The 72089-nt window shown below is 39.7% G+C and overlaps 1 protein-coding gene across 1 annotated transcript; it reads right to left on the bottom strand.

Moving 5' to 3' along the window:
* Positions 1–19901: 19901 nt before the first annotated feature.
* Positions 19902–50612, bottom strand: LOC309857456 (lipase member K-like; the record flags this gene model as incomplete). The annotated part of the gene is given in 10 exon segments (XM_082750155.1): positions 19902–20137; positions 29123–29194; positions 31456–31527; positions 33350–33496; positions 38727–38764; positions 38767–38862; positions 40024–40115; positions 41358–41556; positions 48055–48169; positions 50508–50612. Coding segments are annotated over 10 exon segments (1172 nt in total), but the record flags the coding sequence as incomplete, so codon positions are not given.
* Between the last annotated feature and the right edge of the window lie 21477 nt (positions 50613–72089).

The raw sequence follows: 72089 nt of genomic DNA, 5'->3' as shown, positions 1-72089 counted from the left end.
CAGAATCCTTCTCATCCCTCATGCCCCCTGCCTGGCTCAGCATCAAAGTGAGCCTTACTTCTCCATTCCCAGTGCCTTGTTGTCACCTTACACCGATTAGAAACTTACATGGCCACTCACTCCCTCATAAAATGGTCTTTCCATAAGACCATTCTAGAAGCTGAAGTCCATCTGAGGCTAGCATGCTGAGTCCAGGGCCAAAGCAGGACTGGGCTCTGGGGGAGGTTAGGTTGGGTGCGAACTCCTTGAAGAGGGAGGACAGGGCAGCCTCCCTTGGGATATGGAAAGATCTTCAGGAAAAGAGCCAGAGAGCTGACTCTAGGCGAGAGTGTGGGAGAACAGAGTGTGGGAGAACAGAGGTGTCCCACAAATTGTTTTAATGTGCTGCAGGACTCTTAGGCATATTCCCATTCAGCCCACAGTTTTGTTAATAAGGCGCCGAGCTGAGCCTTATACACACAATCCATGGAAAGACCTCGAATCCTGGTCTGCAGTCCCCCAGGCCAGTCTAGTATCACCTAAGGACCCCGTCTACTCCCCAAGAGGAAGAAAAGTCAGTGTCTACCAGCATGCAAGGGGAGCCTCCATGACGGGGATGATGGCACAGGGTTCCTTAGAAAGCAGACTGCCCCTGGGGTGTTTTTGCTCATTTTTTGATGAGTTAAAATTGGGAAACTTGGAACTGGTGCCTCCCACTTCCACCTAGACAAAAATGATTTTTACACGTGGGTGAAGGAGAGACGAATTCCCATCTAGTTTACTTTCTGTGACTCTATTGAGGGGGAAGTTAAGCAGGTAAACTCGACATATTTTTATAAGTCTGTTTTAAGAAAGTCAAAAGATTAATGTGATTTATTCAAGAGTATTTATTTGTTTTTCCTCCTATAATTAGTCTGCACTGGCATAGACTTATTTTCCTTCACATGGGAAAGGCACAATCCTAAACAAGGGGAGGAAATCCTCCCATTCGATTTTGTCATCCGCTTCCCTTCTCACATGTCTTTTCTCTTTTCCTGAGAAAGTCACCTGGTTGACTTGTAGCACTTCGTACCTCCCGGCACAGAAGCAAAAGTCACAATGTGTGTCAATCACACAATAGGACTGAAACACCTGTTTACAAAATTAAAGCAGAGTTTTATTTACTAACCTGTGCATTTTATTAGGCGTCATTTTCTTCTCTTGATGTTTCACACACAAGCCCTGCAGGGTTCTCTTTCTGGCAATATGGCAACCTAATTACCCAAATCTTCCCTTCTTGCTGAAAATAATTAAAAAGGTTGAAAATCAAAGGCTTCTTTAAAGCGCTGATGAGCTGGCAATAAATCAAGGCATACACAAAGCAGAATCCAAGGGAACATGGCAACAGAGGGAAATAACAGAGTCGGCTCCCCGCCTGGGGAATTTGTCAACTTCAATGACACTGAGCTCTGGTGCTCACAGCTTCATGGAGCCTAGGAGATGGAGATGCAGCACAGGACAGCCAAAGTGGCACATCCCAGAAGACCCTCTTCCCCCAAAACTGGGAGGCCTGAAAATCACACCTTCAGCGTCAGCTTGATCTGAAAATAGACCCAAGTTTCCCCTAACCACTGCACAGCACTAGGAGGAAAATCACCCAGCTCCTTGGGCTCCAGCAGAAGGGAAACCCCGCCCATGGGAAGTCGCGGCCACAGGCTAGACCTTATACACATTTACAGCACAGACTCACACTTCCTGTGTAAAATAACAACAGTCAGGGCACGTGGGTGGCTCAGTTGGTTTGGCCTCTGCCTTCAGCTAGGGTCATGATCTCGGGGTCTTGGGATTGAGCCCAGTATCAAGCTTTCTGCTCAGCACGGACCCTGCTTCCCCCACCCCCCCTCTCTGCCTGCCTCTCTGCCTACTTGTGATCTCTGTCTGTCAAATAAATGAATAAAATTTTAAAACAACAACAACACTAAAGAGGAAATGTACCTCGAAGGGACAATGCACTAATGGTCTCCCAGGGCATCTGGCAAAATAACCTCGACTTTTCTACAGAGAGTTCTGCTTTAATTCCAGGAGAATCAGGAATTCTTTCTCTCTCTCTCTCTCTCTTTTAATTTAAATTTTAGGTAGTTAACATACAGTGCAATATTTGTTTCTGGAGCAAAATTCAGTGATTCATCATTTACATAAAACACCCAGGGCTCATCCCAGTGAGTGCCTTCCTTGGGGCGCCTGGGTGGCTCAGTTGGTTAAGGGACTGCCTTCGGCTCAGGTCATGATCCTAGGGTACTTGGATCAAGCCCCGCACTGGGCTCCCTGCTCAGTGGGGGGGCTTGCTTCTCCTCTCTCTCTGCTGCTCCCACTGCTAGTGCTCTCCTGCTTCTGTCAAATAAATAAATAAAATCTTAAAAAAAAATGAGTGGCCTCTTTAATGCGCATCACCCACCTAGCCCATCCCCCATCCACCTCCCTCCAACAACGCTCGGTTTGTTCCTATCATTAAGAGTCTTATAGCTCGTGTACCTCTCCTCTTTTTCTTTTTCCCCTTCCCATAGGTACATCTCTTTTCTTTCTTAAAATCCACATATAAGTGAATCATATGGCATTTGTCTTTCTCTGACTTATTTCACTCAGCATAATACTCTCTTGCTCTTGTTGTTGCAAGTGTCAAGATTTCATTCTTTTTGATGGCTAAGTAATAGTCCTTTTTAGGTAAACACCACAGCTTCTTTATCCATTCATCATTCAATGGACATTTGGGCTCTCTCCATAGTTTAGCTCTTGTTGATAATACAACTATAAGCATTGGGGGGGTGTCCCTTCAAATATGTATTTTTCTATCCTTTGGGTAAATATGTAGTAGTGCAATGGCTGAGTTGTAGGGTAATTCTACTGTTAACATGTTGAGGAACCTCCATATTGTTTTCCAGAGTTTCTGCACCAGTTTGCATTCCCACCAACAATGCAAGAGGCTTCCCCTTTCACCACAACCTTGCCAACACCTATTGTTTCTTGTGTTGTTGATTTTAGCCATCCTGACAGGCTTCAGATAGTATCTCATTGTGGTCTTGATTCACATTTCCCTGAGGATGACTGATGTTGAGCTTCTTTTCAGGTGTCTGTTAGGCATCTCGATGTCTCTTTTTGGAAGAGTATCTATTCATGTCTTTTGCCCATTTCTTAACTGGGTTATTTGGTTTTTGGGTGTTGAATTTGATAAGTTCTTTGTAGATTTGGGGTACTAACCCTTTATCAGCAAATCTGTTGTTTGCAAATATCTTCTCCAATTCTATAGGCTGCTGTTGATTGTTTTCTTTGCTATGCAGGAGATTTTTTATCTTGGTGAAATCCCAGTGATTCATTGTTGTTTTTGTTTCCCTTGTCTGTGGTGACCTGTCCAGTAAGAAGTTTCTATGGCCGAGGTCAAAGAGGGTTCTGCCTGTGTTCTCTAGGATTTTGATGATTTCCTGTCTCACATTAAGGTTTTAAATCCATTTTGAATTTATTTTTATACAAGGTATAAGAAAGTGGTTCAGTTTCATTCTTCTGCATGTTGCTGTCCAGTTTTCCCAATGGTGTTGGGACTTTCTTTCTTCCATTGGATATTCTTTCCTGCTTTGTTGAAGATCAGTTAACTGTACAGTTGTAGGTCCATTTTTTGGATTCTCTATTCTGTTCCATTGATCTATGTGTCTGTTTTTGTGCCAGTACTATAGTGTCTTTTTTTCCTTTAAGATTTATTTCTTTATTGAGGGGGAGGGGGAGAGGGAGTGAGAGAGTCCAAGCAGACATCTCATTGAGTGGGTAGCCTGTTGTGGGGCTCTAACCCAAGACCCTGAGATCATGACCTGAGCCAAAGTCAAGAGTCAGATGCTAAACCGACTGAGCCACCCAGGCACCCCAGTACCATACTGCCATGATGATTACAGCCTTGCAATATAGTTTGAAATCCAAAATTGTGGTGCCTCCAATTAATTTTGTTTTTCTTTTTCAGAATTTCTTTGGATATTCAGGGTCTTTTGTGGTTCCATACAAATTTTAGGATTATTTATTCTAACTGTGAAAAAATGCTGGTGGTATTAAAATGAGTTAATAAACATATAGATTGATTTGGGTAGTGTAAACACTTTAACAATGTTTGTTCTTCCAATCTGAAGTATAGAATGCTTGCCATTTCTTTGTGTTCTCTTCAATTTCTTTCATAAGTGTTTTATAGTTTTCAGAGTATAGATCTTTTACCTCTTTAGATTTATTATTAAGTATCCTATTGTTTTTGGTGTAATTGTAAATGGGATCCATTCCTTGATTTATTTTTCTGCTACTTTGTTGTTGGTATATAGAAATGTAACAGACTTCTGCGCATTGATTTTATACCCTGCAAATTTGCTGAATTCATGTATGAGTCCTAGTAACTTTTTGGTGGAGCCTTTCAGATTTCCTACATAGAGTACCAAGTCATTTGCAAATTGTAACTTTAACTCTTCTTTGCCAACTTAGATCCCTTTTATTTCTTTTTGTTTATTTCTTTTTATGGCTGAGGCTAAGACTTCCAGGAATATGTTAAATAGGAATGGTGCAAGTGGACATCCTTATCTTGTTCTTGATTGTAGAGGAGAGGCTCTCAGTTTTACCTCGTTGAAAAATGATATTAGTTGTGAGTGTTTCATATATGGCCCTCATGATATTGAGTTATGTTCCATCTATCCTTATTCTGGTGAGCATTTTTGTCAAGAAAAGATGCTGTATTTTGTCAGATTTTTTTCTGTATCTATTTACAGGATCTTATCCTTTCTTTTATTAATATGATGTACCACTTTGATTGATTTGTGAATAGTGAACCACCCCTGAAACCCAGGAATAAATCCCTCTTGATCATGGTGAATAGTTCTTTTAATGTACTGTTGAATTTTATTTGTTATTATCTTGTTGAGAATTTTCTTTTACATCCATGTTCAACAGGGATATTAGCCTGTAATTCTCCTTTTTAGTGGGGTCTTCATCTGGTTTGGGAATCAAGGTAATGCTGGTTTCATAGAATAAATTTGGAAGATTTCCTTCCATTTCTATTTTTTGGAACAGTGTGAGAAGAATATATATTAACTCTTCTTTAAATGTCTGATAGAATTTTCCCGGGAAGCCATCTGGCCCAGGACTTTTTGTTTGCTAGGATATTTTTAATTTCTGATTCAATTTCATTGCTGCTTATGGATGTGTTCAAATTTTCTTTTTCTTCCTATTTCAGTTTTGATAGTTTATAAATTTCTAGAAATTTGTCCATTTTTTCCAGGTTGCCGAGTTTGTTGGCATGTAATTTTTCATAGTATTCTCTGAAAATTGTATTTATGTGGTATTGGTTGTGATCTCTCCTCTATCATTAGTGATTTTATATATTTGGGTCCTTTCTCTTTTCTTTTTGATGAATGGGCCTAGGGATTTATCAATTTTATTAATTCTTTTAAAGAACCAGCTCTTAATTTTGATAATCCATTCTACTGGTTTTCTTTTTGTTTGTTTCTACATAATTTATTTCTGCTCTAACTTTTATTATTTCCCTTCTTCTGTTGGCTTTATGCTCTATTGCTCTTCCTTTTTTTAGCTCCTTCAGGTATAAGGTCAGGTTGTGTATTTGAGACTTTTCTTGCTTCTTGAGGTAGGCCTATACTGCAATGTACTTAGGACTGCCTTTACTGCATCCCAAAGGTTTTGGGCTGCTGTGCTTTTTCATTTTCTTCCATGTATTTTTAAAATTCTTCTTTAAATTCCTGGTTAACCCATTCATTCTTTAATAGGATGTTCTTTAACCTGTATGTATTTGACAAACTATAAGAGACTCTTAATCTCAGGAAATGAACTGAGGGTTGCTGGAGGAGCGGGGAGGGACAGGGTGGCTGGGTGATGGACATTGGGGAAGGTATGTGCTCTGGTGAGTTCTGTGAATTATTTAAGACTGATGATTCACAGACCTGCACCCTGAAACAAATAATACATTATATGTTAATTTTAAAATGCCTATGTATTTGAGGTCTTTCCAAATTTTTTCTTGTGGTTGACTTCATCTTTTTGTACTTGTTGAGGGCTGATTTGTGATCTATTCTGGAGAATGTCCCATGTGCACTCAAGAAGAATGTGTATTCTGCTGCTTTAGAATGAATTGTTCTGAATTTTTATATTTGATATAAAATATCATCTGGTCCAGTGTCATTCAAAGCCATTGCTTCCTTGATTTTCTGCTCAGATGACTGTCCATTTCTGTAAGTAGCATGTTAAAGTCCCCTACTATTATTGTATTAGTATCAATCAGTATCTGTATATTTGTTATTAACTGATTTATATTTCTGGGTGCTCCCAAGTTGGGGGCATAAGTATTTACAATTGTTAGATCTTCTTTTTTTTTCTTTTATTTTTTTAAATATTTGATTTCTTTACTTGAGAGAGAGAGAGCAAGCATGAGCAAGGGAAGGGTGTAGGGAGGGGCAGAGGGAGGAACAGAGGGAGAGGAATAAGCTGCACTGAACAGGGAGCCCAATGTAGGGCTCAGTTCCAGGGTGCTGGGATCATGACCCGAGCCAAAGGCAGGCACTTAACTGCCTGAGCTACCCAGTCACCCCCAATTGTGAACTCTTCTTGATGGATAGACCACTTAATTATGGTGCAGTGCCCTTCCTCATCTCTTGTTACAGTCTTTGGTTTAAAATCTAATTTGCTGATATAAGTATGGCCACTCTAGCTTTCTTTTGATATGCATTAACACAATAGATGGTTCTGCATCCCCTCACTTTCAATCTGTAGGTGTCTTTAGGTATAAAAGGAGTCCATTGTAGGCAGCATATGGATGGCTCTTGTTTTTTTTAATCCATTCGGATACCCTATGTCTTTTGATCAGAGCATTTAGTCCATTTACATTCAGATTGATTATTGAAAGATATGAATTTAATACTGTTGTGTTACCTGCAGAGGTGGTGTTTCTGGTGATGTTCTCTGTTCCTGTTCCTTTCCAGTCTTTGTTGGCTTCTGGTCCTTTTTTTTTTTTTTTTTTCACTCAAAGAGTTCCCCTTTATATTTCTTACAGGGTTGATTTGGTGGTCATGAACTCCTTTTGTTTGTCTTAGTCTGGGAAACTCTTTCTGAATGACAACCTTGCTGGATTAAACTATTATGGGCAGCAGATTTTTCCTATTCAGCACATTGAATATTTCCTGCCATCCTTTCTGGCTTGCCAGGTCTCTGTGGACAGGACCTGTTGTGAACCTGATCTGTTTCCCTTGTAGGTTAAGGACTTTTTTCCCTTGCTGCTTTCAGGTTTCTTTTCTTGTCCATGTATTTTGTGAATTTGACTCTGATATGTCTTGGCAATGGCCAGCTTTTTTGTTGAATTTAGTGAGAGGAGTTTGATGTCTGTATACTTCCCCAGATTAGGGAAGTTTTCAGCTATAATGTCTTCAAATAAATCTCCTGCCCCTTTATTTGTCTCTTCATCTGATAGAACTCATATGATACAAATGTTATTATGTTTTACTAAGTTGCTGAGTTCTCTAAATCTACCTTCATGGTCCATTATCTTTCTTTCCCTCTCCTTTTCAGTTTCATTATTTCATAATGATAAAATTATGAAATAATTTTATATCACCAATTGCTCCTCTGCTTCATCCATTCTCATTGTTACAGCATCCATTTGAGTTTGTACTTAGGTATAGCATTCTTAACTTGGCCTGACTAGATTTTATTTCTTTTATCTCTGTAGTAGATAGTCTATGTTGCCTATGCTTTTTCTAAGGCCAACTGGTATCCTCATAACTGTTTTAAATTCTAGTTCAGACATTTTACTTATGTATGTATTGATTAAATCCCTGGTTGTGATTCTATTTCATGTTCTTTCTTTTGGAGTGAATTCCTCCACCTCATCGTTTTGTCTAGAAAAGAAGAGAGAGAGAAAAAAGAACAACAAAAACAAACAAACAAAAAACAAAGAAATAGAAAAAAATAAGAAAAATGAAAACACAAAATAAGACACCCCCCCCCCCCCCAATCCAGCTCAAGGCTGCCTGAGTAGCTCATTGGTTAAGCATCTGTCTTTGACTCAGGTCACTATCCTGGGGTCCTGAATCAAGCCCAGAGTAGCTTCCTGCTCAGCAGGGAGTCTGCTTGTTTCTCTCCCTCAGTCCCCTCCCTCCCATACTCTCTCTCTCTCAAATAAATAATAAATTATTTTATAAATGCCAACTAGATCCAGGAGTGTTTTGGTCTGCTTGTTAAAAAAAAACCTGGGTCCCAAAATAAAATAAAATTAGAAAAAAATAATATATATATATATGTGAAGAGTATATATATAAATTTTTAAAATTGCAAAGGAAATGGAAAATATAAGAAAATAAATGAAAAAAAAAATAAAAGAAATAAAGAATAAAAGTGAAAAGGAAGCCCCATCTTATTTCCCCTAGATCTGAAGCTCTGCAGCCCTCTATGATCAGTAAAGGGTGTGAGTGAGTCCTTTGCGCTGATGTTCTAGAGGAGGGGCCTGCCCTGCTAACTCTCAGGCCACAGTGTTTTAGTGGAAACGTGAGGCCAGTGTGCAGAGGGCTGGGCTAGGTGTATGTGCATCCACTAGGTGGCGCTGTTTTGAGCCCTGAAGGCTGTTCCGGCTGATGCATTGGACAAATATGGCTGCACCCTGTTCTACCCCTGAGCTGAAAGTTTGCACCCCTTACTCTTCAGTGAGCCCTCCTGGAAAAGCAATCACCCTATTTGTTTCCCTGGTTTCCGTCTGAACCTGCATCCATCCTGCCCATGTCTGAGCCTTCTTATCTAAAGGTGCAGGGCAGAGTTTCAAAACTCCAAATTTCAGGAACACCCACAGTGCTGTTCCTGCAAGGGAGGGGCGCACCACGCTTTGGGACCCGTCCCAGAAAAGCACTGCCACGTCCAAATGGCAGTTCACAGTTGATAGCCGAAAGCCGGCACCAAGACCCGCTGCTCTCTGCTGGCTTCCCAGCTCCTAGGCCTGGGAATAGCGTAGCACTGGGAAGTACCCATCATTCTTCTGTGACCCGGGGGTGTTGGACCATCCTGTCACTCCTGGGATTCCAGCCCCTCTTCCTCACTGGAGCGCCTTTAATCCAGCCACAACCCCCACAATAGCGAACTTAAAAGTTCAGATTGCGTGCTCTGCCTCTAACACTCTGTGATTGTCCCTATAAGCGGGTTCTCTCCCCCACGGCTGCATCCACAGCTGTGTCTTCCACGGGTGGACTTCCGCACCTCTTATCTTCCAAAAGATGGCTGCGTTTCCACTTGTGGACTTGCAGCTTCTGTTCTCTGGGACCTCCAGCTGACTTCTTGGGGGTTCCAAACAATTTGATAACCAGCTAGTTGTGTTCTGGGGACAAAACAAGTTCAGGTCCTCCTACTGCTCTGCCATTGTAACTCCTCTCTCCAGAATTAGGAATCCTTAGTCCTCGAAGAACTTTCTCAAATACATATCTGCGGAAAACAAGCAGCTCACAGAAAAATATCATAAATATTTAAGGAAAAAGGGCAGCCTGAGTGAGAGCCACTGTGAACAACAATCGAGATAGACTTGCAAAGAGCTCAGATACTGGAATTATCAGACACAGAATTTTAAAAAACTGTGTTTTCTGTTAAAAAAGAAACAGACTTCAATGGCTGAAGAGATTTAAAAAAGAATGAAGTAGAATGTCTAGAAAGAAATGTAGCAAGTGAAATAAATACCTGAATGGACGAGTTTAACACATTCAACATGACTGAAGAGAGAACTGGATCCTAAGACAAAATACAGATCTTAAGAACTTACTAAACATCCCATAGAAAGAGGAAAAGATGGGGCATTTGAAATCGAGAACTATAAAGTGAGAAAGTCTAACATGAGTATAACAAGATGTTCAGAAGGAAAGAAAAAAGACGAGATGAGGCAGAGATAATATTTAATGATGTAATGGCTACAATTTTTCAAAAACTTTCAAAAGACACAAATCCACATACAAAGGTCCAACAAATAGCTCACATAATGGAACTGCAGAAAAACTGACAGGAGATCTTAAAAGGATAAGCTACCTTCAAATGTGCAACTGTTAGCTCAATCAATCTCAACAGCAACTGTAGAAATCAGACAAAAACAGAATATTTTCAGTGTGCTGGGAGAAAAGAACTGTGCACACACACCGACACACACCTCTAGCTAAAGCATATTTTAAAGGGTTAGGGTTAGGGTTATATAAAGCTATTTTTAGGCTAATAAATCTCAGCCTGCCACCAGCAAACATCAAGGGGTTTCTTTCTTCCTTCCTTTCTTTCTTTAAAGATTTATTTATTTATTTGAGAGAGAGAAAGAGAGCTTGTGCATTGGGGTGGGTAGAGGGAGAGAGAGAGAGAGAATTTTGAGCAGAATCTTGAGCTCCGTACTGAGGGTGGAGTCTGACATGGAACTCGATCCCACCACCCTGAGGTCGTGACTTGAGCCCAAATCAAGAGTCGGACACTTAACCAACTGAGCCACCAGGTGCCTCAGACATAGGAGAGTTTAAGGAAATTTTCAAGGATATTCATTAAGTAGAAGGAAGGTAATACTAGATGCAAGGAATAAAAAGCAAAGAAAGTGATAATTATATGGGAAAATGTACTTTTAAATGGCTGTATGAAACATTAACAGTAATGTTTTATAGGTCTAAATATGACATATAATTAAAATACATAAAAACATCATAAAATTCAGTTAGTGACAAGTGGAGTTTAATTATTCTTAAATCCTTGAAATAATTGGAAGGATATAAAAATATTTATGAACTCTAGGCTTTGATAAATTAAATAAGCATTAAAACAACAAAAGATAAAAAGAATGTGTTACTTCTATAGTCAAAGGAAAACTTAGAAGAAAAAAATTATTTAAAAACCAAGTTAGGGGCATCTGGCTGGCTCAGTCAGGGGCAGGTGACTCTTGATCTTGGGGTTGTGAGTTTGAGCCCCATGTTGGATGTAGAGATCACTTAAAAACAAAATCTTTAAAAAGTTAGTCCAAAAGAAAGAAAGGGAGACAGAAAAGACATAGAAAAGAGTGAGACTAGGTGGGGGAAAGTATGGAATAATACAGTGGCTGTGAGTACAATGACAGAAGTCCAAATATATAAGTAATTACAATAAATTAAAAGGCAAAGATCAGGTGCCTAAGTGGCTCCATTGGTTAAGCATCTGACTCTTGATTTTGCTCAGGTCATGATCTTGGGGTCCTGGAATCCAGCCCCATGTTGGCCTCCATGCTCCGAGGGGAGTCTGCTTCAGATTCTCTCCCCCTCTCCCACTGCCCCTACCCCCACTCACACGAGCTCACACTGTCTCTTTCTCTTAATTAAGTAAACAAATCTTTTTTAAAAAAAGGACAAAGATCATCAGATGGAAGTTAAAAATAATTTAATTACATGGTTGTTAGGGTGGAGATTCTTGATGCTTTGAGTCTAAGATATAAATATAACCACAAAGAGCCAGGGCAATGATGTGGCTTATGTGGCTGACTCTTGATTTCAGCTCAGGTCACGATCTCAGGGTCGTGCGATTGAGCCGTGTGTGCAACTCTGCACCCTGCTTAGGGCTCCACACCTCACGTGGGCTCCATGCTCAGCAGAGTCTGCTTGGGATTCTCTCTTACCCTCTCCCACTGCCCTCTCCCCCACCAACGCTCAGACATGGGCTCAAAATAAATAAATAAATAAACAAATAAGTAAATAAATAAATTTCTTTTTAAAAAAAGAAGTATAAAGTGTTGGTAACAGCCAAGGCACTCTTTGAAAGGGGGAAGGACCTTATCATAAGGCTCTCCTACTTAGGACAGCATGGCACTGGTTCAGGCATAGAGGTGTAGATAAGCCATTGGAATGTGACAGAAACGCACACGTAGATGTACTACATAGGCAGTGCTACTGACATGTTAGGTCACTGGGGACAGAACTGGTGTTTCAAAACAGAGCATGAGAAAAATTGGTTATCTGTAGGGAAAAAAGACCAAACTCACACCAAAAACCACCCCATTATGCCAAGATGATTCAAGTACTAACTGTGAAAGGCAAAATCTAGGAAATGTTTCAGAAACAATATAGAAAAATATCCTTATGACTTGAGGAAAGACAAGAGTTTATTAAAGGGAAAGCAGAAAACACAACTTAAAGATTAACAAATTCAACAACAATTTTAAAATTAAAATTTTTCAAATCAAAGACTCAGAATAAAATGACAGACAACCTTGAAGAACATATCTGCTACACATGTAGTCAACAAATGGTTAGTGTATGGAAAAGATATGCATATATATTATTGACCATTTTTTTAAAGATTTTATTTATTTACTTGACAGCCAGAGATCACAGTAGGCAGAGAGATAGGCAGAGAGAGAGAGAGAGGGAAGCAGACTCCCTGCTGAGCAGAGAGCCCAATGCGGGGCTCAATCCCAGGGCCCTGGGATCATGACCTGAGCCAAAGGTAGAGGCTTTAATACACTGAGCCACCAGGTGCCCCGCGACCATTTTTATATCTTTTGGAAAATGTCTATTCAAGGCCTTTGCCCATTTTGCAATTGGGTTGTTTGTATTACTGTTCTTACTGAGCTGAATGTGTACCTTATATATGCTGAATATTAATCCCTTATCAGACATAAGACTTGCAAATATTTGACAGATTTCTTTTTTACAAGAGACAAACCCCCAAATGCTTTGAAATGTAATCCTATTCAACTAAATTTCTTCACTAGTTTCTGATTTTATTATTAATTAAATCCTTGAGAGTAATTAAGGAGTTGGTATATTAAAAAACATGATGGGGGGCACCCGACTGGCTCAGTCAGGAAAGCCTATGACTCTTGATCTCTGGGCCACGAGTTTGAGTCCCACATTGGGTGTAGAGATGACGTAAATAAATAAATAAGCTTTAAAAAATTGTTAGGATTTTAAAAATAAATTTAAAAATAAAAATAAAAACACATGTGATATAAACATATAAAACATATTTATTTTAATAGCTCTTGTATCATTATCTGCCTAAAGGCTGGTTAATCAGATCAAGAGTGATTTAAACTGAAGGAGTAAGAGAGGAGAAACACTGACGTGGATAGAATTATTATGGAAAACAGCAGTTATGGCAAGGAAATGAGTATCTGGTTATTCCCACGAGAAAACAGTAAAGGAAGGACCTAAAGGTAAGACTTATGACCTCAGATACTTAATACATAGAAAATGCAGAGTAAATAAAGTGGATTGAGTTATAACACGGAGTGGTAAATCAGACTATCAGAGATTTGGAAGATACCGTTCAAAATGGAACCCAGGAATGTGGGAGCTTGTTCTGGGCAGAAGCAGTTGAACAGCAACGTGGATTTCTGTGTCTAGAAATCCAGATCCAGAAGTAGGATCTTGGTGGAGCACAGGGGTAAATTGGAGAAAAGAAATCACAAAAAAAGAAAAAGGTGGCGTGTTCTATGGACATCTGATAAGGGAGAAGAAACAGGTAATAAAGTTCTAAAGTAAACATGCTACAGTCAAGGATCCCTTAGCAGAATCTTCAAGATCCGCAAAGGTCTGAAAGGCTCATTTGGTAGCAAAACTTGATCTGACATGAAGCATTTATACTTTTTTGTGGGTGGCAATGCTCATGTTAGTCACTTCGAGTTAAACAAAATACACACACATCAGAGAAGAAATTAGGAAATGGAAATAAGAGAAGAAAATGAAAATTATCCAGTTATAAAAATTATCAGTGTTTTGGTGTGTCTCCTGGCACACTTTTGGTTTTCTGCCTACCTACTTACTCCATATCTACCTACTTACTTGCTTACCATTGGTGATCTTTAACATCTAACATGTAAATCTAGCTATAGAAATATAGCTCTTTTAACAAAGGCTATATTATTCTATATAATTCTTTCTTTCCATTAAGTAGTAGATCACAAACAACATTCTGTAGAATTAACTATATGCTTTCCATCATCTCAAAGTGGCTACACTGGCAGGAACGTATCTTCTTTATTAATTAATCACAACTTAATGACATTTAATTTGTTCAGACTTTTATTTTTTAAAAGATTTTATTTATTTATTTGACAGAGAGAGAGATCACAAGTAGGCAGAAAGGCAGGCCAAGGAGGTGGGAGAAGCAGGCTCTCTGCAGGGAGCCTGATGTGGGGCTCGATCCCAGGATCCTGAGCTCATGACCTGAGCCAAAGGCAGAGGCTTTAACCCACTGAGCCACCCAGGTGCCCCTGTTGAGACATTTCACTATCAAAAGCAATCCTGTGATTGACACGCTAATAACTAAATCTTTGCAAATGATTGAAATGATTTCCTTACTGTAAACTTCCAAATGTGAGATGATGAGTCAAGAGATATTTTGATAAGTATTTGTTAAGTTTGGCAAATAACTCTTTAAAAAATTTATATCAGCATATAATCATCCCACTGAGATGTTGGTATACTAAGCATTTTAATATGTTGGTGACAGACCAACATATTAAAAACGCTCATTTTCCAACAATCTCTCAACACTGAGTAACAGAGTTCAATATCTTGGCCAATTTTTAGGTGGAAATGGTGTTTACTTTTTAAAATTGTAATATCTTTGATTACTGGTTGTGATGGCTAATTTTATATGTCAACGTGACCTACCAGAGACTGCAGAGATTAAACAGTATTCCTGGGTGTGTCCTTGGGCGGTATTTCTGGATATTTCTGGTAACATTGGAACAGGTGGATTCCGTAAAACAGTTTGCCCTCCCCAATGTGCGTGGGCATCATTCAGTCCATTGAAATCTTGAACAGAACAAAAGGTGGAGGAGGGAAGAATTCACCCTTTTTTTCCTGCCTCACTGCTTGAGCTGGGACATCTCAAGCTCTTTCTCCAGCTCCTGGCTTGGGACTTACACCAATATCTCTGCTGGTCCTCAGGCCTTTGGACTCAGACTAAATTATGCCACCAGCTTTCTGGGGTCTCCAGCTTGCGGATGGCAGATGGTGGGACTATTTAACCTCTCATGGATACACACACACACACACACACACACACACCCCACACATTCATATACATAAATATCGATTCTGTCACTCTGGAGAGCCTTAAGAACATTTTTCCAGTTGTATTTTTTTTATTAAAACTTTTGTTGTTGTTGTGGCAAAACACGCATAAAGAAATGTGTGCAAACCCGAAGTACAGCTCGGCGAATTATCACAAAGCCAACACATGGTATAGCCAGAACAGAGGTCAAGAAATAGAATCCCCAGCACCCCAAACATTGCTTTTCTGGGCACTGCCCTTTACCCTTCTCCCCAGAGGAGAGGGTACAATTTCTGGATTATCTAACTATTGCCACAAAAATGCCCATAACAAACCATCCCAGAATTCAATGGCACTTTAAGACAGAAATCGCTATTGCCATGGAAGTTTGACTTCAATAATTTTATCTGGATTCATTTACATGTCTGTGGATCAGCTGATCAAGATTGGGCTTAGCTGGGCCATTGTCCTGACATCTAACAGTCAGGTTTTACTTTTTTTTTTTAGTACTTTACATAGATAGACTCTTACAATAGGTATTCTTTTATGTCTAGCAGATTAATTCAATATTATTTTTTGAAGTTTGGCAGCATGTCTCTTAACAGCTTATAAGAGCTGATAGTTAAATTTTTAGGAATTTTGGAAACCAGGTGTCAAACATAACATAAAAGGTACATGATAAAAAATCATAATTAAACTAATTACATTAAAAACAAAGGTAATAAATACTCAAAGCTCATTGCTTCCTAATTATTCAACTACCTTTTTTTTAAATCTATGCTCATGAGGCTATGTAAATTAGTTATAACTGCTCAGAATAAACATTATTGAAAGGAGCGGTGTTGTGTATTTCATTCAAATCTTGAGTTCAATACTGTCACATTGGTAGCTTAAAATTGGCCACAGTGGGAGTATTTACCTCATGGAAATTAGCAAATAATGTAAATTAGGGCTTTATTTTATTGTTCTGTTGATCATCTAGACCCAAGAAAGTGATGGAGAAAATGTTCATTAAGAGGACCAATTAACCTTAAAATATGTTGTGTCTGCAGCCTAAATTACATTGTGAGAAACACACAAAAAACCAAGAACTATTCTTTCAGTATTCAAAACTATTATCTAATTCAGTATAGAGGTTCCTCCTTCACTGGCAAGTATGGGAAGGCTCGACATAAATCTTTAGTTTCTTTGGTCTTATTTCTCAACATAAGTGAAACGATCGAGTAACAAGCATGTCAGGGCTACATTGTTGGTTTGTTGACCGTACCCACAGGCTGCCTACAGATACAGGAGTTCAGCAAAAATCAACAAAATCGACAGAGAATCGATTGGCAATATGGAATTTCCACTAAGGAGTATTGCAGATTTTATTACTTGTAGATTGTGTCCTATCCAACCTTTATAATACTGAAATTTATAATAAGTATATGTATAGATATATAGAGAGATTTTACACATTTGCCAGCATCCCTCTGGTCACTTACATCACATATTGTTGTGTATAGTAGTAGCTCATTTATTATGGTATTCTGCTGAATGATTATACCACTGTTTATTTATCCACTCTACTGTTCACTGATGTTTGGATGATTTCCAATTTCAGCTATTTATTTTTCTTTCTTCTTTCTTTAAATTTAAATATTAATGAGCAATATAGAGTACATCATCAGTTTCAGATGTAGTGTTCAATAATTTATCAGTTGCATTTAACACTCAGGGCTCATCACATCACATGCCCTCCTTAATGCCCATCACCCATTTACCCCCATCCCTCCACCTCCCTCCCCTTCAGCAACCCTCAGTCTGTTTCCTGTAGCTAAGAGTCCCTCATGGATTTTCTCCTGCTCTGATGACCTCCCACTCAGTTTTCCCTCCCTTCCCCCGTGACCCTCTGTGCTGTTTCTTACAATCCACATATGAGTGAAACCATATCATTATTTTTCTCTGCCTTATTTCACTCAGCATAATGCTCTCTAGTTCTATCCTTGTCAGTGTAAATGGTAATTATTCATCCTTTCTGATGGCTGAGTAATATTTTGTGTATATATACGTATACATACATACACATACATATATATGTATATATGTAATATTGATGTAATATATAACATTATATGTAATATGTAATATTCCCATATATCTATATATCTGTATCTATCTATCTATCTATCTATCTATACATATCACATTTTCCTTATCCATTCACCTGCAGCAATGCCCACAATAGCCAAAGTATGGAAAGAGCTGAGATTTCCGGCTTTAGATTGACCAAGTAATGCTCTTGAAACATTCTTGTGAATGTATTTTGGTACACATATGTACTCATTTCTTTAGCTGTTGTATTAGTTGTGAATGGCTTATATAAGAAACTACCTCAAATTTAGTGCCTTAAAACAATATTAAGTTTATAATGTTACAGTTCTGGAGATCAGAAGCCCCAAATGGGTCTCCTTGGGTTAAAATCAAGGTTTTGGCTGAAATGCATTGCTTCTTGAGAGCCCAGGGAAAGGTCTGTCAGCCTTTTGTTGCTTCTAGAGACCACCCACAGTCCTTGACCTGCCGTCCTTTCCAGCCCTCACTCGTTACTCAGATGCCAGCTTCTATTGTCACACCTTTTCTCCGGAATCTGACCCCATGCTTCCCCCTACATGAGGACACATGTGTTAGATTGAACCCACCTCAGTAATGCAGGATGAGCCCCAACACCCATCTCATGATCTTCAATTTAAATATACTTGCAAAGTCCTTCTTGCCAAGTAAGGTAACCTAAACCCAGGTACAAGTGATTGGGATGCACACGTCTTTTAGAGTGCTATTATTTTTATTTAAGATTTTATTTATTTATTTGTTTAAGACAGAGAATGAGAAAGAGAGCACGAGAGGGGAAAGGTCAGAGGGAGAAGCAGACTCTCACTGAGCAGGGAGCCCATTGCTGGACTCAATTCTGGGACTCCAGGATCATGACCTGAGCTGAAGGCAGTCACTTAACCAACTAAGCCACCCAGGTGCCCCTGGGGGTGCCATTATTGTGCTTGACACAGGCACACTCTAAAGATGGAATCGCTACACCATAACCATGCATATATAGTCAGCTTTAGAAAATATTACCACATAGTTTCCCCGAGTTGTCCCAATTTCCCCTCTGGAACACTATCTGAATATTTCAGTCACTCCCCATTTTTGCTGAATAGGGTCAGTCCTCTTTCTTTGGATCATTTCAGTGGATTAGTATTAGAATCTCACTTTAATTTTAACTTATATTTTCCCGATGACTGAAGCAGATTTTCATTGGCTTATCCTATGAAATACCTTCTTCTGTAAAGTGCTTGGTTGAATCTGCCCTCTGTTCATTTTTATATTGGGTTATTCGGTCTTTTTTCTTTCTTTTTTGTCGTCATCTCAAAACTTTTTATATAAAAATATAACTACTTTAATTAATCCTCTTTTTTCCTTATGAATTATTTTAACTCATGTATAATCAACATATGGTGTTATATTAGGTTTACGTGTACAATGCAGTGGTTCAACACTTGGACACGTCACCCAGGGCTCATCACACTATGTGTGCTCTTACTTCCCTTGCCCTATTTGACCCCCCACCTTTTCTTTTAGATGTATCAGAATTTTTTAAAAAAATATGTATTCTGGAATCAAAACTTTTATCATTATGATTATTACAAATATTTTCTCCCACTCCATGTCTTTCATTTTCAATTCCTTTTATCATGTTATTTGAGGAACAGAAGTTCCCATTTTAATGTGGTATACTTTATCAATCTTTTGTGCCATGGATAATGTTTTATGGGTTCTGTTTAAGAAATTGTGTTGCCTACTTTGCCTACTCAGTGTCTTGAAGTTGTTCCCCTACATTATCTTCTAGAAGCCTTATTGTTTTACTTGTCACATTTATTGTTTTAAAGATATTTATTTACTTGTTTATTTATTTATTTAAGAGAGAAATCACCAGTAGGGGGAAGGTCAGAGGGAGAGGGAGAAGCAGACTCCTCACTCAGCAGGGAGCCCAACATGGGGCTGGTAAGAAATTAACCACAAGGGGTGCCTGGGTGGCTCAGTGGGCTAAGCCTCTGCCTTCAGCTCAGGTCATGATTCCAGGGTCATGGGACTGAGTCCCACATTGGGCTCTCTGCTTAGCAGTGAGCCTGCCTCCCCCCCTCTCTCTGCCTGCCTCTCTGCCTACTTGTGATCTCTGTCTGTCAAATAAATAAAGACCTTTAAAAAATAAAAAAAAAAAAAGAAATTAACCACAAATGTGGAGGTTTAAAAGAATATTTGTTTATTTTCTCACTCTTGCTGTGCATCCACAGTTTGGACATGATGCAGCTCCCTCCTCTGCTCAGGGACTTCCTGGGCTGCACACGAGGTGTGGCCAGCCTGCTTTCTCCACTGGAGACTACACTGGGGAATAATGGGCTTCCACGCTCACCCAAGAGCTGGTTCTAATTCATCCCGCAGCTGTATGACTAAGGATCCGTCAGTTTGCTGGTTGTGGGATGGAGGCCACCTGCAGATGCCAGATGTCACACGTGGCTTCTTTGCCATGCAAGCTTCCATATCTGTTCACTTCATCAAGCCGACAAGAGGAAGCTCTTCTCCAGTCTACTTAGATGGAGTCTCATATAATAAAATGCAATCAGAAAGTGACGTCCCATCACCTTTGCCTTAAACATGATCTAACCAAGGGCATGGCACTGTACCCTTTGCCAGTTCTGTTGGTCAGAAGCAAGTCTCAGGGCACTCCCATACTCGGGGGAGAGGATTACCCCAACACTTGGACACTAGAAGGTGAAAATCACTGGAGGGGTCACTTTAGGGGTTTGTGTGCCACGTTATTAGTTTGAGAATCCACTTACTTAGAGAAAGGAAAATGTATTTACTTTTCCAAACATTCGTCCATCAGTCTAATAGGGTCTTGGTAAATTTCCTTGGGCGCGCCCTGTCCGAGGTAAAAGTCCACATGATTGTAGTGTGGGATCAACTTGTAGTAAATAAGCCTGGTAATCTTAGGGAATAAATTCTCAACATCTTTGAGATCAGCCACACAGTCATGTCCTCCACTCCACACAGCCGTTGGTACCTCCATCTTTGTGACGTCATATAAGGAAGGTGTAAGCTAGTTACAAGTAAAGAGATAGATAGAGAAAAAAGAAGTTTTTACAGAAAACCACCTAATGAAGTAGCATTAACTATTAATTGGTTTTTTAAAAGATTATATTTATTTAACAGAGGGAGAAAGATCACAGTAAGCAGAGCAGCAGGCAGAGAGAGAAGGCCTGAGCCACCCAGGCACCCTAACTATTAATTGTTAAGCAAGTTCTTCAAGTGCTCCAAGCATGCAGTTAGAATACACTTAGTGATCTATAAACATTAAAATGTTCAAAGTACTTAAAAACACTTTTGTGTAATAAGTTCAATTGTGAGCAAATGAACAACAATGATCAAAAAACCCACAACTGGGGTGCCTGGGTGGCTCAGTTGGTAAAGCTTCTGCCTTTGGCTCAGTTCATGATCTCAGGGTCCTGGGATTGAGCCCTGCGTCAGTATCTCTGCTCAGCAGGGAGCCTGCTTCCTCCTCTCTCTCTCTGCCTGCCTCTCTGCCTACTTATGATCTGTCTGTCAAATAAATTAAGAAAAAAACCCACAACCATTTTATTCCTGATTTGCACTTGGAGGAAAACAGGAAAGAATTCTAGGGGAAGGGGACCCTTATTTCTATGGGGGCCACCTTTCTAGTAACACTTGCATGGGGACTATGTCCTTTTCCAACAAAATAGATGTGTTTATGTACTGGATACATGTAAATACTTCTTCTCATACACAGAAATCTGGACAAGGAGTTACTGACACTTGAGCAGGCTCTTGGGGGAGCACTGAGACCAACAAAAGAAAACATCTGAAATACAAAGTTAAGAAGGAGACAGCCAGTTCCAGAGGAGAGTGGCTGTGGTATTACTCTCTTGATTACTCTCTTGCCCCTTTTCTCTGGACATACAGTGTTTCTCACGTGGATCTGACAGATTCCATCATCCAGTTTATCAGTGGTCCAAGATGACCAGGCCTGTCCTATCCATCCTTCATCCTTCTGGCCTCCATGACTGGATGAGAGACAGGTACTTGGCTCAAAACCAAGCCAGAGCTCTCTCTGGACCTTTCGGCTAGAGTAACTGAGAAAAATACTGACTTTTTCTTTGGGTTTGTGGTTGGAAGAATGCTATGAGCTAAGTACCACCAGGCACCATTTCACTACTATTTTTAAAAATAGCTTAAGAAGGGAAAGGGCATACACAAGCAGAAGTGGGAGAGAGAGAGAGAGAGAGAGGGACTGAGGGAGCAGGAGAGCCTGGAGGACAGTGTTTAAGTTTCTACCTATTGTGAATTTCCCACCACACTTCTTAACTCAGTAAAGCATACTGCTTTTGTATTTTTTAAACTTAAAATAGAGTTGTCTTGGGGCACCTGGGTGGCTCAGTGGGCTAAAGCCTCTGTCTTCAGCTCATGATCCCAGGGTCCTGGGATTGAGCCCCGCATCGGGCTCTCTGCTCCTCAGAAGCCTGCTTCCTCCTCTCTCTCTCTGCCTGTCTCTCTGCCTACTTGTGATCTCTGTCTGTCAAATAATTAAATAAAATCTTAAAAAAATAGAGTTGTCTTCTGTTTAAGCCTCCAACTCTTGGTTTTGGCTCAGGTGGTCAACTTGAGGTCTTGAGATCAAGGCCTTGCACGAGGCTCCATGCTGGGAGCAGAGCCTGCTTGAGATTCTCTCCCTCTGTCTCCACCCCTCCCACTCATGCTCTCGCTCTTTCTCTGAAAATAAATAAATACATCTTTAAAAAAGAAAATTCACCATAATTAATTTTGGCAGCAACATTAGGAAGAAAATGTCATACAGAAAAAGGTGTTTTCTTTTTTAAAAAATTTTTTTCTTTTCTTTTTTTTTTCTTTGTTCTTTTTTTTTCTTTCTTCCTTTTTGAACCTTTTTTTAAACCCTTTCTCCCCACTCATGATTTTGGATCTCTTCTAATTTGGTTAAAGCATATTTTCCTGGGGTTGTTGCCACCCTTTTAGTATTTTACTTGCCCCTTCATTTACTCTTATCTGGCCAAAATGACAAGACGTAAAAATTCAACACAAAAAAAAGAACAAGAGGCAGTACCGAAGGCTAGGGACCTAATCAATACAGACATCGGTAATATGTCAGATCTAGAGTTCAGAATGACAATTCTCAAGGTTCTAGCCGGGCTCGAAAAAGGCATGGAAGATATTAGAGAAACCCTCTCGAGAGATATAAAAGCCCTTTCTGGAGAAATAAAAGAACTAAAATCTAACCAAGTTGAAATCAAAAAAGCTATTAATGAGGTGCAATCAAAAATGGAGGCTCTAACTGCTAGGATAAATGAGGCAGAAGAAAGAATTAGTGATATAGAAGACCAAATGACAGAGAATAAAGAAGCTGAGCAAAAGAGGGACAAAAAGCTACTGGACCACGAGGGGAGAATTCGAGAGATAAGTGACACCATAAGATGAAACAACATTAGAATAATTGGGATTCCAGAAGAAGAAGAAAGAGAGAGGGGAGCAGAAGGTATACTGGAGAGAATTATTGGGGAGAATTTCCCCAATATGGCAGAGGGAATGAGCATCAAAATTCAGGAGGTTCAGAGAATGCCCCTCAAAATCAATAAGAATAGGCCCACACCCTGTCACCTAATAGTAAAATTTACAAGTCTCAGTGACAAAGAGAAAATCGTGAAAGCAGCCCGGGAAAAGAAGTCTATAACATACAATGGTAAAAATATTAGATTGGCAGCTGACTTATCCACAGAGACCTGGCAGGCCAGAAAGAGCTGGCATGATATTTTTAGAGCACTAAACGAGAAAAACATGCAGCCCAGAATACTATATCCAGCTAGGCTATCATTGAAAATAGAAGGAGAGATTAAAAGCTTCCAGGACAAACAACAACTGAAAGAATTTGCAAATACCAAACCAGCTCTACAGGAAATATTGAAAGGGGTCCTCTAAGCAAAGAGAGAGCCTACAAGTGGTAGATCAGAAAGGAACAGAGACCATATACAGTAACAGTCACCTTACAGGCAATACAATGGCACTAAATTCATATCTCTCAATAGTTACCCTGAATGTGAATGGGCTAAATGCCCCTGTCAAAAGACACAGGGTATCAGAATGGATAAAAAAACAAAACCCATCTATATGTTGCCTCCAAGAAACTCATTTTAAGCCCGAAGACACCTCCAGATTTAAAGTGAGGGGGTGGAAAAGAATTTACCATGCTAATGGACATCAGAAGAAAGCAGGAGTGGCAATCCTTATATCAGATCAATTAGATTTTAAGCCAAAGACTATAATAAGAGATGAGGAAGGACACTATATCATACTCAAAGGGTCTGTCCAACAAGAAGATTTAACAATTTTAAATATCTATGCCCCCAACGTGGGAGCAGCCAACTATATAAACCAATTAATAACAAAATCAAAGAAACACATCAACAATAATACAATAATAGTAGGGGACTTTAACACTCCCCTCACTGAAATGGACAGGTCATCCAAGCAAAAGATCAGCAAGGAAATAAAGGCCTTAAACGACACACTGGACCAGATGGACATCACAGATATATTCAGAACATTTCATCCCAAAGCAACAGAATACACATTCTTCTCTAGTGCACATGGAACATTCTCCAGAATAGATCACATCCTCGGTCCTAAATCAGGACTCAACCGGTATCAAAAGATTGGGATCATTCCCTGCATATTTTCAGACCACAATGCTCTAAAGCTAGAACTCAACCACAAAAGGAAGTTTGGAAAGAACCCAAACACATGGAGACTAAACAGTATCCTTCTAAAGAATGAATGGGTCAACCAGGAAATTAAAGAAGAATTGAAAAAAATCATGGAAACAAATGATAATGAAAATACAACGGTTCAAAATCTGTGGGACACAACAAAGGCAGTGCTGAGAGGAAAATATATAGCGGTACAAGCCTTTCTCAAGAAACAAGAAAGGTCTCAGGTACACAACCTAACCCTACACCTAAAGGAGCTGGAGAAAGAACAAGAAAGAAACCCTAAGCCCAGCAGGAGAAGAGAAATCATAAAGATCAGAGCAGAAATCAATGAAATAGAAACCAAAAAAACAATAGAACAAATCAACGAAAGTAGGAGCTGGTTCTTTGAAAGAATTAATAAAATTGATAAACCCCTGGCCCGACTTATCAAAAAGAAAAGAGAAAGGACCCAAAAAAAGAAAATCATGAATGAAAGAGGAGAGATCACAACTAACACCAAAGAAATACAAACTATTATAAGAACATACTATGAGCAACTCTACGCCAATAAATTTGACAATCTGGAAGAAATGGATGCATTCCTAGAAACATAATAACTACCACAACTGAACCAGGAAGAAATAGAAAGCCTGAACAGACCCATAACCAGTAAGGAGATTGAAACAGTCATTAAAAATCTCCAAACAAACAAAAGCCCAGGGCCAGACGGCTTCCCGGGGGAATTCTACCAAACATTTAAAGAAGAACTAATTCCTATTCTCCTGAAACTGTTCCAAAAAATAGAAATGGAAGGAAAACTTCCAAACTCATTTTATGAGGCCAGCATCACCTTGATCCCAAAACCAGACAAGGATCCCACCAAAAAAGAGAGCTATAGACCGATATCCTTGATGAACACAGATGCGAAAATACTCAACAAAATACTAGCCAATAGGATTCAACAGTACATTAAAAAGATTATTCACCACGACCAAGTGGGATTTATTCCAGGGCTGCAAGGTTGGTTCAACATCCGCAAATCAGTCAATGTGATACAACACATCAATAAAAGAAAGAACAAGAACCATATGATACTTTCAATAGATGCTGAAAAAGCATTTGACAAAGTACAGCATCCCTTCCTGATCAAAACTCGTCAAAGTGTAGGGATAGAGGGCACATACCTCAATATCATCAAAGCCATCTATGAAAAACCCACCGCAAATATCATTCTCAATGGAGAAAAACTGAAAGCTTTTCCGCTAAGGTCAGAAACACGGCAGGGATGTCCATTATCACCACTGCTATTCAACATAGTACTAGAGGTCCTAGCCTCAGCAATCAGACAACAAAAGGAAATTAAATGCATCCAAATCGGCAAAGAAGAAGTCAAATTATCACTCTTCGCAGATGATATGATACTATATGTGGAAAACCCAAAAGACTCCACTCCAAAACTGCTAGAACTTATACAGAAATTCAGTAAAGTGTCAGGATATAAAATCAATGCACAGAAATCAGTTGCATTTCTCTACACCAACAGCAAGACAGAAGAAAGAGATATTAAGGAGTCAATCCCATTTACAATTGCATCCAAAACCATAAGATACCTAGGAATAAACCTAAACAAAGAGACACAGAATCTATACTCAGAAAACTATAAAGTACTCATGAAAGAAATTGAGGAAGACACAAAGAAATGGAAAAATGTTCCATGCTCCTGGATTGGAAGAATAAATATTGTGAAAATGTCTATGCTACCTAAAGCAATCTACACATTTAATGCAATTCCTATCAAAGTACCATCCATCTTTTTCAAAGAAATGGAACAAATAATGCTAAAATTTATATGGAACCAGAAAAGACCTCGAATAGCCAAAGGGATATTGAAAAAGAAAGCCAACATTGGTGGCATCACAATTCCGGACTTCAAGCTCTATTACAAAGCTGTCATCATCAAGACAGCATGGTACTGGCACAAAAACAGACACATAGATCAATGGAACAGAATAGAGAGCCCAGAAATAGACCCTCAAATCTATGGTCAACTAATCTTCGACAAAGCAGGAAAGAATGACCAATGGAAAAAAGACAGCCTCTTCAATAAATGGTGCTGGGAAAATTGGACAGCCACATGCAGAAAAATGAAATTGGACCATTTCCTTACACCACACACAAAAATAGACTCAAAATGGATGAAGGACCTCAATGTGCGAAAGGAATCCATCAAAATCCTTGAGGAGAACACAGGCAGCAACCTCTTCGACCTCTGCCGCAGCAACATCTTCCTAGGAACAACGCAAAAGGCAAGGGAAGCAAGGGAAAAAATGAACTATTGGGATTTCATCAAGATCAAAAGCTTTTGCACAGCAAAGGAAACAGTTAACAAAATCAAAAGACAACTGACAGAATGGGAGAAGATATTTGCAAACGACATATCAGATAAAGGACTAGTGTCCAGAATCTATAAAGAACTTAGCAAACTCAACACCCAAAGAACAAATAATCCAATCAAGAAATGGGCAGAGGACATGAACAGACTTTTCTGTAAAGAAGACATCCAGATGGCCAACAGACACATGAAAAAGTGCTCCATATCACTCGGCATCAGGGAAATACAAATCAAAACCACAATGAGATATCACCTCACACCAGTCAGAATGGCTAAAATCAACAAGTCAGGAAATGACAGATGCTGGCGAGGATGCGGAGAAAGGGGAACCCTCCTACATTGATGGTGGGAATGCAAGCTGGTGCAGCCACTCTGGAAAACAGCATGGTGGTTCCTCAGAATGTTGAAAATAGAACTGCCCTATGACCCAGCAATTGCACTATTGGGTATTTACCCTAAAGATACAAATGTAGTGATCCAAAGGGGCACATGCACCCGAATGTTTATAGCAGCAATGTCCACAATAGCCAAACTATGGAAAGAACCTAGATGTCCATCAACAGATGAATGGATCAAGAAGATGTGGTATATATACACAATGGAATACTATGCAGCCATCAAAAGAAATGAAATCTTGCCATTTGCGACAACATGGATGGAACTAGAGCGAATCATGCTTAGCGAAATAAGTCAAGCAGAGAAAGACAACTATCATATGATCTCCCTGATATGAGGAAGTGGTGATGCAACATGGAGGCTTAAGTGGGTAGGAGAAGAATCAATGAAACAAGATGGGATTGGGAGGGAGACAAACCATAAGTGACTCTTAATCTCACAAAACAAACTGAGGGTTGCTGGGGGGAGGGGGTTTGGGAGAAGAGGGTGGGATTATGGACATTGGGGAGGGTATGTGCTTTGGTGAGTGCTGTGAAGTGTATAAACCTGGTGATTCACAGACCTGTACCCCTGGGGATAAAAATATATGGTTATAAAAAATAAAAATTAAAAAAAAAAAAAGAAAACGAAAAAAAAAAAAAAAAAAAAAAAAAAAGAAAAAGGTACACATCCTTAGGAACTTGTAACCTTGTCCGGGAGAGGTTTCCTAGATGAGAAATGCACATGGGGGGCTGTCCCTAATTCGGCGAATGTGCCCCAGAATTCCCTGAGCAGGGCGGTATTCAGGCAGAGAGCATGGCTTTAGTCATTACAGAAGTCACTGGCAGTCCATGTGTTGGTTTCTGGATCTTCGCATCGCTAAATATCTTACTGTTTCCACGTACGGCTTACTGTGGCCTTGGGCTTAGAAGCAAGTGGTCAGTGAGAAGGTGTAGCTGCAACAGGGACTGAGAAAGGTCGGCAAGCAAGTGAGTGCAGGTCGGCTGCCAGCAGAAGGGCTCAGGGGAACTGACGCAGTGCCCAAAGGCAAACAACAGCAGAGGCAAGAAGAGACATGCTTCCCCTGACTCTGTGCGTTTCTCAGTGGGATCATACAGTGCACAACGACCCGGATGCAAGGAGGCGAGAGCACAACCCAGAGGGAGTAGCGTGTGCTAGCAAGTATATGGCAACAGACTGGGTCTCCGCAATGATTTAGGACCTTTGAAGGACGAAAGGGACCCCAGAAGATGGCAAAGCAAACCTGAATGTGAAAATCAGGATGCAAATTAGACGTGCTGGCTTTGGGCCAAGAAATTCTTTTTTACTCTCGTGGTAATAAAGTATTGGTGATTACATTGATAATCATGCCTGCCTAATTTAGGGCTATTACTTATACTTGTGGCAAAAGCTATTGTTTTGTACACTTGATTTCATCTACCCTCAGTTTGGGATTTTCCATTATTCATTCCTTCCAAGGTCCCAAGCAAAAGATTGTAAATGAACTTGAACTACCCCCTCTCCCCACCCAGTATTCTGAGGATCTGTGAGCACACTGGTAGAGTTAAGCCTTGTGACTCAGTTCTCAATCAAATTGATATCTGAGGCCATAGATAAATTTATCAACCAAGACACTTTGCTTTGAGCAACTCTCTACTCCTGCAAGGACGAGGAGTCAATCAGTTACAAGAGTAAACGGCACTTGGGACATAGTAGATGAGTCTGTGGGTGGCCAGCAGTTTAGGAGAAAACTATAGACGTTCAGGAGGAAAACTGGATTTTTCACACCAGCCAAAATTATGCAATTTCAATATTGCAGTTTGAGTAGCACTGAAAATTTGCTTTTTAAAAAATTTCCAATTTTTTTCGTATTCCTGATTTGAGGAACTCATATGTTTTTGATGACTACTTGTTGAATTTGAGCTCAGTCTATTAGCATGAGGCCAAAATCATATACAGATTTCCTTATAAATGCTGGAAAAATAACAACAAATAGAACATAGCCTAGTGCCATTTAATATAGAACTTTGGCCCCAAATGTTTTCAGAGATTGTGTTAGGAAATATCTTGACTCACTGTATCTCTGACAGATAACAGCATTTCTCCCTTAGAGTGATAGTTCTGTCTGGTATATCTTTAGTGATCCATATACTGTTGTTGTTGTTGTTTTGTGAGTCATACATGGCATCCCAAAGAACTGTCCCAAAGTGCTGAGAGTTTCTATTTTTTGAGAAGGAAGAAGTGCAGTGGAAGAAGAATGGATACAAAATCCAGGAACCCTGGGTCATAGTCAGGTCCATTACTAGCTAAATAATTTTGGCAATTTACATAACCTCTCTGAGCCTCTGCATAATGAGGACAATCATATTTACCTTGCACAGTCCTCATGAGGATCACAGTCATGATGTGAAACCTGGCAGGAAACCGAGAAGTAGCATCTGACTGATATACAACATCTGGGGTAGTGTTGGTGTTTAACGAGTGAATACTACTTTATTAGTTTGCAAGCAGGTGCCCCTGATGATTAGTGCCATCTCTGTACCTGGTGGAAGTGCCTCAGGTTCTGATCAGCATTTCCCCAATCAAAAGCTTGGAACAGACCAGAATTAGCAGCCTATAATAAAATAAAAATAAAAATGCATTACCGTGATATAAGAAGACAGCACACATTGAAAGACAATAAACAGAAAATATACAAAGACGATGACATCACATCCCACTGTTTTGGCACAAGAGCTAAAACCGAGTAAAGAGGAATAAACCTGATCATATGATAAATGTTGATATACTAATTCACAGAACTGACTGTTTTTCAATCCCTTCCCCCATACTTCTCGAATGAAAACCCTCAGGCAGCAATGTCCTTAAGTGTTCTAATGCCTATGAAATGTTTACAAGGATGCTGGGTGGGATGATTCTTGAATATCTTAGCTTCAGGAATTTTAATATATATATTTTTAAAAGGCACCAGCTGGACATATCCTACATTGAAAAGTGACTGTTTTCATGTACAAACAGCTTTGTATGTTATCCTAGGCAGGTGGTCTAGGATATTAGGACCATATTCCTTATTCTTAAACACTTTTGTCACCAAGGCAAGGAATGTTCATTCACTCGGAGTCTCCTCAGTGCTTTCTGTTTGAGGTACAGTGTTGCTGTCCCCCATCTGCAGAGCCCGGCAGCCTGTGTCTCCCATGTCATCTGTTCCTGTGGCCACAGCCTCCAGGTCTGAGACACCACATGTGCCCATATTTGCATTTTAATGTTTAGACTTTGGCTATTAGAATAGAAATATTCATAAGCCTCTACACCTAAGGGTTCTTTGTTCTGTGGTTTGCCAGGAAGCAGGTAACATTCACATTTGTCTCAAGGGCTTCATGAAATGATTCTCAGGCTAATCCAAGGTTTTTTTTTTTTTTCCTTAACTTGACTCTCTGATTTTTTTTTCCCACTCTCGTTGATTTAATCCTGATTTTTAGTTTTTTAGTTTAAAATTAGTCCCATCATGATGTCTAAGGACAGATGCAGTAGTCTGCTGCTGTTGGAATTTTGCAGGGTTTTGACAATGGGAGGCACTATTGTGGGCTACTTAGGTCATCTTCCCCAATGCTCATCTGTGTAATGGAAATGACAACATCCTCCTCATGGGCTGTGGAGATTTTTTTTTTCTTTTTAGTTGTGAAGTTTAAATAGGGTAACACAACGATAAAATAAATAGGATAATGCATATGAAGTGGGTGACACCTAATTACCACCATCAGTATCAGCCTCATCACCCCTGCCTTGACTGTCTGAGTAACTTAGAGCCATGTGATTTATCTCATCCCCTCCCCACATTGTCCTGACTTATGCCTGTCCTGAAGAGGATTTTCTGTCACAGGAGAAGAGACCTTCTGAAGAGCAGTCAGCTGGGAGATGTGTAAGGGACTGGCTAGGACATCTGTAGAATGGGTGTTCCAACACCTCCATGGAAAAACCGTTATTAAGAATTCAGTGAGACTGAATGAAATCACATGTATGGGTCGCAGGAACACATAGTAAGTGCTCAGTAAATGTGAAATTGAGGTCACGTCACCTGGAAGGACATGCCCATCACAGGCTCCAACCGTCTCCTCACCAGGAGGAGGCCTTTTTCCTGCAGGAACTTGAAGGCTTAGCTCCTGGGGGGTAGAACTCTTCAGAGGAGTTCAGAAATCCTCAACTAGTATTTCAGGCTATCTAGAGCAGTGCTCCTCAACCTCAAACCACTGAACAAATTTATTTGGGTGGAGGTTAAAGATTCTTAGACATCTCAGATATATTAAAACTCTGGGAAGACCTTTCTCTACTCCTCCCTTTCCCCCTTCATACACACACATGTTCATACATACGTGGCTCAGAAATCTCTACCAATTGAATTTGACTTGTCTCTGCACTTGCTGAATATTGAATAATAGGATAAGTAGAACACTTAAAAAATTTGAAACTGAGGGTAAAACCAGAAACCATTAATCTAGTTTAGTCCCTCTCTAACATTTAATTTGCTCAGAATGAAGCATGATTTCCATGCTCTGAAATGGCCCACATGCCAATAGGAAGCTGAGCAGATCTTTCTGAAACAGCCCGTATCATGCTGAATAAAGTTCTGTTAGAACTGACAATTTTCCAAAAGAGGAAATACAAGCCTTCCCAGAAAAGGCAGTTTGTAGGGATCCGACAATCACAGTTCAGTCAGAATCTGTGAGAACTAGGCCTGTACACCAGACACTATTGAGGACATGAACAGAAGAGAGAACAGGAAGTCACTGCACAACCCCACAGTGGGCTCTGTGAGACCACTTCTCAGGGGTCTATGAGACCTACGTGGACCTCATCTCAGGAATAGAAAGCTTTTACCTGGGCCCAGTGCAGCATATTCTGAACAGTCGTGCCCGCGGAGCTCTGTGCCAAGTAAACATCCAAGCAACTCTGCAAAGGAGAGATTTTTTCCTCATCTAGAGGCTACTCATGTGACCACACCACAAATAAACCTGAATATTCTCTCTGTCAGGAATAAACATGTACCATACCCTCTTGAAGAACTTTCTCCTCCCTTGGCTCTAGTCTGCCCTGTGCAGCCTTCCGAAAGTCCAGAGGCCATCCTGCAGCGTCGAAGGCACTAACACATGTTCTCTCCAGCCTCACCTCAGACAGGTCCAACAGTCCAGGGGATCAAGGGGTAAAAGCCACAGTGACCTCCTCACCCTGAGTTGAGTCCCAAAAGACATTCCCAGACCGCTGTTTATCATGAGGCATTGACAAATGATCTGAATATTTGCTTTCTGATTTTAACAACGTGGTCAATATTTTATAGGGCTCTCTGAAAGTTTGTGTGACATAACCCACCATATGTGGGACATAACCGAACCAGTGTTGTAGCTTCAATTAACATTTAGATTTTTTTCTGGATTAAAAATTTTTTTTTCGTATTCTCCATTGCATATTTTTTTGCATATATGAAAGAGTTACATATTTCCACCAAAGTAAGCCTACTAGAAGCATCATGGAGCTTTAAAAAAAACACAACCCCTCATGAACTACCCAAACCTATTGAATCAATATTAAAACTTACTTCTAGGAGTGAGTTCTGGACTTGTGAAGTTTTCGAAGTTCCACAAACTCTTACTTATGAGTCCCTGCTTATCCACTAAAACATTCTTGTAGAAACTGTAATATTCCACAGATGGTCCCCAACAGTGAAAAAAAAATGGGCCAATCTGACTGTAAAAGTGTACAACGAAGGCCCTCCATGGGAGTTATTCTGTGAAGTCTTTCTTTAGCAAGTTCTTATGCCATGCCTTGAAGGTACTTTTGAAATGATCTCAATTGGGTGTGCATAAAGGTCCTCTTACTCAGCTCTGCCTACATGATATGCCTCCATCGAAGTGATAAACAAGCATAGTTCCCTTTAGTAAACTGAGAATAATGTAGGGTGGGGTGGATGTAGAAAGCCAGTGACTAAGGCACACTTTCCATAAACCACCTTTATAAGTCTTGCTTGAAAGCAAGAGAGGTGTTATCAGTGCCTTCCACTAACAGAGGGAGACTAGGCTCTGGGCAGAAGTCTGGGAGATAGTCAAAGACCATTTTCAGCTTTGTCCTGCCTCTGGTTTCAAAGATACTTCCTCTCTGGCTGGGGAGTAAACAATACACAGTGCAAAGTAGCTGACTCTTTGGCTCAGCTAGTGGGGACCGAGGAAGAAAAGGATTTCATCTGGAGAGAACTCACCAGTAACCCAGCTTATCCCTCTCAGTGTCCCTTGAACAGTGAATCTATGCTTAACATTGGAAAGCCACCTCTTAACCTCTTTGGATTAAAGAAGTAAGTGGTTCACAAAATGACTATTTCCAAGTCACCTATGAGAGAGGAAGACTGGTTCAAAAGCAGATGCCTGAGCTTACTCCCTGAGATTCTACTTTGGTAGGTGTGGGGTAGTATTTAGGCATAGCAAGGTAAATTTCAAAATCATAGCCTTCATGTAAGTGAAGGACTTTCCAAGGGCAGCATGTTGGCCAATAGCAAGAGTTGGTGAGAATGTTCAGTGGCCAAGCCTTCTCCTCAGATTCTCTTACTAAAGCAGGTGGACTCCCCAGCTTTGGTTGGAAAACATCACCATGTATCTTCAATTCAGAAGACAAGAAAGAAAGAAAGAAAGGTCTTGAAATGTGGTCTCCACATGACTCAATACAATTTCTCCTCACCTCTGTGCAACAAAAAATTGTTTGCTTGGCTCTGACTACTTACACATACCACGTTTAAATTTTTTGGGTCAAATCCACTCAAAGTAAACAGGAAGTTGCTGCAAATATGACGAAATAGCTTCTGGTTGCACACCTTGGTGGCAATGAATTGGTCAAAAAACATATGAGGGTAGAGCATCTTGTCACCAAATAGTGCCTGCAGGATGAGTATAAGACACCATCAGATTTCATGGAAGTGGATGTCAAGAGTGGAAAGGAACAGACAAGGGCTGGACAGCGGTGGTATCTGCACTATACAAGTCCTCATTGAAAGGGAGAGCTCTGTTAAATTTTGTCTTTGGTTCTCCCAACCCACCCTGGTGGTCTTCCCAACTTTCCACTTGATGCCTTTTCCCAAGATCCTCTACTTGGGGTGTTTTGAGAATGCCTCTTGTGAAACCAGTCCCTGTAGGGAACTGGTAAGTCTTTGGAGTTGGGGATACCTTGGTTCAATTTTGGACTCTGTTTCTTGTACCTTAAGGAAGTATTGAATTTCAATTATCCAGAAGTTTCTCAACACTGACATGAAAAATTAACATGCAGTATGTTGTGAAGATAATAGGTCATGTTTAAAAGGAGGCTTCTGGGGGCACCTGGTTGGCTCAGTGGGTTAAGCCTCTGCCTTCAGCTCAGGTCATGATCTCAGGGTCCTGGGATCAAGCCCCAATCGGGCTCTCTACTGAGCAGGAAGCCTGCTCCCCCCCCCCCGCCTGCCTCTCTGCCTACTTGTGATCTCTCTCTGTCAAATAAATAAATACAATCTTTAAGAAAAAGGAGTCTTCTGCAGTTTCTATAATCTAGTAAACACTCCTCAAACAATAACTGCTATTATAATTAGTGAATGATTGTTCCAGAATCTTTCAGCGAACTCTTCCAGAAGCAAAAGCTTAACCCCCCCAAATCAAACTCTACTAATGGAATTTTAGGCAATATTTCCAGTGAGTTTAATTTACCTTCTGAACTTTAGGAATCCCTTCAAATTAGAACACAAATTCATATCTAATTCCTGTGCATAGAAGATGAATCTTGTCTTTGTTTCACAATAACTTGTTTTATAATCTTAAATTAGATACAAAGATGAAAATATTCTAAAAAAAAGACTTTATGTGTTTATTTGAGAGAGAAAGAGAGCAGCAGGAGGGGCAGAGGAAGAGGGAGGGAAACAAGCAGATTCCCTGTTGAGTGCAGAGCGTGATAGCTCGATCCTAGGACCCTGAGATCATTACTTGAAGCCAGACAACTGCTCTTTCACCCTGACCAAAAGAGGAAGGATAGCAATGCAGGCCAGCCAACCATGCAGCACCTATTCCTAAAGTGTAGCCAACGTGACCTGTAGACTATAATTCCAAGTTGGTTCTGGATGGGGTGTACTTGTCACGTAGCAGCATCTAGTTCTAGTTGCTGTGAATTTAAGGAGTTCCTTCTAGGTACAGGGCCCCATGCCAGGTCACATGGTTTGTCAAGCAGAACATGGGCCAGATGCAGCTCTCAGTGGCCTGCTGAACTGGGCACCATGTGCTTGGCTGTGTAAGGATCCAGAACTGACTTTTTCAGGTTGGCATTGGAAAGGAGGGGAAATGACTATGTAGAAGAAAGAACATCGACCATAGATGGCCTGGTCAGATCTGGGTTCAGGTTCTGGTTCCACCACCCATTCACTGGGTCATTTGGGACAGGGTGCTTAGCCTTTTTGAGCCACAGGTTCTTCTTTTAGAAATGAAGACGGGTGCTTTGTTGGCTCAGTCGGTTAAGTGTCTGACTCTTGATTTTGGCTCAGGTCATGATCTCAGCGTTGTGAGATCGAGGCCCACCTTGGGCTCTGTGCTGAGTGTGGAGCCTGCTTTGGACTCTTTCTCTCCCTCTGTCTCTAAAGAGAGGAAGAAAAAAAGAAATAGAGAAAGGATGGAAGAAAGGAAGACAATACTAACAATCCTTACTACTATAGATAACATGCAAAGAGGAAAGGGTCAAAGCAAGCTGTAGGTCAGAAAAAAGATAGAGGGGAAAGAACACAGAAATGCTCAGGGGTTAAACAGGGGTGAAAGAGGTAGAGAGGATAATCAGTTGGTAATTAGGAGATCTGAAGTGCCAAGTGCTGAGATTTTGAATCTAAAATAAAATAATAATACTAGATAATTCTTACTGAGCACCTGCTATAAGCCAGATACGATGCTTAAACATATATTGTCTCAATCAATCTCCGAAAAAATTTGACAAATCTTACCCTTTTTTTAACTCCTTCATTCATTTTCAACTTTACTGAGGAATAATTGATATCATAAGACAGTAAGTGTCTTATAAATGGAAGTTTGTATGCTTTGACCTACATTTCCCCATTTCCCCCTCCTCCAGCCCCTACTAACCACCATTCTATTCCCCTTTTCTATGAAATTGGTTTTTTAATATTATATTCTACATATAAGTGATTCAGTACAGTATTTGTCATTCTCTTTCTGGCCCATTTCACTTAGCGTTGTGCCCACGAGTTTCATCTGGTTTCCTTATTCTCTTTTGACTTTTTGGTGTTCTTTTAAATTTTCCCATTTTAATTCGTCTTTACTATTTTCCAGAAGAGCTATAGTAATTTATATTTTCACCAGTAGCGTACAAGGGTTCGCTTTTCTCAACATCCTTGCCAACATTTATTTCTCTTCTTTTTGGTAAAACCCATCTAACGATTATGAGGCAATGCTCCATTGTGGTTTTGGTTTCCGTCTCCCTGATGATTAGTGAGGTTGTGCATCTTTCCATGTGTCTGTTGGTCATTTGCATATCTTCTTCGGAAAAATGTGAATTCTTGTCCATTGCCCTATTTAATAGGATTACCCACTTTTTTGGCTATTGAATTGTATGAGCGTTTTATATATTTTGGTAATTAACCCCTAATCAGATACATGGTTTGCAAAAATTTTCTCCCATTCTGTAGGCTGCATTTTCAATATATTAATCACTACTTTGCTGTTGAAGCTTTTTAGTTAGTCCCATTTGCTGATATTGCCAGTTCTCTTGGTGTTTTATCCAGAAAAATCATCATCAAGACCAATGTCAAGGAGGCTTTTCCCTATGCTTTTTTTTTTTTAGAAAGATTTTATTTATTTATTTGACAGAGAGAGAGAGAGAGAGATCTTAGGTAGGCAAAGAGGCAGGCAGAGAGAGAGAGGGGGAAGCAGGATCCCTGCTGAGTAGAGAGCCTGATGTGGGGCTCGATCCCAGGACCCTGGGATCATGACCTGAGCCGAAGGCAGAGGCTTAACCCACTGATCCACCCAGGTGCCCCTCTCTATGCTTTTTTTCTAGGAGTTTTGTGTTTTCAGATATTCAGTGTAAGTCTTCAATCTACTTTGAGTTAATTTTTGTGAGAGGTGTTACATAGGGGTTCCATTTCATTCTTTTTTAAGGATTTTATTTGACAAGAGAGAGAGAGCACAAGCAGAGGGAGTGGCAGGCAGAGGAAGCAGACTCCCTGCTAAGTAGGGAGCTGGACACAGGACTCAATGCCAGGATCCTGGGATCATGACCTGAGCCGAAGGCAGATGCTTAACCGACTAAGCCACCCAGGCGTCCCTCATTCTTTTGAATGTGACTGTCCAGGTACCCCAATGCCATGTATTGAAGGGATTGGTTTTTTCACCATTGTGTGTTCATAGTACCCTTGTCAGAGATCAGTAGACCAGAAGTGTGGGTTTATTTCTGGTTCTCTATTCTATCCCACTTGTCTATGCACCTGTTTTTATGTTAGTACAATACTGTTTTGATGACTATAGTTTTGTAAGAGAGTTTGAAATTGGGAAGTGGGATGCCTCCCCTTTTGCTCTGCTTTCACAAGACTGGTTGGGCTATTTGGGGCCTTTGTATTTCCGTACAAATTTTAGGATTGTATTTTCCAGTTCTGTGAAAATTGCTATTGGAATTTTGATGGGGATAGCACTGAATCTGCAGTTCTCTCTGGTTTATATGGGCACATTAGTGATATTAATCCTTCCAGTCCGTGAACACAGGGTATCTTTTTATTTATTTGCATCTTTCTGGGTTTTATAGGTATGGAACTGAATCACCATGGGCTAATTTACTTATTTCTCACAAGCCTGAATCCCTGGCTTCTACAAAAATGCTCTCCCTTCCATCCGCTTTAACTGAAATCACTGAATGTAGCAATCACTTTCAGTCTGCCATGGGAAAAGCCCATATTAATCTGTTAGAGGAAAACACACTATACCAATTCATTTCAACAGAGTAACTGATCAGATTTGTTATCTGTCAGTGCACAGAGGGAATTTGGAGTTCAGGATATTGCCCAGATTTTGAGGAGTCAACAGACTGAGAGTCTATGAAGCATGGGCAGTTGAATAAGGTTGGGCTTTCAGTGGGACACCTGGGTGATGCAGTTGGGTAACTCTTGATTCAGCTCAGGTGGTGATTACAGGGTTGGGAGATCTATCCCCACATCAGGCTCCATGTTCAGCGGGGAGTCTGTTTCAGATTCTCACTCCCTCTCCTTCTGCCCCTCCTGCTCATGCTCTCTCTCTCAAATAAATACATAAATAAATAAATAAATATTTTTAAATGGTTGGACTTTGCAGGTGGGAAGAAAGTAGGTTCTAGGCAAATCCTGATAGCAATGAGTAACTGACATTTATTAAATTTTTATAATGTGCAAGACCAGGTTCTAAGGGATTCACAATTCTGAACTAAATCCCCACAGCAGTTTGAGGAGTAGGAACTATTAATATTCCCTCTTTGGGGCACCTGGGTGGCTCAGTGGGTTAAAGCCTCTGTCTTCTGCTCAGGTCATGATATCAGGGTCCTAGGATTGAGCCCCACTTTGGGGTCCCTCTAGGGAGCCTGCTTCCTCCTCTCTCTGCCTGCCTCTCTGCCTACTTGTGATCTCTGTCAAATAAATAAAATCTTAAAAAATAGATCCTATCTTTATGGGTGAAGAACATGATTCACAAAACTCATAAGGTCTTGACCAAAGTTACCTAGCCATCTAGGATCCAACCACATTCCACCGACTGCCATGCTGTGTTTTCAATCCCTACCCCATATTGCTCCTAAAAGCCCAGGTGCCACTAGAGAGAAATTTAACCCACGAGATTAAACAAATCAGTTAATCACCTCAACATTGGCTCCATCTGTGAGTGAGAAACGACATGGGATAGAAATCCCTGATGTAGATTTAGACAATAGGGTAGGATGGTATTGGTGTGAGCTCCCTGAACCCTGTCAGTAAAATCACGTTATCAACAGATCTATGTAGACATCTTACATCTATGATAGTATCAGAAGCTTGTAAAATGCCATTTTGTCTAAGGTTTTCTTCTCTTGAAATCAGTGAAAATAGAACTAGTTTTAGTAACTACAGATTTAAACTTGGAGGAGTCACATACCTTGACTACTTCTCTGGAAAGAGTTTTGAATTTTTCATAGGACTTTGGGTGTATTTCACCGTGATGACTGGAACCAATGCAAAAAATATCTTAATCCTTTTGTCCAGCTCTGGATTGGTAGAGAATGCTATGAAGGCTGAAGGGGAAGAACACACAAGTCTATAGATTTAAAACAATTCTTTATTCACCATAAATGAGAGCAAAAGGAGGCATGTTAAAAGCAACAACAGCCACTACAAAAACAACTCAAAATAACTACCACTGGTAAGGAAAACTTTCCTAAACTTCTCAAGAAGAAAATTGGGTAATTCAAAATGCAGTGACTTTCCTGTCTCTGGAGAATTTAAGTCTACTCATAGTGCTGCAGAAAGGGTTCAAACATCCACTGGGGGGGGGCATGGCCAGGTAGACCCCAAGGGCCATTCTACCTTGACCATACTCTTTGGTATCAGAAAATACTTGGCCCACAATTTTGGCTTCCCATTCACTAGCCATGGCACGTCTTAGTTTGCTCAAACTGTAAATGTGGAAAACAGATTCCTCACAGGATGATTCTTTTGAATCACATATATATAAAATGGAAGGTATACTTTGGCATTCTTGCCACTGGGAAGGATTTCCAAATTCAGCCATTTGTAAAACATGGAGGATAATGGTCTTAAATGTTTCTAGGTTGCCATGAGGTATAGTATGTAAGATGCACAGCATCCAAAGACCTACTTTACACCAGAAACCTGGTCAGGATTCAGATGTAGAAAAGAGCCTGCTGGAGATGCTATTAGTATTGTTGAGGTGTCTAGCTACATGGGGAGCAGGGCAGGGGGCGAAGTGCCTCATGCCATTGTCAACATGGCCCCATCAACCTCTAGCCTATCCCAGGGCCTCTGGGAACAAAAAGAAACAATAATTATGGCATATGATTTCCACAGTTTGTAGTTATCTGATTTCTTTTCAGTGTCCTCATTCAATTGAAAGCTCTTTAAGGGAAAGACTATCATTTTTTATCTTGGCTTTCCCTGTGTCTAAACCAGTGTCCAGCAACCATGTGTGGTATATACATAAGTGAATAAGTCCCTCTCCCTCAGGCTTATCTGTCCATTTCCAAGTTCAGTCCTGGGGCAGCAGAAATCCCTGGTGTCCTCCTCACTTCATTTACTCTTCAGAAACCAGTCAGAGGAAATGGTTTCCCAGGCCAAGTCCTCAAGTTTGAGACTGCACAGAGGAAAGAAGTATTGAATCCTTTCATGAATCTGGAAGGTTCTCTGACACTCTCAGATCCCACCTGCCCCGAACATACTGATGGTGGTGCCTTGTGAGTGGCCCACATAATAGAGTCGCTCTTGTACAGTTTCCTCTATGATAAAATCACAGCCAGCCATCTCATCGATGCTGCAAAAGAGAAAGAACAACAAAACTGGAAAAAGAAACCATCCATTGTCAGGCCTGCAATATTTAGACATGTTGATTGCAGGTATAGAGACATAGCTTTTGTCAGTTTAAGACTAGAGTCAATATAGAACTTTTGGTATCTCGGCAAGTTTTGGGGATTTCCTCTTGATTGTAAGAGTCACATGATGAAAAGACCAGAATTGGAAAATTCTGCTTTGCAAAGGCCCAGAGAGCATTTTCCTGTAAGCCTTGTCATAGTTCATTAAATTCTATGGCAGATTTACCAAACCCCCTTGAAAAGAACAGTGTCTGGGATGCTTATTTTAAAAGCAGACTAAAGCAAGCAGATCTGCAGGTATTAGCCAGGACAGACGGAATCAGAATTTCCAGGGAAGCGGCACAGCGATCTGTGTATTTATCAATCACATCAGCTGCTTTGCTGATGTAGCTGGGAAAATGCTCAGCTAGGGAATGATCGTGGTACCTGTGCTAGTGTTGTCATAGGGTGGCACTGGGGTGAGGAATGAGGAAATATCGAGAAAGGCATCAATGGCTTTAGTGGCCCGTAAGGCATGCTTCTTAGCTCCTGGGCCAAGATGGATGGTCGTTCCTGGCTGCTGTGGCTTCTAGAGCAGACCATGCCCTAGGAGCTGTTGCTGGCAACTCTGCTCTTCTGTCATTCTGTGCCCTCAGGCTTTCTTTTTATTTCCCCAGGACCCCAACTCTAGGCCCAGGTTTCAGCCCCGCCAGCCAATGGTTTATTCCTCCTCAGCAAACAAACATTGGAGGTACCACTTGTGCAGACTCACCCAGGATTCACTCTTGGCTTATCATAAATGTCTGGGCCTCAAAATTTGCACCCAGAACCTTGTTTCTGGTCCCATTTCTCCATCAATTTCTACTTGAGCAAGCACCCCATGTAAGCTTCCTTTGGGGTCCACAGTGGCCAAGTGATAGTCCTGGAATTAACCTTCCTAAAAATCATCTCTGCATTTTGATTTTTCTTTTTACATATATATTTTGCACACACACAAACACACACACACCAGCAAGCGGGGTTTTTAAAACAAACAACAATGCAGTGAATAAGGGCATTTCTCCAGAGCATGTGTAGCGAAAGAAACATTTGTTTCCTTCTTATGGATTCCACTGAGTTGTGTGTGCACAGAAAGGGGAAAACCCAAGGGTGTTCGTGTCCATGAACAAGGTATACCCTTTATTTATTAGAATGCAGCTCCTTACCTGAAGGCCCAGTATTCTTTAGATTTGGGTGAGAATTTCAAGTGTTTCTTAGACCAGGTGTTGCCCTGGCTATTCCCCATCCACACATCATAACCGTGATCTGCCAGAAGGAATGTCAGGCTGTTGTTCGGGAGATTGCATATCCAGTTAGTGGCAGACGTGATTAAGCCATGTTGCAAATACAAGACGGGTCTCAGAGCTGAAACACACACGGGCAACAAGAGTCTCATGTCTCTATGGCCTCAGGGTATGTAGGGGAATCCTCTTTCCTGACTTCCTCTAGCAGAACAGAGGGCAAGAAATGGCATTTGGCACCCGGCAAACCTGGCTTTGAGTCCTCTGTGAACAACTGACTTGGGCAAGTAATTTTTCATCTTCTGTCTTATTTTTCTCTTTGTAAAATTTGGATTATATATACTGTTTTATGTTGTTCTGTGGGCACTGGAGTCAGGTTGTTCTTGCTCAAAGTTGATTCTACTACATATTAGCCCCTTGTGCCTCAGTTAATTTATCTGTATAATGGGCAGTGATAACAATGCTATCTCCTAGTGTAGTCGAAAGAATTAAATTAGAATTAAAATACTTAGGGGCGCCTGGATGGCTCAGTCAGTTAAGTGTCTGCCTTTGGCTCAGGGTCATGATCTCAAGGTCCTGGGATGGAGCCCTGTGTTGGGCTCAGCACTCAGTGGGGGGAGGGGTGTCTGCTTCAAGATTATTTCTCTTCATCTCTGCTCCCCCCTACACTTTCCTCTCTCACTCTCTCTCTAAAATAAACAAACAATTCTTTAGAAAATACATAAAAGACTGTCCAGCATAATGAATCATTTCATTATTTCATTATTCATAGCAATTATTTCATAATTCATTTCATTATTCATATCAATAAGGCTTGCTGTCTCATGGAGCATCTGACTAGCAAACTAAATTTTCTCGAAATAATAACAGAAACATTAAAAAGTGCCAGTTTTGAATATAGACTGAGATCCAGGCACTAGGCTCGATTTTACACACGCCACATGGTCTCATTCACATTGTCAGAAAGCTAAACAGCAAAAGGCAAGGTTTTCAGGAACATGTTATGCAAAGTGTAATTACAAAGTCCTGTTCACAATGTAGAACTGGGACAGCTTGATGAAGAAGAAGGCGAGAAGTGGTGTTGAGACACAAACAAGAGAGAAAGTGACAATGGTGTTCTTGTCTTTTACAAAGGGTTTGTAACTGTGCTGGTACCCAGGATCCCCTCAGCTCCCCTGGGCTAGACCAGTTCCTGGGGATCAGGCAGCTACACCGGGGTCCCAGAGAGCCTTCTGTCACCCAGACACAAGAAACTAAACTTTACGTTCATTCAGTCTTCCTTTGGAGGAAGCGGAAAGAAGGAGTGTTATTAATTCTGCTCAGTTATTGCTAAAGAGCAGTCATAAGCCATAGCCCGCCCTGGATCTTCTCACTGTAGAGTCAACTGTCCAGCTCACGCATTTCAGCAGCTACCTGGTGAACCAAAATAAAAGTTTGGGCAGACAAAGTTCTCAATGACTATTTTCAAAGATAATGGGGTTATCTATAATCTAGATTTTTCTCTTCACACGATAAACCATTCTGATACTGGTAAGATTCATTATACAAGACTCCAAAGGATCAAATGAGCTAAGATTTGAGAGAAGAAAGCAAAGAGTTCTTTCCAGATGAATTCCCCCTTTCTCTACAGAGATCAGTCTGTGTTGTAGGGAGCTAGGACTGACTCATTAATCAAGTTTAAGTATAGCACGAATTGGGCCCAACTTAGGACGCCTGGGTGGCTCAGTCAGTTAAGCGTCTGCCTTCGGTTCAGGGCATGATCCCAGGGTCCTGGGATCGAGCACCCCACTGGGCTCCCAGCTCAGCGAGGAGTCTGCTTCTCCCTCTACCTTTCTCCCTGTCTTTCAAATACATAAATAAAATATAATCTTCTAAAAAATCGGGTCAGATTTACTTAAAACATGAAGTCCCAATGACTTAAGAAGAGAACTAATTACAAATGAAGTAAGTTGCAAAGCTGTTGGGATAGCTGAAGAAAAAGACAGTGATCATGTCCAAGCCTAGACTTGAGGAATACTGAAGCAGAAAGAAGTTTTCAGATAAGAGACAGATTGGAGGTAAAATTGGTAGATCTTGGCAACTCACTGCATATAGGAAGTGATGAAGAAGAAAGTGTCAAGTTGACTCCTAGGGTTTTGGTTTGTCAGCCTGACAAGGGTATCTCCATAACAAGACCAAGATTTCTTTCATGCTTTTTTGGAAGGAAAATGTGATGGAGTATAAAAAGATTAAATAAACAGCATACAGTTAACCTTTGAACAACATTGGTCCACTTATACGTGGCTTTTTCTTTTATTATTTTCAGCATCACAGTATTAATTATTATTTTTCACCACACCCAGTGCTCCATGCAATCCATGCCCTCTATAATACCCAACACCTGGTACCCCAACTTCTCACCTCCCGCCCCATTGAAACCCTCAGATTGTTTTTCAGAGTCCATAGTCTCTCATGATTCACCTGCCCTTCCAATTTCCCCCAACTCCCTTCTCCTCTCTAACTCCCCATGTCCTCCATGCTATTTGTTATGCTCCACAAATAAGTGAAACCATATGATAATTGACTCTCTCTGCTTGACTTATTTCACTCAGCATAATCTCTTCCAGTCCCGTCCATGTAGCTACAAAAGTTGGGTATTCATCCTTTCTGATGGAGGCATAATATTCTATCGTGTATATGGACCATATATTCCTTATCCATTCATCTGTTGAAGGACATCTTGGTTCTTTCCACAGTTTGGCGACCGTGGCCATTGTTGCTATAAACATTGGGGTACAGATGGCCTTCTTTTCACGACATCTGTGTCTTTGGGGTAAAAACCCAGGAGTGCAATGTCAGGGTCATAGGTAAGTTCTATTTTTAATTTCTTGGGGAATCTCCACACTGTTCCCCAAAGAGGCTGCACCAACTTGCATTCACACCAACAGTGGAAGAGGGTTCCCCTTTCTCCACATCCCCTCCAACACATGTTGTTTCCTGTCTTGCTAATTTTGGCCATTCTAACTGGTGTAAGGTGATATCTCAGTGTGGTTTTAATTTGAATTTCCCTGAGGGCTAGTGATAATGACCATTTTTTCATGTGTCTGATAGCCATTTGTATGTCTTCATTGGAGAAGTGTCTGTTCATATCTTCTGCCCATTTTTTGATATGATTGTCTGTTTTGTGTGTGTTGAGTTTGAGGAGTTCTTTATAGATCCTGGATATCAACCTTTTGTCTGTACTGTCATTTGCAAATATCTTCTCCCATTCCGTGGGTTACCTCTTTGTTTTCTTGACTGTTTCCTTTGCTGTGCAGAAGCTTTTGATTTTGGTGAAGTTCCAAAAGTTTATTTTCGCTTTTGTATCCTTGGCCTTTGAAGACATATCTTGAAAGAAGTTGTTGTGCCTGATATCAAAGAGATTACTGCCTATGTTCTCCTCTACAATTCTGATGGATTCCTGTCTCACTTGAGGTCTTTTATCCATTTTACGTTTATCTTTGTGTATGGTGTAAGAGAATGGTCAAGTTTCATTCTTCTACATATAGCTGTCCAGTTTTCCCAGCACCATTAATTGAAGAGACTGTCTTTTTTCCACTGTATATTTTTTCCTGTTTTGTTGAAGATTAATTGACCATAGAGTTTAGGGCCCATATCTGGGCTCTCTACTCTGTCCCACTGGTCTATGTGTCTATTTTTATGCCAGTACCATGCTGTCTTGGTGATCACAGCTTTGTAATAAAGCTTGAAATCAGGTAACGTGATGCCCCCAGCTTTATTTTTGTTTTTCAACATTTCCTTAGCGATTCTGATTCCATACAAATTTTAGGATTATTTGCTCCAGCTCTTTGAAGAATACCAATGGAATTTTAATTGGAATGGCATTAAAAGTATAGATTGCTCTAGGCAGTATAGACATTTTAACAATGTTTATTCTTCTGATCCAAGAGCATGGAATGGTCTTCCATCTTTTTGTGTCTTCTTCAATTTCTTTCATGAGTGGTCTGTAATTCCTTGAGTACCGATCCTTTACTTCTTTGGTTAGGCTTATTCCCAGGTATCTTATGGTTCTTGGTGCTCTAGTAAATGGAATCTATTCTCTAATTTACCTTTCTGTATTTTCATTGTTAGTGTATAAGAAAGCCACTGATTTCTGCACATTGACTTTGTATCTTGCCACATTGCTGAATTGCTGTATGAGTTCTAGTAGTTTGGGGGTGGAGTCTTTTGGGTTTTCCATATAAAGAATCATGTCATCTGCCAAGAGAGAGAGTTTGACTTCTTCATTGCCAATTTGGATACCTTTTATTTCCCTTTGTTGTCTGATTGCTGTTGCTAGGACTTCTAATACTATGTTGAACAAGAGTGGTGAAAGTGGGGCGCCCGGGTGGCTCAGTGGGACAAGCCACTGTCTTCGGCTCAGGTCATGATCTCGGGGTCCTGGGATCGAGTCCCACATCCGGCTCTCTGCTCAGCAGGGAGCCTGCTTCTTCCTCTCTCTCTCTCTGCCTACTTGTGATCTCTCTCTGTCAAATAAATAAATAAAATCTTTAAAAAATAAGTTAAAAAAAAAGAATGGTGAAAGTGGGCATCCTTGTCTTGTTCCTGATCTCAACAGGAAGGCTGCAAGCTTTTTCCCATTGAGAATGATATTTGGTGTGGGTCATCATAGATAGGCTTTATGAAGTTCAGAAATGTTCCCTCTATCGCTATACTTTGAAGCGTTTTAATCAGGAATGAATGTTGGATTTTGTCAAATGCTTTTTCTGCATCAATTGAGAGGACCATGTGGTTCTTCTCTTTTCTCATATTAATTTGTTGTATCACATTGATTGATTTGCGAATGTTGATCCATCTTGTAGCCCAGGGATGAATCCCACCTGGTCATGATGGATAATCTTTTTAATGTGCTGTTGGATCCTGTTTGCTAGGATCTTGTTGAGAATCTTAGCATCCATATTCATCAGTGATAATGGTCTGAAATTCTCCTTTTTGGTAGGGTCTTTGCCTGGTTTGGGGATCAGGGTAATGCTGGCTTCATAGAAAGAGTCTGGAAGTTTTCCTTCTGTTTCAATTTTTTGAAAATTCAGGAGAATAGGTGTTATTTCTTCTTTGGAAGTTTGATAGAATTCCCCAGGGAATCCGTCAGGTCCTGGGCTCTTGTTTTTTGGGAGGTTTTTGATCACCGCTTCAATCTCGTTACTAGATATCGGTCTATTCAGGTTGTCAATTTCTTCCTCATTCAATTTTGGGAGTTTATAGTTTTCTAGGAATGTATCCATTTCATCTAGGTTGCTAAGCTTATTGGCATATAACTGTTGATAATAACTTCTGATGATTGTTTCTACTTCCTTGATTTTACTTGTGATCTCTCCCTTTTCATTCATACTTTTATGAATTTGGGCTTTCTCTCTTTTCTTTTGGATTAGTGTAGCCAATGGTTTATCAATCTTATGGATTCTTTCAAAAAACAAACTTCTAGTTTCATTGATATGTTCTACTGTATTTCTGGTTTCTACCTCATTGATCTCAGCTCTAATCTTGATGATTTCCCTTCTTATGTGTGGAGTTGGTTTGATTTGTTGTTGATTCTCCAGTTCTTTAAAGTGTAGAGACAGTTGCTGTGTTCTGGTATTTTCAGTTTCTTTGAGGGAGGTTTGGATGGCTATGTATTTTCCCCTTAGGACCGCCTCTGCTGTATCCCATAGGTTTTGGACCGAAGTGTCTTCATTCTCATTTATTTCCATGAATTATTTCAGTTCCTTTGATCTCCTGGTTGATCCAAGCATTCTTAAACAAGGTGGTCTTTAGCTTCCAGGTGTTTGAGTTCCTTCGGAACTTTTCCTTGTAATTGAGCTCCAGTTTCAAAGCATTGTGATCTGAGAATGTGCAGGGAATAATCTCAGTCTTTAGGTATCGGTTGAGTCCTGATTTGTGACCCAGTATGTGGTCTATTCTTGAGAAGGTTCCATGCGCAATTGATAAGAATGAGTATTCTGTTGTTTTAGGGTGGAATGTTCTGTATATATCTATGAGGTCCATCTGGTCCAATGTGTCATTCAATGCTCTTGTTTCTTTATTGATTTTCTGCTTCGATGATCTGTCTATTTCTGATAGAGGCATGTTAAAATCTCCTACTATTAGTGTATTCATATCAATATGACTCTTTATTTTGATTAACAGTTTTTGATAAATGCAGTACAGTCCTATAAGTGTATTTTTTATTACTCATGATTTTTTAAACATTTCCTTTTCTCTACCCCACTTTACTGTAAGAATACAGTATATGATGCCCATAACAGACAAATTATGTGTTAATTGACTATTTATATTATTGTTGAGGCTTGTGGTCAACAGTAGGCTATTAGTAGCTAAGTTTTGGGGGAGCCAAAAGTTACACGTGAGTTTTCAGATGCTTGGAGTGGGGGTAGTGTTGTCCCTAACTCCTGTGTTGTTTGATCCAACTGTGTACCTAAATGCTTGAAAAACTCCAGAAGATTCTACGAGTGAAATGGAGCAAGACTGTTGGAGGTGATGAGTTTTTTATTTCAGAACAAAATCTGCCTGTCTGCTCTGCTTCTCTAAGCACCCCTAGGAATCTCTGCTGTAGGCATTCTTCCTTCCATAACAAAATAAATCCTACTTCTTCTGGGACATCCTCTTCCATGAGGAATCCGGTAAATTCTGAGGACATAACCATCTTTGGTCACGACATCACACTCTTCGCAAGAGTAACCCCAGTAGGAAATAATCTGGCTCTGAAAAGAGAAGAGGAAAACAACACAACCATGATGTCACCACTCGGTTTGTATACCTACACTGCAGTATAGCACTTTGAATTACACAACCTACTGTTCAGCTAAGTACTGGGATAGAATGTAGCAGGAAAATCAGGATCACCTGAGGAAGATTTTAGAAGAAGGTTGCATGCAAAGGCAGGGGAAGGCAAGGTAGGGTGATCATACCTCCTGATATTATTAATGCCACCCAAACATTCTCAAAATGTTTGGGAAAAAAATTGTATGGCCATGGTCAGCTACTGAGGGAAGCCATGGGGATTGTATAGGACTCCATGGTGGGTAACAAGTGATCTATGACTATACAACCTTAAAGGGAGGTAGAAGAAAGCAGTCACCAGGCCCAGAATGAGATAGGTAGAAAGGGCCACATGGAGAAGGAGACAGCCCACCTAAGGTGACCACATGGAGGAAACGAGGGCAATGAATCATCCGACCTCCCTCTTGTCCTTCTGATCTCTGCTTAAGATTTCAAAGGGCTGAACTGAACTGAAATCTATGTCAAAGGAGCTTGTGGACCTAGGTCAGCTTCTTGACCAGAGGGAAAGATGCAAAGAAGAGAAAGTGAACCCAAATGAAACCTCCTGCACAGATACACAGGCAGGAGGGGAAATATTGTTTGCTGGTCATCTTCAGCAGAAAGAGTATGGTGTATATGTTCTGCTTTATTAATCCTTACAACAAGCCTTTGAGATGGGGTTGTACCCACTTACAATGGAGAGAAGGGAGTGTCAGCAAGCTGCACAATCTATCTGAGATTGTACGCTAGGAAGAGAGAAACACAAAATTAAAGCATAAGGAGGCTTAGCCCCAAAGCTCATGGCTTTACCACAGGATTATGCAGGTATCCATGCAAAGTGCACGAAAGATGTGCATATGCATTTAAAGTAGTGGTTATGAGCCTGGACTCTAGAGACAAACCACATGGCATTGAAAGCTAGTTCTTTATTTTCTTAGCTGGGCAACTCCAGACAACTTATTTAACCCATTTGTCCCTCAACTGTAAAATAAAAACAATACTAGTATCTCTTCACAGACTTGTTCTGAGGACTTTACATAAAGTATCTAGAATAGTGCCTGGCACCCACAAGTGCCCTGGAGATGTTTATCATTCTCATTATCTTTATAGAATAATTAAGAACCCCAAAGCACCCAGACCAGGAAGGAAGAGAATGTGTGTGAAAATTAGAGAAAGAGGGAAAATTCCACATGATGACATATAGCCACGGACTGTGAGATCAGCCATGAAGGAGGTTAGGGGTGCCTGCTGCTTACCATTGGGAGAGGAACAACAGGAGAAACTAATTAGACACTGTGACAGTTTCATTCTTCTTAAAGTCTACACAGCCTTGACATGGGTGAGGACATCACTGGTGCAGAATGTGTGCAAGAGTATGGAGTAACCCACTGGAATGAAGACTATGGTGGAAACTAGTCATTTTCTTCCTTCCTTCATTTTCTTTCTTCCTTTCCTTTCTTTTCCTTTCCTTTCCACCTTTCTTCCTTTTTCTTTTCTTTCTTCCCTTCCTTCCCTTTTTTTCTTATTTATTTATTTATTTGAGAGAGAGATAGAGATCACAAGTAGGCAGAGAGGCAGGCAGAGAGGCAGGGGGTGGGGCGGGAAGCAGGCTCCCTGCCAAGCAGGGAGCCCATGTGGGGCTCGATCCCAGGACCTTGGGATCATAACCTGAGCTGAAGGCAGAGGCTTTAACCCACTGAGCCACCCAGGTGCCCTCCCTTTCTTTTCTTTTCTTTTTCTCCCTTCCTTCCTTCCTGTCTCTCCCTCCCTCCCTTTCTTTCTTTCCTTCTTTCCTCTCCTTTTTTGACTAACACTATTCCATTCCACTCTATTTCTTTTCACCTCTGGTATAAATTTCTGTATGTTAAGATACTTTCATTTATAAACAACAGAAACCATGTCTGGCTTACTAAACTAAGAAAAACATTGAAACAGCTCACAAATTAAAGAAATGACTTTAGAAGGAACTTCAGGGAGAATGCAGAGATACTCTGTGGAGGTCGTCAATATGAACTCATGGAACTGATCTACAGGAAACCACCATAAGTTGGCAGCTCAAACCACCAGGAAAGGAAATATCACTGCCTCAACTTGGCTCATATCTTTAACAAGTTTAGATTAGCAACTTCCAGACCTGGTTAGCCCATGCCAGGGAACAGGGGCACGAACACAGATTTAGTCAATGCAGAACTGGTTGTAGAGAAGCACACCAATTAGATCTAAAATGATGATACATTAATAATTTTTTATCTTAATGTTTGTTCTTCATGAAGGAGTTAAAATATTCATATTAGCTTCAGGATTTGTTATACTTCCTATCTTGTGATAACCATATACAGGTCCAAGTAGAAGCATCCAGTATGCTGCTGTTAAAAGCTGCCGCATTTTGGGTCTGCCTAGAAAAGGAAATATTAATATATTTGTCATCAGAGAGAAGGCTACAAGTGAACTTTGTGTAATCCTTCTGTAATACGACTGCAGGAGAGAGTAGAAACATGATTCTAGATTGCGCTTTAGCAAGCAATAAACTTAATATTCAAAACTAATTCCAAGAAAAATATGAAATGATGAATCTTTAATAAGAAAAGAAAGAAGGAAGGAAGGAAGGAAGGAAAGCATAAACATCAAATAAGTCCCCACTACACAGCTGGACAAAAGAAGGGAATGTAGAAAGAGAAAGAAATATAGTGGCCAATATATTCATGAAGCACATTCAATATCTCAATAGTTATCAAATAAATTAATTCCTTTTTTCTGATCATAGGAGTAAGCACTGGCACAAATTTTACAGAGAGAAATTTATTACCATGACATACAAATTTTAAAAATATTCATACTTTTCACTCAGCGATTGTTTCCAGCAGTCTATCCAAAGGAAAAATAATATGCATAATAATAAAGAAATACATATTATAAAATCACTCCTGATTATATATCTTAATATAGAGAAATTTACCAACTAAGAGATTGATAAAATAAAAATTATGGGCGAGGTATTATCCAGCCATCAAGTACAATGTTTATAAGTGTTATGTGAAATCTCTATCATATAATATTAAGGGAAAAGCAATGTGAATTGTGCACATATGTTGAGCCCAATGAAAAAAAGCAAATGACAGAGAGAGAAAAAAGATTGTCCGCTGCCAAACCCCTCATGACTGACCCTAAGACCTGACTTTGACTGCCCGCTGCCCCTACCCATCCACATTCGCCTGACATTTTACTTAAGTTCTTTTTTACAGCCTATCTTTTAAGCCGATGTGGGAGGTGGGAAACCATGATGGTCACAACACTCTATGATAGAAACCCAAAGTACACCCCTCAAGCAATAACAATTGTCCAGCGGAAGAGCTCCAGTCGCCCAGAGCATCGTGACCCGTGTGAGCTTAAAGCCAGACTCACGCCTGCGCAGATGGACCGTGGAGTGACCCGGTTGTCTCTACCTCCTTATAACGTTAAAATCTCCACTCAAGGGGGGGCACAAGCTTATTTACATAGCATGCAATGTATGTGCAGGCAAGGTTCCTCTGGGCGCATGCTCAACCTCGTCCCTGCCTCTAGTAGGTCCTACAACAAGGCTCCTGTATTTAAATGCTCATCGTCACCCTGAGAAAAGGAGCCCATCCACACTTGCTCAGGGGTCCCAGCTTTGGAAGTTATTATTTCCAGGGATTTCCTTATTTGCTGCAAATGACGTTTTCTTTGTGCGACAACACACCTGGTGTAGTTTCTCTCTGTGACCCACCAAGCAGCAAACCCACTCAGTTGCATAAACACCAAATTTTAATTATGCTTATATCTGGATGGTGAATATTTGGGTGATTATTGTCTCATTTTTCTAGACTTTCCATGCTTTACAGTACTTTAAAAAAAATCCAGTATTACTTTGTCATAAAAAAGAAATTACTTTTCAAATAGAAAATTCTCAGAAGGTTGGGGAAAAAAGATGATTATATTCCCCATTTGGCTTTGAAACCACTTAAGTTTAAAAGCAACAGTCCAGAAAACGATCGCAGCAATAACACAGGGGGACACTTTGCAGGATGGAGAGTCTTTGATTCAAGACACTGCGGCCCATCACCACTGCGTACTGCCTCTCCTGTGTGTGCTGGGACCTTGGATCAGGTCATCTCTTCATGACTAGCAGCAAGATCACCATTCATGGAATTTATGGTAATTTAATATAAAAGTCTACAAGCTAACAATCTAATTCCAAAGACGTTGGTCACCTTGCTGCTTCCTCATTCCTGGCCCTCTGGTTAAAAAAAAAAAAAATGGAAAAACTTCTTTATTCAAGAGAAGGAGAAATTACTCATCATTTCTGCACACCATCTCAAAGGGTTTGCTTTTGTTTTTTCCTCTCTCAGTATCTTCCTCTTTCCCTCCATCTTCCCTCCTTTTCTTTCCTTCTTTTTCCTTCTCTCTACATCATTCTCTTTTTCTCTTCTGCCCTCCTTCCCTTCTCTGTAGCAGGAAGAATCACATCAGCGTTTGGGTTTTAAAGGACTTTTAGGGGCACCTGGGTGGCTCAGTTGGTTAAGCCTTGGTTAAGCCTCTGACTCTTAATTTTGGCTCAGGTCATGACCTCAGATTGGTGGGATGGAGCCTCACGGTGGGCTCAGCAGAAGTCTGCTTGAGTCTTCTCTCTCCCCCTCCTCTCTCTACAATAAATAAGTAAATAATCTCTTAAAAGAAATAATGGGTTTTAAATAGGACTATTTTCTCTGAGGCCAATAAACAGAACTGAAAAGTGGAAACTGCATGAATAAATCAGATTTAGATACCCACAAAGGCTGTAATTAGGCCAAACAGGTGCTGTGGTTAATGAGAAGAGGAAAACAAACTTTGGATCAAATGACTCACAGTGTGGAGTCTGGAATAATAAAAACACACTGTCTGGAATAATCAGGAATTACTCTGAGGATGCTGTAATATATTTATAGCAAGCACTTTTTCTGTTCACTGTTACCAGAATTCAGGCCATTGTAACACTTGGCAGGTCTACAATATGGATTTGCTGAATAAATGTGAGAATGGTAAGCAAGTAAATGTAAATTACTCATGTTTTTAGTGGTGGTTGTCATTGCTGGTTTTAACTCTTTCAGCTGAAAATATCACTGAAGTGTACATTTCTTATCTATTTAAAAAGTAAGAAAAGAAAATTTGATTTAACAGAGAGAGATCAGTTGGTGTACTTTCCTTCCTGATAAATTGTTCTTAATCTTCTGAGTGGATCCTTGGTAGCCAAGATTATTAGAAGAATATGGACATTAATCAAATTAGCAAATAAAATATCAGTTTCAAAACTGGAAAATAGATTTGACAAACTCAACTCCTCTTCCTAACCAAAACTTGTCAGCAAAGTAGAAATAGAAATTCCTCAATTAGTTGAAAGACTCTGATGAAAAATCTTCCACCTGCAATTATAATCAACAGTAAAATACTGAATATTTTCACCTTAAGAATGGGACAAAAGACTGGATATGTGTTCTGGTCATGTCCATTCAGCATGGCACAGCAGGTGTCATTAAATAAAATAGAGTGAAAAAAAGGGGAAAACAAAACCAAAAAGAAGAAAAAGGTGGCAAAGTAGTAGTGAAAAGGTATTTGCAAATGACATGATAGTGCATTTAGAAAATCCTAATCAGCACAAAAATTACTAGATATCATGAGTAAATGCAGAGAAACATCAGAACACAAGATCAACATAAAATAAGCAATTATTTATCTTATGCTAACCAAAAATGCTTATCAAACAAAAAATTTTAAAATATGAGTTAAATAGCATAAAAAACAAAAATTGTAAGTAACAGCTTTAACAAAAGACCAGCAAGATCTTCACACTGAAAACTGCAAAACTTAAAGAAACCTAAATGAGTGGAGAGAGATTACCTACTTTATACATTAAAGACTCCATATTGCTAAGCTGTCAGTTCCCAAGTTGAACTATAAATGAATTAAGTTTCAGGGACGATTTGGCCAGACTTTTTAATAAAAAATGACAAGCTGATTTTATAATTTATATAGAAATATAAAGACCCTATAGTAGCCTAAGCTATTTTTAAAAAAAAGAATAACAAAGTTGGAGGACTTACATTATACAATTTAAAGATTTACTATGGAATCACTATAGTCAAGACAATGTGGTATTGGCAAAAGGATTGAGGAAGATCCATTAAAAGAATAGAGTACAAAAAAGAAAAAGAACAGAGTACACAGAAATAGACCAAATTATATGTAATCTAATAGCTTTTGACAGATGTTCTAATGAAGTTCAATGAGAAGAGAAGAGCATTTTCAGTAATTATTTCATTGGAGCTTTGATATCCAGTTGGATATCAATTAAAAAAAAAAACTTGCTACATTTCTTAAACCAGAGCTAAAATATACTTGAGATGTATTGCAAATAAAAAAGTGAAAACTAAACTACAAAGTTCTTAGAAGAAGTCAGAAGATAACATCTTTACAAATTTGGGATAGACAACTAATTATAAAAGAAAAAATATTATAAATGAGTCTTTCTTAAAATATTATAAACAAGTTTTTTTTTTTTTTAAAATAAACTTCTGGTCATCAACAACACCATTAAGAAAATAAAAAAGGCAGATCACAGACAATATAAAAACTTTTCAATGGATACCTAGTTTATAAAGTATGTATGTGTAGGATTTTTTAAAATTTAAGTAATAATAAGTAACAAATTTAAAATTAGCAAAATACTTGGATAGTCACTTCACGAAAGGATATATGAAGAGCCAATAAACACACCAAAAAGATATTCAATATTGTTAGTCATCAGAAAAATGCCAATTAAAACCCTCATGAGCTACTACTGCATACTCACTACACTGGTTAACATTAAAAAGACCAGCAATAGGGGCTCCTAGGGGGTTCAGTGGGTTAAGAATCCAGCTCTTGGTTTCAGCTCTGGTCATGATCTCAGAGTTCTGGGATCAATCCCTACACTGGACTCCCCAAAGGGCATGGAGCCTGCTTGGGATTCTCTCTCCTTCTCCTTCTGTCTTCCCCCTTCTGCTCTCAAATAAATAAATCTTTAAAAACAAACAAACGAAACTGATAATAGTAAGTAGCGGAGAGAAGGAAGAGCAATCAGATCACTCATACATTGCTAAGGGGAGTTTATAATATTAAAACTGTCAAAACTGGCAATTTCTTAAAACCCTCTAAGACTACAATCCATATTCAGGTAGTTGCTCAAAATAAAAGAAAATAAAGGTCTATATAAAAACTTGTTTACAAACTTGTTTCTTGAAGCTTCTCCAGAATAGTGAATTACTGAAAATAGCCCCAATGCCCATCAATATTAGAAGGGACACACAATTAGATTACATTTATACAGTGCAACTCATTGACACATACTGCATAGATAAATCTCACAAACGTTTGCTGAGTGAAAGAAGCCAAACACAAAAGAATGCTTACTTGATAATTCTTTCTCTATGAAGACCAAGAACAGGTAAAATTAGGGGCCCCTGGCTGGTTGAGTCGGTGGAGCATATGACTCTTGATGCCAGGGCTGTGAGTTCGAGCCCTGAGTTGGCTGTAAAGATGACTTAAAAACAAAATCTAAGGGGAAAAAAAGAACAGGTAAAATAAATATCTTGGAATAGAAAAAATAATAGTGTTTGGTGGTGGCATTGACTAGAAAAGGTATAAGAGCTTCTGAGTGATGACAGTGCTCTGTATCTTGACCAGGATGATTGTCAAGACTCACCAAACTGCACACTTAAGATTTGTGCATTTTTATTGTATATGATTACAACTTGATTAAAAAAAAAATACTGGAGTCACTTATGGTTTGCCTCCCTCCCAATCCCATATCATTGGGGAGGGTATGTGCTTTGGTGAGTGCTGTGAAGTATGTAAACCTGGCTATTCACAGACCTGTACCCCTGGGGATAAAAATATATGTTTATAAAAAATTAAAATTAAAAATAAATAAATTAATTAAAAAACAAAAAACAAAAAACCGGAAACTATGTTGCAAAGCAGGTGTTCTCAATGATTACTAGTTCTGGAATAAATTAGTGCAAGTCAGTTGGTAAACAACGTTGCTACATTTACCAGGACTTCATACGATTCATATCTTATGTCCCAGAAGTTCCACTCAATAAATAAATACTAAGAGAATATATCTTTCATTTTGAAGGTGGGGCTGGGGAGGCATCTTTTTTACAAAGTTGTTTTCAGGCTTGTTATTTGAAATAAATGAAACAAAAACAGATGTTCAATGAAAAAGGCTGCTTAAATAAAATATAATATGTTAGATGATTAATTAAATATTGTAGATAAAAACCATGAAAATGTTCATGAAAACTACATAATAACATGAAGACACACTTAGGATATTACATTTAGTGAGGAAAAAATTGTCAGGAGGAAGAACTGTACATATCAGTGGTCTTCACCTTGGGATATGCGATGACTTTCCAAGAAATATGTAGGCATGTAAATAGATTTTTTAAAAAAATCAGATTATAGATCTTTGACTCCTGTATTTTCTTTCCTAAAACTGATACGATCTGAGAATTTCTGACTTCAAGCTGGTTTCCGTTTTTGAACCCCACAAAGGGAAGGTCTACCCATCCCATCTCCTGAATCCTAGGATCGCAAATCATACAGAGGAACACTTGACAATATTAACACTGGTATTGGCAAAAGCATTGTTGATAAAGTAGCAATCTTTTTCCAAGGGCAAGTTACCTCTGCAAATGTGTTGATTTTTAATTCTTTGCTTTCAAAAAATTGGAAAAAAAATCTACTTGACTTGTCAGGAGGTCAATCATTAAAAATAATTTTTGTGAATGTATTACCATTTGATTTGTGACAGAGAGCTTCAGAAAGAATTTGAGGAACTGAATGACACTATATAAACATGGTTTTTCAGCACTTACATCTGTTGAATAAATGGAAAACAACTGATGATGAATTTTGTTTTATCTGCTAGTCAATAATCATCCTCAGTGGGTGTATGGATTAAAAAGTGAAATTCCATTCATGTCGTTAAGAGATTCATTCCTAGGCGTGCCTGTGATCGAGCCCCACATCAGGCTCTCGGCTCAGCAGGGAGCCTGCTTCCTCCTCTCTCTCTCTTTGCCTGCCTCTCTGCCTACTTGTGATCTCTGTCAAAGAAATAAATAAAATCTTAAAAAAAAGATATGCATTCCTAAGAACATTTGGTTTTAATGCTTAATAATTATTCATTAAACCTTTAATATATTTATGATCCTTTGAATACATGCTAATGAAGTCACAATGGCAAGTCATTAAAAAATTAAAAGAAAATGCAACTTTATGATCAGAAAATAAAAACAATTCTAATTTCAATGCATATGCACTGTTTCAGCTGCAGAGAAGCACCAATTGATCAATAAAAGACTTTTTAAGCATACAAATACATTTGGATATACATTTATAGAAATATATAAAGCACATGAAGAAAAATAGTGGAATGGGAATATGAATTCAAGGAAGAAACAAAAGATATAATTTTTTAATCCACTAAACAAAAGGTTTTTTTTTTTTCCAAAGGATGATATTAAGTTTCAAATCACATTCTATTGCATAAATTTTTAAAATTGTGTAATAATTTCAATTTAAACTATCTACAATATACCTTAAGGTGCATCCCTTGCAATCATTTAAAATTATAATAGGGGCACCTGGGTGGCTCAGTGGGTTAAGCCTCTGCTTTCGGCTCAGGTCAAGATCTCGAGGTCCTGGGATCGAGCCACTCATTGGTTTCTCTGCTCAGCAGGGAGCCTGCTTCCCTCTCTCTCCCTGCCAGCTTCTCTGACTACTTGTGATCTCTGTCTCTCTGTCAAATGAATAAATAAAAAAAACTTTAAAAAATAATTAAAATTATGATAAAAACAATTTTATGTCAACCTAAAAGTTTGTACATATTCATGGAGTCTTGCACAATTTGGGACAACAGAGGCAAAAACAATTTTTAAGCAAATTATAGATATATTTTTAAATATATACTTTCAAAAGATCTCAAAAAAATAAACCAAAAAGTATGATATTCAAAAAGACTGGAAGGATTATTCCAAAATGATAATGATTATGTTTGGATTCTAGGAATAAACACTTCCCCTCTTTTGCTACTTATTGGTTATACATTTTTCCTTGATGACTTTATTACGTTGAATTTCTCTTATAATGTAAATATACTCAAGACATTTAGAAATAATTAGGTATAAATTTAAACCCAACGACCTCTGCGTAAATGCCGTAGTGATGTGGGAGACAAACACAGAAGAAAAATGACTAAATTTTTTTACCAGTTACAGCCCATTGTCAAGTCCTTGAAACAGGCAGAGAGACATTCCTCTAAGGGACTCACCCGCCTGGACAACAGGCAGTCTTAGCCTTGACCCCCAGGGTCCTGCAAGTCTATCTTAACATACAAAAATTCCTTTGGAAACTTCCTTTATCTCTACCCCCAGAATACATGTTGGCAATCACCTCTCAAGTATATGGCCCACCATACATCTGAAGGGTCTCATGGAGTAAGGGACAGGCGGGTCTAGGTAGGGAGAGGTAACTAGGGTATTACAGGGTCAGGCTCACAGAAATCCCAGAAATGATGAGGTGTAACAAAACCAGAGATAAAGGAACAAACCAGACCATGTCGCCCTGAGCCTCAGAGGTGGGGTCTTTTTGTGGTAGTCACACTGTGACCAGACCCCAAAGAAATAAGCCCTCTAAACATGCTATCACCAGCTCTCACTCAAAATGAGACATCACAGCAATAATAAGGGTACAAGCTCCCAGGTCAGTTCCAAATAAAAGATTGTGGATGGAGGCCCACATTGGCAACCCAGTGAGGGACCCCTCTCACTCCTGAGAGCTTTTTCTATATCCTTGACTAATAAAACTCTATTTTGTCCATGAGATTTCATTCTCCGATCCAGTGAGACAAAAGCCTCACTCTCCTGCTTCACTGGAAGTCTTCTGAGGGGGAAAAGCTGACACGTTTTAGTATTTCTGTTTTGTAATAACCATATCAGCAGCTCCCATCCCCCCTCACTTTTTGTTGATTACAGGATTTTGGGCAGTGATGCCAATGACTGTGTTGGCCGGAAGACTGTTGTCTATCAGTGAAGATGTTTTGGTGTTTGCCACACTTTCCCTTTTTATCCGACATATTCTATCCAAAACCAATGGGGCATTTACAAAAATTTTAATTCTGTCTCGTCCTTTCCTCAGCATGTTCCACAAAGCTCTGATATTCTTATCTCTTACCAAAGAAGTGTGACTCTCAAGGCCAAGTCACTATTTAGCAACCAGGTTAATCAAAATCTGGATCCAATCTGGTTCTCTGTTTCCTGAAGTCCTCCACCCAGAGTGAAAGAGGGAATGGGGAAGAGTGAGGACATTATTATCAACAAATGAATGGGAGGAAATCATTACGCAACAGGACATCCAGGCCTGCAAATCTGGGATGTGAGGATTTAGCACTTCATGTTAAAGGAAGAAGGACTCCCAGCTTTGACAGGATCTACAAATGGTGTTGAGAGGCTAATAGCTCTGGGCATCAAGGCCAGGGGAATTCCAACAGAAAAAACTTTCATCTCTTCTTTATCCATTCATCTGTTGAAGGGCCTGGTGGTGGGTATTATGGAGGGCATGTAACACACGGAGCACAGGGTGTGGTGCATAAACAATGGATCTTGGAACACTGAAAAAATAAAATTAAATTAAAAAAAAAAAGACTTTCAGGCTGTATGGGGAATAAAATGCTCACGAGGAAAAGGAAAAAGAGCAAACACCAGAGGGCATTGCATTTTCATGTCTCTTCTACAACGTTGAGGACAAAGCCCTTGAACTCTGGAAAACCATTGCATCAAAATTTATAAAAAGTAAGATAACAAAGGAGGAGCTGTGGAAGAGATAATTCTGTTATGAAGTAATGGAGACATAGAATAGGTCAGTGAAGCTGGTTGTGTTAGAGTAAAATGACTCCTTTGACGCCATTTTCCTATCCCCCAGTTAGCTCCACAGGGTGTCATATTTCTGGTCTGAAGTGTTAAGTGGGCTCAGGGGATTCTATATTTGAACAACTGTCTTTATCCAAACATGAACGTCTGGTAACAACTTTCTTGTTTCTGAAAACAGAGAATAAAAGATGGGATATTGTAAAAGCAAGAAAATAAACCTTTGGCTTTGACATGTGGACTGAGAGGACCATCATTTAATCCCTGATTCCCCGGGGGGTTCACACAGGTCTGAAATTATGAGGACTGGAGGAGCACTTGACTCTTATATCTGCATTCATAGGAACCACTTTTTCACTCCTTCCCCAGTGAGGCTACTCATTACAAAGTAACAGAAAGGGAGAATGACACATCCTCAGATATTGTTGGAAGAATGTTCATAATTTCCATAAGTAAGAATGTCACTTAGAACAGCAACGCCAGCCAGTCACTTGGTCCCACATTTTCCCACAGGTGACCCTGCTTTTAAGAAGGAATATTCATGCTCAAGGCCATTGGAAGGAGACAATAAAAGTCTTTTTGAAAATTCCAAAAAATTTGAAAACAGTATCCAAGCATTCTTCCCAAACCCCTAAATGTACAATCCAAGAGAATGGTCTCTTAAATCCATGAAATCTGCCACTTACCTTTTCCAGCTGTGGACTTACATTACCTCCTCTTGAGGAGACTCAAATATAGATACATCTCCTATCCAAATGCTACAGCTTTCTGAAACTTGCTATGATATTCTCTCAGGAAAACTCGGTACCCTGCTGGTCCAGCCGGAGAACAACACCTGAAAGTAGGTCTGGGAGATTTAAGGAAAATAGAGAGAGAGAGAGAGAGAGAGCGGGCTCAGGAGGACTACCCCATCTCAGGCGAGTAGCAACTTTATTTCTTCAGGTAACCACTTTTATACAGCTTCAGCATAATGCTGGTATCAATACTCAATCATATACGTCAGTGAAAAATGAATCAGGCAGGATGTTAACAGGCTATTAACCTCCAAAATTTGTGATAATCTTAAGGTTCCAAGAATGTGTTTTTTCTCAAGACAAGTCATAAGTGAATCACATAAAACTATGCAAATGTTATTTTCACCCTGAATAGCCTCTCAGAGTCAAGCCATGTGAGCATCCCCGCTGGACTTGCTCCAAGTTCCCTTGGCACACAAGGGCATCCCCAAGTGTGTCCAAATTCACTTCTTTATCTAGACTTCCAGAGCCATAACAATGCAAACAGTTCCCAACAGCATCCTGTCTTCTTGGTGGTCCCATTATACCTGCATTATCACTTGCTTCATGACGTAGAAACAAATACAACATTCTTCACCAACATATGATGTTTCTGTGCCTCCAAATATTTCCCAAGTCTCATTGAAATACTAGGACTCAGGCTTTGCAAATAAATCAGTAGTCATTGCCCACCTGATCCCTGAAGTCTCTGGGACAAGGGGGTCTGCTGTCTTCAAGCCCTGGCAGCTTCAGATGGATTCCAGCTCCTTCCAGAAGCAGTTGCCAGGAGAACATGCTCTGTTGCAGCCAGCCAGGGAGATGTCACAGCCAGAAACTTCTCAACTCGAGGCAGATTAATCATGGCTTTAAATATGACAGAGGCTGCCCAGGCAACCTTGTCAGGTGAGTTCTTAGCTGGGCAGAAAAAAAAAAGTATGAATGGGCTAAAACCTTGCTCCTGCCAAGCTGGTCCCCAGCTTCTGTGCCTCAAGGGTCAGATGGATTGGAAACTTCTCAGAAGAACACAGACTCTCCAACCAGAAAATAATTCCACCCAAGGATGGATGCTATGACCAGTCATACAAGCATTTTCACAAAATGCCTCACCCCTCACCGCCCCCCGCCCTGCCCAGCACCATTAGTTGCAACACATGTGGTGTTATTCATTCCCAATTCCTGCCTTGGATTTCCCAAATTTTAGCTATCTTCTTAGGTAAATTGAGTATTAGAACAGGCAGGAAACAGAGAAAGTGTATCCAAGTCTTTCAACGGAAACCTAGAAACACTGTGTCTCATTCAAGGTCTCCAGCCAGCTAACAGCAGAAGCAGGGGCTTTTGCTCTCTCCAACCAGTGTCTTTCATACTAAATGAGCAGCTCCTGCATCTGCACTGGGGGGTGGGGGTGCTGGAGGGGTGTGGGATGTAACCTGCAGGGAGTGTTAGACCTATGTGGAATCCTGCTTTCTGTTTTCACAACTGGGAGGCTGCAGATCCAGTCTGACGACACTAAACCAAGCAAACTTCTAAAACGATGCAAACACTAACATTCGACATGCTTGAAAGTCATCTGAAGAAAAATGAAGTCTTCCTGAATCAGCCCCTGAGTTTTCCCCATAGGTTCTGGCATCTCTGTGGCCACTCAGAGCACAGGACATGGTTGCGAAGTCACAACACGACTTGCGGGGTTGCTCAGTCGGTTAAGCAGCCCACTCTTGATTTCAGCTTGGGTTGGGATCTCAGGGTCGTGAGATCGAGTCCCTAATCTGGCTCTGTCCTCAATGGGGCGTCTGATGAGGAGTTTCTCTTTCCTTCTGCCTCTCTCCCCAACTCTTGTGCTCTCTTTCAAACAATCAAATAAATCTTCAGAAAAACAAAAAAACAAAAACAAAACCCACACAAAAGGAGAACTTGCAGTTTCATGGGGTCAGTCAGTCAGGACTATGTGGCATGAGGCTGATTTTAACACCAACAAATCTCTTTGGATTGTGTCTGTGAGTAATAAGATTGGACTCGATTTGATTAAGAATTGTATCAGCATTGGTTTTGCTCCTGTCCTGTAATAGTTTTGGTAGTTAATTAAAATGTTTTAGAGATTGACTTTTTTATTAGAAAATTTTTATATCTCTATGTTTTTCATAGGCAGCTCCACTTACAAAGTAATATGTTTTACCAGCCCGCCATTTTCAGTCTTGAGAAGAAAAACCAAACCCACCGGAAAGATGGTTCATGTGTTGGCAATATAGAAACATCTGGAATCTGGTCCATGCTAGAAAATTAAATATTCTGAGGCAAAAAAGAAATGGAAAGGTGAAGTTTTCAAGTATTGCATTAAATTATTTTAATTTTGAATTGAAGTTTTCAATGACTGCATTATTAAACTACTTTACCCAGAGTTTTCTGCAGGGCACCCTTTACCCAAAGAAAATCCAAATCATTGTTGTTTGGAGACTTACAGTGAATGAGTTATTCACCCATATAAGGGCCCTTTGTGGATTTGTTTGTTCTTATTTAACTTTAACTTTTGTCTCTGTTCCCTGCTCCCACATGCCTGACCTCCTTTCCACCATAACCTGTCACTGTAGCATATCATTGTAAAGAATACAGTATATTACCTTTCCATATGGTATTTGTATTAAATCTCATCGTGTTTCTTACTTTTCTCTATGCTATTCTTATGAGCAGGACTGAGGGCCTACCAGACGAGAGCCAGTGCAAAGGGACAACACAGGATGCCATGCTGAAAGCGATGAAGAATTTCAAGATGTAGGCAGCCGAGGAGTAAACAGTGAGAGAACATTCTGAGCACGGGGCCCTACGCTTTGCATATGTGAAGTAACTATCAAGTCGGCCCTGCTTGTGAGAATCAGCATGTTTCTGTCTGTGCATTGGTTCATTTTTAATTACTGTCCCACAGAATTCCGCAATATCTGTGTGGGTTGTTTTTTTTTTTTAAGATTTTATGTATTCATTTGACAGAAAGATAGAAAGCACAAGTAGGCAGAGAGACAGGCAGAGGGAGAGGGAGAAGTAGGCTTTCCACTGAGCTGGGAACCTGATGTGGCACTCGACCCCAGGACCTCGGGATCATGACTTGAGCCAAAGGCAGGTGCTTAACCAACTGAGCCACCCAAGTGTCCCTGCGATATCTCTTTTTTAAGTATCCTGTCTCCCCTGAGTCAGACATACAATTTTATTTCTGCAAAATCCTCACTGTTAAAAACATTAGCATTTACACTCCCTGTTATCAAATGTGTAAGAATTTCTTTGAAATCTATTCCTAGAAGTGAGATCTTTTGGTCATACGTCATACTGTCTGCTCAATTTTCTTGTATGCTGCCAGACTGTTCTAGAATAGGCTGTGGGCTTCCATCCAGAGTGCTGAAAGTTCTCATGTATTTCTCTACCTCTTTTGCTAGTTGTGCTGATGTAAACCTCTCTGTCAATCTGTCATTTCTCTATTCCTTTCATCTATGACTTGACGCAGTGAACAGAAGTACAACTCTGTTTACATATTTACTTTTACAGGCATATCTGTGCTTTCTTTAAGCTTATTCACCAACTCCTAGATCACCAAGGCACAGGACAAAGATGGTTTCTCTCTGTTTGGAAGTAGGGCCCATCTTACTCTGCTGCTTCTTCTTCCGGCCTTCTGCTGAAGAAGTATGTGCTCTTTTAGGAACACTTCCTTCCTCTTTCATCATGATTTCTAAAAGCTCCAGGGCATTAGGACAGAGTAATGGAAAGGAGAGGGTAATCCCTGTCTAACCCCTGCTATAGGCTCATCCTCGTAGTGTGTGTGTGTGTATGTGTGTGTATGTGTGTGTCTGAGCCTATCTAGCAACCATGCTCCAGGGGCTGGGGGTGAGGGAAGTCTTAAAGGGATTGCAACATTCATAGTGGATGGGAACTGGGTCCCCAGTCTGAGCCCATTTTAAAATCTGGGCCTTCAGATGGTTTTGAGCAAAAGGAAAATACTCTGTATTGTACTATCCAGGTAGTATCCTGGATGCAAATCATTACACATTTGCTGAAACTAGTAGAATTCACAACAGTTTACAAGACTGAACCCTAAAATAAACTGCAGATTTGTGGTGATGACCATGTGTCAAAGTAGGTTCATTGGTTCTAAATGGACCGCTCTGGTCAGGGATTCATGATGATGGGGAGGCTACCTACGCACCTGTGGAGAAAGGTGATAAATGGGAAATCTCGGTACCTTCCTCTCCATTTTGCTATAAACCTAAAACTGAGCTAAAAACATTGTTTTCAAAATAAAATAAAAATCTGTGCCTTTAAGCTGGAGCCAGGGATCTGGCATTGTTTCATCAATGAGATTCTATGCCTTGGTGTGTGCATGATGTTGTACTGACTTGTATTGTTTTGCTTTATTGTCTTTGTGTACTCTCCCCTGGGGCAGTATTGTTGTGGGTTGGTAGGGACCTAAAGTACCTGTGAGATTCAAGATTTTTATTTTAGGGGATGTCATCCTCCAGAGGTATGCGCTGAAGCCCTTTTGTATGTGCCTATGTGTATAGGCACCTGCTATTTTGTGGGCCAGAGTGTGCTGAAGATTACGAGTCACAGGGAAACAAGGCACATGGACAAAATAAACATCAAAACTCAATCCCAATAGACTCAAAATGGATGAAGGACCTCAATGTGCGAAAGGAATCCATCAAAATCCTTGAGGAGAACACAGGCAGCAACCTCTTCGACCTCAGCCGCAGCAACATCTTCCTAGGAAAATCGCCAAAGGCAAGGGAAGCAAGGGCAAAAATGAACTATTGGGATTTCATCAAGATCAAAAGCTTTTGTACAGCAAAGGAAACAGTTAACAAAATCAAAAGACAACTGACAGAATGGGAGAAGATATTTGCAAACGACATATCAGATAAAGGACTAGTGTCCAAAATCTGTAAAGAACTTAGCAAACTCAACACCCAAAGAACAAATAATCCAATCAAGAAATGGGCAGAGGACATGAACAGACATTTCTGCAAAGAAGACATCCAGATGGCCAACAGACACATGAAAAAGTGCTCCATATCACTCGGCATCAGGGAAATACAAATCAAAACCACAATGAGATATCACCTCACACCAGTCAGAATGGCTAAAATCAACAAGTCAGGAAATGACAGATGCTGGCGAGGATGTGGAGAAAGGGGAACCGTCCTACACTGTTGGTGGGAATGCAAGCTGGTGCAGCCACTCTGGAAAACAGCATGGAGGTTCCTCAAAATGTTGAAAATAGAACTGCCCTATGACCCAGCAATTGCACTACTGGGAATTTACCCTAAAGATACAAACATAGTGGTCCAAAGGGGCAAATGCACCCGAATGTTTATAGCAGCAATGTCCACAATAGCTAAACTACGGAAAGAACCTAGATGTCCATCAACAGATGAATGGATCAAGAAGATGTGGTATATATACAGAATGGAATACTATGCAACCATCAAAAGAAATGAAATCTTGCCATTTGCGACAACATGGATGGAACTAGAGCGTATCATGCTTAGCGAAATAAGTCAAGCAGAGAAAGACAACTATCATATGATCTCCCTGATATGAGGAAGTGGTGATGCAACATGGGGGCTTAAGTGGGTAGGAGAAGAATCAATGAAACAAGATGGGATTGGGAGGGAGACAAACCATAAGTGACTCTTAATCTTACAAAACATACTGAGGGTTGCTGGGGGGAGGGGGGTTGAGAGAAGGGTGGTGGGGTTATGGACATTGGGGAGGGAAAAAAAAATCACTCCCTCTCCTGATGACTGCAGTAATTCCTTAAGGCCTGTGGATTTTCCCAGGAAGGAGGGTGTTAAATTTGAAAAGACTAAAGAATTTACAGTATTTTGTTGAATCTAAGATGTCCTCATTCATAAGTTGTAACTTTCATTATATCATGTACTCCTAGGAAAGAAACAAAACCTCAGCCATACTCATAAGACATCAATTATTAAAAACATTCTGAGTACCGAGATATGAAAATGTAAAAAAAAAATAATAATGTAGATTATAATTCAGCCACACTGAGTTAAATCACAAGGCTTAGAGAATAAGATATTTGTAAGAATTTGCTTCACAATTCAGATATATCTACGGGTTGAAAAACTTGCATGTTTTGATATATCATGAAGTTAAATCAACCAGGATTCTGCAAGCCCCAAAGATCGTTTTTTAAAATTTCGTAGGGGTCTTAAAAGGCCATAACTACTGGAAATAGGATACTGAGACCAACCCTTTAACTCAAATTGTCACCTAAACCCTGTCCAGTAGATATTATAATGTTCATTTTACAGGTAAGAAAACAATTCCTAGAAGTTATAAATACTTAGAGAACTAGCTTGGTGGGGGGAGGACAGATAAGACTCTCCAAAACATTTAATTCCTAACACCAAATGCCTGAATTGCCCTCTTATATAGATATTTGATATTTTGTAACAGGTCTCATAGTCAAAATGGTCATTTGTAGACAGTCCATATGTTTGAAATACAGAAAAAGGTATCATTCAGCCCAAATGGGATTTCTAAGTCAATGTTTAACTACGTTTGTGTTATTATCGAATAAGCTGTATATACAGACAGGATCAAGTCTGTCCATTTTATAAAATGGAAGAGGCAAAAAGAGAAAAGAGTTCCCCTTCCACTCAAAATATTTTATCTGTGGACTAATTGTTTCTGGTGCCTATCTTTATAAGCAACTTGAGAATTCATATTTTTAAAGGAGGCCAGCATTACCCTAATACCAAAGCCAGAAAAGGACATTACTACAAAAGAAAACTATAGGCCAATATTCTAGATGGATATAGATGCAAATATTCTCAATACTTCACAAAGTATTAGCAAACTGAATTCAACAGCACATTAAAAGGAATTTATCCCTGAGACACAGGGATGGTTCAATAGACACAAATTAATCAATGTTATAATACCATATTAATCTATGGTCATATCAATATATGCAGTAAAAGCATCTGACAAAATTCAATGTCCATTCACAATAAAAACACTTAGCAAAATAGGAATAGAAGGAACATATTTCAACATAATAAAGCTGATATATGACAGGCCCATAGAGACACTATACTTAATGGGAAAAAAGTTGAAAACTTTTCCTCTAAGATCACAAAAAAGACAAGGATGCCTAATTTCCCCACTTCTATTTGACATAGTACTGGAAGTCCTGGACAGAGGAATCAGACAAGAAAAAGAAGTAAAAGGCATTGGAATTGAAAAGGAAGAAGTATAGTTGTTTGTATTCTCAGTTGATATTTTTTTAAGGTTTTATTTATTTATTTGACAGAAAGAGAGAGAGAGTGATTACAAGTAGGCAGAGAGGCAGGCAGAGAAAGAGGGGGAAGCAGGTTCCCTGCTTAGCAGAGATCCGGATGTAGGGCTCGATCCCAGGACCCTGAGATCATGACCTGAGCTGAAAGCAGAGGCTTTACCCACTGAGCCACCCAGGTGACCCTGACATGTTTTTAATATATAAAAATCATAAACTCAACCAAAAGGCTGTTAGATCTAATCAACAAATTCAGCAAAGTTGCAGGATACAAAATTAACATACAAAAATAAATAGCATTTCTGTTCATTAACAATGAATTCTATGAAAAATAAATGAATAAAAATAAAACCAACGCCCTTTACAATAACATCAAAAACAGTAAAACACTTAGGTATAAATCTAACCAAATAAGTAAATGATCTCAATGAAAAGTATCAGAGAATGATAAAAGAAATCAAAGAAGACACAAATATATGGAAAAGTATCCCATGTTCAGGGATTGGAAGAAATAATATTGTTAGAATGTCAATACTGGCAAAAGCTATCATTAGGTTCAATGCAATCCCTATCCAGATTCCATGGTTTTTTTAGAAGTAGAAAAAAAATCTTAAAATTTATATGGAACCATAAAAGATCCTAAATACCCAAAGCAATCCTAAGAAGGAAAGATAAATCATGCCATTTACATGGGAGGACCTTGAAGACATTATGCTCAGTGAAATAAGTCAGATGGAGAAAAGCAAATACTATATGATCTCACTTACATGTGGAATCTAAGGGAAGAAAAAAACAGGCTCATAGAAAAAGAGATCAGATTTGGGGTTAGCAGAGGCTGAGAGGTGAGGCAGAGGGAATTGAGAGAAGGTGATCCAATGATAACTTCCACTTAAAATAAATAAACACAGGGATCTAATGTATAGTATGATGACTGTAGTTACTGCTGCTGTGTTACTTATTAGAAAGTTAAGAGAATGAATCCAAGAGTTCTCATTACAAGGAGAGACCTTTTTATCCTCTCTTTTTTTCCATTTCTATTATTGTACCTGTATGAGATGATGGATACTACCTGAACTTACCATGACATCATTTCACAATATATGTAACTCAAACCTTTATGTTGTATACCTGTTCATTCTTCTAGCTTCCTTTTATTTCATTTAGTTTAAATACTTAAAAGTACATCCAATGGGTTTTATGAAACAAATTCATTGTGAATTACTGATTTCAATTTCTTTTCCCTTTTCCTGTAAGGAAGAAAGAAAAAATTTTTTAAAGAGTTTGAAAAACAGAAGAATATTCAAAAACTAATTCTTCATATTCAAAAACTAATTCTTTGAGAAAAAATAACTGTATATAATAAAAGAAAAGCAATATACAAGATTCAGAATAAGAAAGGGAATACAATTCTTTGTTCAGACAGAATTTAGAAACAAATTTAAGGGAATGTCCTAGGACGTTATATAACTTAGAAGAATAGTCCTTCAGAAAGATTGAAGAACAACAAAAGATTCAGAAATGTGTAAGAACCCTTTATGTCATACTTAGAGATTCACAAGGCCCGTTAGCTTTATGGATGCTTTTGGGTGAAATGGAAGCTTTATTGTGAAAAATAAATAATTAACACTAAATCTAGAAGCAATAGACAATCTGATTAGATCTTAGAAAAAAATTAAAAGTCAGTAAAATATCCCTTTGTGGAAAAGACATTATACTTAAAGGAGTCGTAGATTAGAGTTCTATCAAATCATGAAAGAACAAACAATTCTTAGGCTATCTAAACTATTACAGAGCATCAAGAAGATTTTTCTAATGCATCCAAATAGAATAACCCTCATAGAAAACAAAAGAATCAAAAAAAGTTAAAGGTAATTACAGACCATGCTTATGTATAAATGGAGATACATCAATGTTAAATAAAAAATTAGCAAATATAATACACCACCATGGATTCCTCCTAGCTATGCAAAAGTATATAATATCATAAAAACTTTCACTGTGAAAATGCATCTAAATGCCTAGACTTCAGAACACAATAAAACCTTGTTTAAGATGTGTGGGTATGGGGCACCTGGGTGGCTCAGTGGGTTAAAGCCTCTGCCTGCTGCTCAGGTCATGATCCCAGGGTCTGGGATCGAGCCCCGAATTGGGCTCTCTGCTCAGCAGGGAGCCTGCTTCTCTTCCTCTCTCTCTGACTGCTTCTCTGCCTACTTGTGATCTCTGTCTGTCAAATAAACTCTTAAAAAATTTAAGAAAAAAAAAGATGTGTGGATAAAGAATTTTTCCCCAATGGCATCAGAATAAGTGAGTAAATACTTGGAACACAATAAAGGTAAACACTTGCATCATTCCAATTCCAAAAATAAAGTCCATGTAAATTAAGAATTTAAATGCAAAATATAATAATATCAAGTTGTAAGGAAATGTAGGTAAATATTTTTTATAATATTTGAGTGAGGGAGGGCTTTCTAAATATGACCAAAGGCAGGAATTATGACAATAAATCATTAATTAAGCCATGTAAAATTAGGCCTATGTTCCTAAAAGCAGCATAAAGAATTTTCAAAAGAAATGAATTTAGAAAAATATTTACAACTTATGGAATAGAGTTAGTCATCTTTATATGTAAGGAGTACTTCGGAACCAGCAAATAAAAGACAGTACGCAATTATCAGTGACCTTGGTGGAGCCGTGGTTGAGGTCTGGGAGCCTGGTGAGGCTTATGTGTGCAGTGTCAGTCAAGGATAAGACCTGGGTAAGCAGGCATCTCAGGCCTTCCAGGCCAGAATTCTAGGGCCATTACACTGAACCAGTGAAATGTTAGTGGAACAACCCCTTCTTATTTCTTACTGATTTTATACATCTGCCATATGGAGGTAATTTTTCCCATCTGGCTGAAAACTCAGGAAAATCCCACAATGTTTCCAAGAAGGATCACAATTCAATCTGGATTTAAAATTAAAGTTTCTGCACCTTCTGAGCCCATGTTCCAGCAGCCTGAGATCAGAAGTCTGTTTAGGAAAGGGAGTATGTTGGCTCACACACTCTCTCTGGGTGCTTCTACCCTTTCTCTTTGGGTTCTTGAACTTTGGTTTCTGGTCCCCCTAAATTGGGACACAGAAGATAAAAGGGGAGCAAGCTCTTACTACTTGTCCTATTGCATTTTACTACGTGGTTTGATTATATTGAAAACTGACTCTTGTGGGATTCCTTGGAGAAACCCGTCCTTAGCTCTTTGGGCAGAGAACTCCCAACTTTATTGCAGACACTTACTTACCTGAAGCACCAAGTTATTTGGTGATAACTCTGGCCTCTTCCTGCTGATGGTTCTTGGTCTTCCAGGCGGTCCTCTAGGTGAAAGACAAGCGTACAGGGACTGCCTCTCCCAGGCCCCATCTAGCCCATTTTAGCCTAGAAAGCAGCCACACAAGACATTCCTCCATCCTTAGCTTTGCAGGTGGAGTCAGACACCAGGTTGCTGATTCCCAAAGTGCAGAGCATATGCATTATGCTCTCCAAGTCCTTTTGGCCTGAACTGAAGGACAAGCATGTGCCTCGGTGACCCTGAGAAGAGGGTGAATCCCGAAGGAGAGGAAACGGTGGGATTCAGAGCATGGTAATACATTTCTCCAAAAGCCCGCCCCTGAAATTCACAATCTCCGATCTTTTGAGAACTTTGAGGCTGTGTTGGAGGCCATCACCGAGAAGACATGACCCCTGGTTGACCCGCAAGATGGACCCAAGATGGACCTAGCACCTGGAGGCTCCTCACCTCCTCTGTGTCCCTGAAACGTGTGCTCTGCTCTCCTTCCCCGCTCTGGAAGCAGCCCAGGAG

The sequence above is a fragment of the Mustela nivalis genome (assembly GCF_964662115.1).
Source record: "Mustela nivalis genome assembly, contig: HAP1_SCAFFOLD_738, whole genome shotgun sequence".
Taxonomy (NCBI): domain Eukaryota; kingdom Metazoa; phylum Chordata; class Mammalia; order Carnivora; family Mustelidae; genus Mustela; species Mustela nivalis.
Note: the sequence above shows the minus strand (reverse complement) of the source record. Positions and strands in the feature narration are given on the sequence as shown.